This window comes from Gavia stellata, unplaced genomic scaffold (genome assembly GCF_030936135.1).
Source record: "Gavia stellata isolate bGavSte3 unplaced genomic scaffold, bGavSte3.hap2 HAP2_SCAFFOLD_34, whole genome shotgun sequence".
Lineage (NCBI taxonomy): Eukaryota > Metazoa > Chordata > Aves > Gaviiformes > Gaviidae > Gavia > Gavia stellata.
The window spans coordinates 5337756-5409844 of record NW_026776320.1 but is presented as its reverse complement, the minus strand read 5'-3'; the positions used below and the strand labels follow the sequence as shown (position 1 = coordinate 5409844).

Genomic DNA, 72089 nt, shown 5'->3' with positions numbered 1-72089 from the left:
GCGGGGGGCAAACACCCCCCAATCCACCGCCCCCCCCGCCCCCCCGCAGCACAGGGCGCAACAGCGGAGGGGACGACAAACCCCGACCCGGCGGCCGCGTCCCCAGGCTCCCCCCGGGCACCAGGGGCGCGGCGCCGGGGCGGCCACGCCCGCAGCGGCAGCGGCCACGCCCGTGATGTTTCTGCACACCTGGTGTTACAAAGAACTAGAGAACACATGTAAAGATGTTATTTCACATCTACTTTAGAAACCACCTTCATAAAAATACAAAACACTGTGCTTGAAATGATTCTGATAATGCCAGTAATGCACAGTCTGTATATTCAAACTGAAACATGTTACTTAACCGAGGCGGGGGGAGAACGGACTGGTAAGGACGTGAGTTGTCAGCCTTCCAACTATGTTTTGAGTAATAATTTGCAAGCTTCTGAATAACTCTATTACCCCTTAACCACCTCTGCCATCCCCAAACTTCCCGATGTTACAGGCAGGCTTTAAAGGATGTAGCTCTTCCTAAGCCCTTGTCTACATTGGCACACTACCCATCGCTGACATCGGATGTGGTTTATTTGGGGCCAAATAAACTAGCAGCCGCAGACCAGAACAAAGCCCCTTTGGCTCTGCTGCCACCTTTGAAACAGTGTGAAGAAATTGGTCTTTGGTGGCACAGCAAGGCAAACCATTCTGCACTTCATGCCAGAGGTGTAGATGCCAGCAGAGGTGGGTGTTGCTAGCGTGGACAAACCTAGAGCACACATTTTCCTCCTGTTGTCCCACAGCCTAAATAGCTGTTTTGGAAACTGCCTGTTAGTTACTAGAAGGTGATTGAGGAGAACTTCATGGATACATTACGTAACTTTTTACACACACGCGCACACACGTGCACGCATGTGTCTATATCCACATCTGTAAGTGTATATGCTGTGAGCTTACAGGTTGAGAGCTTTAGGAAAAAGAGTAGTAAACTGCTGCGTACAGAAGAATGTTTGATTTGGGGCAAGAATTTTCTCTAAAAATGTCTTTTACCCTTTAGGATGGCACCAGAAGTTGCTGCAGTAGGAAGAAAAGGTGGCTATAACCACCTCTGTGATCTGTGGGCATCTGGAATAACTGCTATAGAGCTTGCTGAGCTTCAGTCTCCATCCAATGTTTGACCTACATCCAGTGAGGTTAGCAAGGGGTTAAAGCGCGGTGTGTAAGTACAGCTCCCCAAATCATCCATCTGGAGTAGTGGCTACATGTGTGCTTGTGGTGTTTGGGGGTACTGCAAGGGTAGTGGGTTGTAAGTGTTCTGGATGTACGTGATGATAGAAATTGTGACAACTCCTTTTGCTGCATAAATGCATCATGTTGTCCTGGTAGCATCTCTTAAACGGATGGACTTCTTCCTGCCAACTAAACAATGTATTCAAAATTCATGTCAGATATGTACTGCCATGTAACCCACAGAAATACTGTTGGATTTTTTAGAGCGCTTCTGCTAATGATGAAAAGCAACTTCCAGCCTCCTGAATTAAAGGACAAAATGAAATGGCAAGTACTTTTCTGTTTCAGTAGATAATGATCATGTAGTTCACTGGGCAATTGATTCTCACGACTACCACTTCCTTTTACAGGTCCAATAGTTTCCATCATTCTGTGAAAATGGTACTTAGAAAAAAATCCTAAAAAAGGACCGACAGCTGAAAAGTTACTACAGGTATAAATTTATGTATGGGATTTTTTTTAAGTTCTAAAATTAAAATATGCTTAATATGAGTGGTTGGAATTTTAATCTGTGTTTTTCCTTCTGTCTTTCAGCATCCTTTTTGTTACCCAGCCATTAAATCCAAGTCTTGCTATTGAACTTTTGGATAAAATGAATAATTCTGAGCATTCCACTTACCGTGATTTTGATGACGATGATCCTGAGGTGGGAATACATTTTAATCACAGGCTCAGATTAAGTTTTCGTTTGCCGACAAAACTAAATGCTTATGATTTCTTGAGCCACAGAATGTTTTGTGATCTGGGAACAGGCTCAAGGGTTGCTTTTACTTTTGGTTGTGCTGCTCTGTCACACGTCCAGGCCCTTAGCAAAACTCATTATATTTGGGGGAGAGACACTCAAAGAGAAAGAGATGAAAACACTTTAAAATTTTGTTTGCGGTTGTCCTTCAACAATTTTGCAGCAGTATGTGTGGACTGCTTCTCCAGTCCCGAGTTCTGGCGTGCATTCTGCTTTCTGTTTCTTTGTGGAATTATGTTTCCATTCATCTGCAAAGCAAGCATTCATAAAAATCGTGTTCTACCTCTGCAGAACTTGTTCTTTTGTTCCTCATTTGCTTTCTTATGAGAAGGAGAGAACGATCCTGTAGTTGTTTTTGTCAAGCAGTTTGGTATGTGTTTCTTGCAGATTCTATTTTCTCTCTTGGAATACTCTGAAACTCCATTTCACCTACGGTTTTGTCAGAGACAAAGTTTCTGACTTTCTGCTTTAACAGCTGGGAAGAAACAGCACGCTTATGGAAGGTGATAAGCGGTGCAGGACTGAAGTGTTTCATAAACAAGAGAAAACAGATATTCTGTTACTGCATCCTGTCTTCATACTTAACTGTATGTTAGTGAAGACTTTCCAACTATCAATACCGTTAAACTGAGAGGCCAAAAAGGAAATGTTATCTGAGCAAAGACAAATGCCGGCCAGCATTGTCTTTACTTGCTCAAATCCAGTGTTTGAAAAACCCTTGTCTTGAAGTTAAAGACACTCTACAGATAAAATGTCTCCAAATAATTCTAACTTTCATGTACTAAAAAGTACATGCAATCTTTATTTTTAGCTTCCGCTTGATTTCTGTCTGTCTTTGTTGCTATTATGCTAAAGAAACCTGCTAAAAACCAGGTACACAATACTGGCTTTAAAGTGAATATATTTTGGAATTGAAGTATTTTATTGTTCACTTCTAGCCTCTGCTAGTGCCTCATAGGATTCATTTGACAAGTAGAAATGGGAGAGGAGAAAAGACACGCTCTGAAATAAACTGTAAGCATGTGTACTATGACAACATTAACTATTCTTAAAATAATCATTGATATTCACTTATTTCAACTCGTATTCTGCATAGCTGACGTATATAGAAACAGTTTTAGTGATATTCAGGAAAAGAAAAACTTACGCTGTTTCACTTACGGATATAGTTTCTAGATGACTATGCAAAAGAAACATTAGTGTAAAACATTTGAATGCCCCTTTTGTCAGCACTTCAGCAAATGTCACTGTTGCTTCATCTTAACTGAACAGGACGCAACCTGAGCTTTTCTGAGAGCTGGTTGGTATCGCTTCATACGCCACTGCAGCAGGGATATTCGGAGTGATGCCAGATTGTGCTAGGTAGCAGAATGGCAGAGGAAGATTTTTCTGCCTTAATTTAGTCTCTTGTTGTGGTTTTTGCTTTTGAACTGAAACAGTCCTTTAGAAATCAGGAAAGGAGGTGGTTGATCGCTGGCCATTAAAAGCAGACTCCATCCCCCAAACTGTGGTCATTCTTTTGCTTGAATTAAATCAGAGCAGTACTTGGAGCTTTAGTTGTCTTTTCTGAAGCTAAAATTGTGGGAAGGAGTGTTAAAGAGCGTCTGCCAAAGAGCTTTCCTAGAAGATGCGATAAGCTCTCTCCAAACTTCATTCACGGCTCTTTAGTGCTATTGAATCGCCCCAAAGAACGTGTTTTCTCTAAATTACATCTGTATTGGTGCTCTAAAGAGGGCACTTGACAGCCTTGTTGGCTGAATGGTTTTCCTCATCCTTCCTAATGAGCGGGTGGGGCAAGTGGCGATCGTGCTGCCTTTGTGACAGAAGAGTACTTTCTGTGCCCCTTAGTTTCCAGCAGGCACAAGTTGGGGGTGTGCCTGTGTCAGAAGTTTCCATCAGTGGGGCTGTGATGCACTCATTAAACTGGATTTGCCTTTTTGGTTAGCCTTTGGAGCTGAATTGGGTCTAATTACAGTCCAACTTCGATTCTTGTTTTCCTTTTCTCCTCTGTAGTTGGTCAAGTAAAATTTGGTCCACTGTTGAGGGAAGAGACGGAGCCACATCGTGAGTTCGTGAGTTGCAAGCAGCGTGGGCTATGCTCTGCACATTATTCCCTGCAAATGTCTGTGGAGGAGGAGAAATCCAAGATGTGTAGCATACCTCCTTAGTGCTACTGAAGTTGGTAGTGATTTTTCTGACAAGTAACATATTGGTCCTGGATCTTTTGGTGCCATTGCACTATATGCAGCAAGACCCCTTATTTGTGGGCTCTGCCAGGTGTGATGTATGTGCTAAGCAACAGCCCTTGGTCTTGTGGGTTTCCCCTATGCTTTATACCTCATTGCCAAGTATATCATTCCCTTTAATTATAGAGTTATTTTTTTATTTGTAGAATTACTGTGCATATTCGAATGTTTCTCTCCCTTGTGCTTGTATCGACACTTGAGCCACGCCGAGTCTGGCAGTTGATGTATTCTGTGAAGGTGTGTTGCCAATGTTTTCATCCTACGGACCTGTCAGTGCAAGGGGTGTGAGAACTCAAGCAGTGAGGGAAAAGGTGTCTGTGCTGCCTCACGCACGCGATTGCAGCAGCTTCCTCTCTTCTGTGGAGACTGTTGCTTTCCACACTTGTGCACTTGGGCAGTTTCTTCACATTCCTGGATAAAAAAGACACTCCTTTGCTTCCTTACTGCAGACTTCTGTGTTCTCTTTGTTTTTCTAAGGCAGGTGTTGAGGTGAAAAAGTTGGCTTAGTGCATAGGTGGGAGGGACATTGGCTTTGCTCTGAGTTGGTTTTGGGAAGGGTGTGTAGCTGGGAATGTAATTCCTCTTCTGAAGGCTACAAACTACACGTGAGTGGGTTTTCTGGCGTAGGTTTCCTTGTACTGCTCTGTCGTTGTACTAGAATCTCCTTCCCGGTGCCTTGTCCTTTGGTAGTGGGTCAGCTGGCTCTGGGTGTATGAGTTTGTACGTGATCTTGCTCTTCCTCAGCAATGGCTGGACAGGTAGTCTGCAGGTTCTAGTGCCCGTTGGAGACAGAGGAGAATAGCTTACCACATCTCACGTAGGACTTAGGCAGTTGTTTCAGATACGTTATTTAGACCTTGACATGACTGCATACCAACATCATTTCAGAGCCCTGGTTATACAAGTGTTTGTTAAACATGGTAATAAAGTCAGTGTTTCACTGTAAACTCATCACCGTAAACTCCAAAAGATTTTTGAACTGATTCCAAGTTATCCTGGCTTTGCTCCCCTGTTGCATTGTCTGGATTATAAAGAAAATACAATTGGTAGCATCGTATAGTTCAAATTATAATGCTTGGCTCCTTAAGAATGTCATTTATTTCTACAGACACAGAATCATAATAGCAAAGAGATGTTAAGGAAGAAGCTGAAGTTTTAAAAATACTTTTTCTGTTTCTTTCTTGCTTTATCAGTTACTGACCAAACCAAACCAGTTAGCGGACAGCTTCATGGGGCAGAGACGTGTTTACCTTGCACCTTAGGAACCTGAGTTGCTAAACCGGGGAGAGGGATTTTCTGCAGGGACTAAAGCACCACTTTGGAGAGCACTTCTTTGTCCGGTGTTGTTGGGAGGGAGGAACAGAGCCTTTTCCTACCTTGTGGGTTAGCAATCAGGGCCTTTGCACTTTGGAATGGCAGAAGCCCTTGCTGCTCCAAGAAGGGACTTGAAGGATGCAGATTAATTCTGCTGATAAGGAAATCTCTTAGTATGCTCTGCTCCTGTTGGAGTTTGGGTATTTGAAACCTGTCCAAAGAACTTGCCTCATCTCCCTGCCTGTAGGGAAGATCCCTGATTGCTTGTTTGGATCTTTCTGAAGAGGGCAATTAACTGGTCCACTGCTCCTATCAGAATGAAGCATGCAGTCCTGATCTGTCCTTTCCAGATAAAACAGAGCAATGATTTTGAAAATGATGATGTTGGGTCTAGAGACCAAAGAAAAACTGTATTTTGTCGTTAGATATAGAACCGATGGACAATTTAAAGTGGCATGTCAAATGCGAACTAGAGCTCTGTTCACAGAATGGCTGCTCCAGCAAAGAGCCTTAGCACAAAGCAGGCTGAGGGAGAGGTTTGTAACAACCTACACGCTCTTTTAAATGCAAGCGGGAGCAAGAGGTGCCTGTCTGTTCCTCCAGCACTAACAGTGTGGATCCCTTTTCCTTACAGCAGTTCTTCTGACCCTTTTGCTTCTGTCTCCCTAAAGCATGCTTAAATTTGATGTTTATAAGCCAAAGGACTGGACCGCTGCAGCATGAGGAGTTACTGGTGGTGGTGGTGCCTGGAGATGTGGAACTGGCACATACTTGCCTCTAACTGAGGCAGTTTGTCGCTCATTGCCACAGCTCAGGTGGTGAACAATAATCCATTCTTTTGGTGTGACTCGGTAGTGTCTGGTAATGTGACCGTACCCTTCGCTGTGTTTTACCTCCATCCCCAGAACTGGCTTAACATGGTTTGAGTTTCAACTAACAACTTTTGTTTTAGCAAGAAACTTTCCCTTTGTGTCTACCTGGCTTTCAGTCACAATGTAAATAACTTGAGTGTCTTGATCTCTGTCTAACAAACAGCCTGGCAGGAGTGATTTGTGGACAATTCAGAAGAAAAATACTACACTGCAAGATCTAACCTGGTATTTTTCATCTTATACCTTTCTTTGTCAGTGTTAGTTTTGTCTTTGTTTTCCTTTTTCAAAGCTCATGTTTTGCCCTGTTGTTGTACTGGTGTTTTCATCTGTGTAAAAGCCATTCAGTATAAGGATGAGTCTAGATGTGTGTTTCTGTACTGTAGGAAGGAATTCTTAGTATGTGCAGTACTGAAAGCATTTCACCCGTATTCATGTTTAGTTGAATCATTTGTATAGAAGGGGCTCAGTATTAGGCACTCATTCTAATTTCTTTATTTAACTGCCTTGCAAAGCATAACTTGTTAATTTTTTTGAAAGTGATTAAAAATAGAAGAGACAGTCTCTTTGTATTTTTGTCTGGTGGTTGATGATTAGCTGTTGCTGATTAGCTCAGCCTTAGCTAGTGGCAGATACGTCTTGGAGTCGGCTGGCATTGACTCTATCAGACATAGGAGAAGCTTCTAGCAGCTTCTCGCAGAAGCCACCCCTGTAGCCCCCCCTGCTACCAAAGCACTGCCACGCAAACCCAATACATCTACTAAGCATATCAGGACTTCAATGTCTCACCGGGGAAAAATGTTTTACCTTTCCCCCAGCAGAAGGCAGAAGGAACTCCACCACCACCAGCAGTTTGAAAGGACAACAGGACCTAGTCACTGAGGCATTCAGATAAGCTGGAGGCGAGCCTGTCACAAGCACGCACCCTCTTCAAATGCCACATCAAACAGCAAGGAAAAGGCTACCTTTCGATGGGAGGTTTCACTCATGTCTAGAAGCTGGATAATCCGGGGCCGCCTCATCTCCCCAGTGCTGGCCAGCCTCTGCTCCGTGGTGAGAGACATCTCCTTCAGGAAGGCCGAGGGAGTCAGCTGAAATGCAAAACACCAGCAAGAGCTACACAAATGCCTTTCTTCAGAAAGGCTTTTCTTGGTCAAGTGCCACTGATGAATAATTTGTGATCACAGCCACCTGGATAGTCCTGGAAGTCCCCAAGTTTCTGCTGAAATATTTAACACCAGGAAATTAATGATATAGAGCGGAATACACCCGCTCTAACCAAGTGGCTCTGCCCCACTAGCTTCTCCTTCATGATTCGATGTGACATGTTTTGGGGATTACTTCTCTTTGGGCATTTGTTTTCTCATTAGTTTTGCTGGATTGAGCCAGATTGAGCCTTTGAAGAGAGTGGGGAGGAGTTATCAGAAATCCCCGAACTCCATCCTTGCACAACGCTCACAACCAACACGTGTGTGGAGATGTCACACAGTCATGCCAGGACCTGGAAAATTCAGAAGGCTCAGCAGCACAAATACAAGCACAGAGGGGCCCTTCAGGGCCCGTGAGCTTGGCAAAAGCTGCGCTCAGGAAAAAGTTAAGGTGAGCACTTTGCTATGGCCCTTAAGCATCCAGATCCCTTTGTGTATGTGTCCAACAGCTTCCCTCATCACAATAAAACTAAACTGCTCTCTGATGATGCAGTGCTGAAAAAGACAGGAAATTAAGAATAAACAGCCAATTTCTTGATGGGCGGTAAGAAAAAAAACGGGAAGTTTCACCTAAAGGCACAGCTTCATGTCTATACAGATCCTGTGGCTGGCACTATGCCACGTGCCAGTGCTCTTACTTCAAGGGACCCCACATCACTTGTGCTGAAGCAGCAGCAACAACCTCTGAGCTGGTCCGACACCAACCCATCGCCCTCCAAACTTAAAGGGTGGGGATACTCTGCAGATACTCTGCACTACAACACACCATACCCAGCTTTTCATCCTGCCATTTATTACAAAAGCTCTACCACAGCCGAGATAGTAAATAGGAGCCTAGTGTTATACCTTCCTCTTCTTTCTTTTAATAAACTTTCAACCCTCAGCTGTCAGTGAGGTGGACCAAGCTCCCTTCCAAGGGTCTGCTGGAGATTCCACAGCTCCACATGCTATAATTCACAACTGTGGCTCCTGCCTTAAGTATTTACAGTACTGTTTTCCCTTTCCCAACTGCCTCTCCCAGCACCTGATCTCTGCTATCCTGGCTTTGCTACTTGCATCAGCTCTCTCTTTTTATTTACTCTTTTCCTGGCAGCTCGACCACATTTCATTCTGGTTCGCAATGCATCGCATCTTCCATGCAGGCAGCAACTTTGGAGTGGAAAAGCAGAAACCAAAGGACTACGAATCGGTCTGCAGGTCAGGAGCAAGCGGCCATAGGCAGGGTCAGAGCTGATGATGTTCACATCCTGACCAGCTGCCTTCCCCAGCCAGGACCCTGAGAGGTCAGGCATCAGCCGAGTTCTCTGACAAGCCCCTGTGAACCTCAAGCCAAGCCAAGCTCTTTTAATCTCAATTTTCAAAACCTTCCGAGTGAAATATTTATGCGTATTCATGCCCAGATCTCAAAGGAGTTTCAAGCTCTGGAAAAACATCAACATTAATTGAATTCAAAGGTGCTAAACAGCAGACAGGTAAGCAGAGGCAGGACTACCACCCCACGGCCTCACTTTGGCTGGCTCCAGCCTCGTACCCAATGATCCAGCACACATACGTTACTGGCCACCAGAACAGCAAATATTCCCTGTTGACTGGATTACTCCTCCTGTAACACTACAGCACTGGCTGTAACCCCGAGGTGCTACAGAGCAGACTTTGGCTTCACCAAGTTATTTCCCACCCTTCAGTCAGGGGCAAGGCTGCACAACCTGTTAGGAGCAAGCTGCAACCTCCTGGAGTAGTCTAGCCTTTGGATTTTCCCTCGACGTAGGCAGGAATTGCTTCTCAGGAAATCACCTATGGATTTAGAAGGCAAGGAAAGGATAGTTAGGGTGAGTTGGCTGGGCAGTCGCTTCGAGCTAGGCCATTTGATGCATTTTGCATCATAAGCCTTCACGGCATTTTATAGACAGAGCAAGAATAAAGCATCTCGTCCCTCATTTACAGACTGGGCCACACAAAGATTTAAGGCCAAAACATCCAAAAGCCCACGTGCGAGACGAGGGGGGCAAGACCAGCAGCGGCGAGGCAGGCAGCCTCCATCCCCCTCCACATTTAACCCGCAGCCCCGGTGCAGTCACATCGGCATCCCATGGGGAAAAGCAAGCAAGCTAGCACGCAGCACTGATCATGAAAAGAGCCACACGTCACCTGGACAGAGTCCGTGTGTCAACAGAGCCTAAAAATCAACTCACACACACCCCACGGAGGTGACAGCTCTGCCCTCAAAAGGGACTATCTGCTCTTCTCCTGCTCTCTGGGTGATAACTCGCACCCCAGTCCAACCGGCTCACCTGCTCGGCTGCCACCTCGCGCCTCCCAGTCTGCCTGTGGCACGGCGCTCGGCACAGGTGACACCGATGCACAAACCGGCACAGCCAACCTTGTCATTTCTCAGTGAAGCGCTGTAATAAGTATACCCCGACAAGCACAGCCCAACAGACACAGCTCTACACTCTTCGCTGAAGCCAGGCTCCCCCTCACTCCCTCACTGAGGAGCTCCAGATGGGCTCTGAGCTCCATCACGGGGCACACTGCTGGTCCACTCAAACGGATGCATTTCACCCGAGTGCCTCTGCCCAGCACTCTTGTGCAGGGTCTGACACAGGGCTAAAGGGAGCTCAGGGCTTGCAGAGTTCTCCTCAAATCCCTCATGCCCATTTCAAGGCCAGAGATGCTTCTGCGACTAGGAAAACAGAACCGGCTGTTTCCATCATGGTGGAAAACTCAAGTTGCCTACGATGGCAAACAAGAGCACTTCCAAAGCAGATATCTGGAGGTTAATTCCTGCTTCACAGTCAGCATCACTGGTATTTCATTAAGAAGCCATCCAGGACACTTCAAACTCTGAGCCTTGGGCAAATGCCACAGGACTGCAAAGTGTGAAATCATTATCTAAAAAAACAGGTCCCCTATTCCTCTTCCCCACACTTCCTCTCCAACAAAAAGGCTCCTGCCTAGGTAACTAGACCTGAGAAGACCCACAGCCATCAACGCCCTTCACCTGGGGGCACGTGCATCATGCTCCTGGGTAACAGCAAGCCTTCAGGCAGGGCTCACCCAGTGCCACAGGACAGGCACGTAGCGGAACGTCTGCCTCTCAGTGTTGTAAATACTCTGATTTTCTAAAATAATCAAAATATGATCATATAGAAAGGTTAAAATTGATTAATAAATAAAATAATAAAATACAAATGCATATGTTAGGATTTTTCAGTTAGAAACAATAACCATAGGAACCTCACCAGGGAGTCGCTGTTCCATACTAAGGAACTAACAGTAATGAGATGGAACGATGAAGAACTGAATAGAAAAGTCTGGTTTGAGTCCTGTGACAATGTGACCTGATATGCACCAATGATGCTGCTTGGAAAATTCCTTACCCTTTCCATCTTCATTCAAATATCAAGAATGCCAATCAATAGATATTAATAGAAGTAACCATTGATTATTTTAAGTATTGCTATTGATAAAAAAGTATAATCTAGAGAGCGATTAATAAAGATTAAATTTTATATATATATTCTGTACAAGGGTAACTAGGTATGATCTATCTGTGATTTAATCATACACTAACTGCGAACAATGTAGCATTGTGAACAGGTAGGATTTGCTTGTCAAGTGAAGGATAAGTTGTAGGCCTGGTCAGGAAACCGAGGAAAACTTAAGAAGATTCCAAGAATGGGATTTTGCAACCAACCTGAGCAAAGATGGCGTTCAACTAAAGGACACCATGAGGAAGACTATGGACGACCACCAGAGGACCTTAGACGACCACCTGTGTACCTGAAGGCCCATGCCTCACGAGCTTTTACATATATTAATGAGTTCTCGGAAATTGTATGAATATGTTAATTGTTTCCTGGAAATATGATGAATATGATTGTATATAACTTTTGTAGTGGAGAAACTAAGCACGCACACATGGTGGAGTGATCCCCTGTGCGTCCAGCGCTGCAATAAAGAAGTGCCTGCTCACCTACATACATTGTGTAGGTGAGTTTTTATAGTACAGATTTGTAACAGTTTTGGCGACCCAGATGGGACCTTGCGAGTGAGACTGGAAGGGATCGAGCATAGATCAGACTCCAGCCGGTACCGAGGGATTCTCGGAGGAGGACTGTCTTCCTCGACCCATAAAAGCTCCTCGCAACGTTCCCTGGAGAAATAAAAAGGTAAGGCACTTTTGGTTTTTTTGGAACTTTTGGATTCCGGAATTTTAGAATTGGTGTGTTGCATTTGCAACATTCGGTAGCCTTCCCGTAAGGCGCGGCGAAAGCTTTGCAGGTTGGGGCTTGGAGGGTACCCGTTTGTGTAGTGGAAGCCTAGGCATCTGCCCGTAAGTCATAAGCGAAAGCTATTGCTGGGTTGGACATTTGTGTATTTTGACAATTGTCTTTTGGTATTTATTTGGTATTTGATATTCTACACCTCTTTGGTATTTTTATTAGAATTCAAATATTTGTACTGGTAAAGATATTGTTTATATTTGTTATTAATATATAATTATAATATTTGTATTTATTTAATAATAATCATATTTGTTATTTTTATATATATATAAATATATATATAGAAAGGCGCTAACAAAATTGTTTAAGAGTGCGGGGAATTTAACTATTGATGAGAAAACACCAGAAACGTCACCTTTGGGATGTTTGTTAGCACATTGGAATAAGCTGCATGAGGGACAATTGTCTTTTGCATTAATTTCGTATTTGATATTCTATACCTATTTGGCATTGGTATTAAAATTCAAATATTTGCATTGGTTAAGATATTGTTTATATTTGTTATTTAAATATATATATAACTATAATATTTGTATTTAGTCAATAATAGTTATTTTTGTTATTTTTATATATGTAAAGATATATATAAAAATATATATATAGAATGGCACTAACAAAATTATTTAAAAGTAAGAATGTGGGGAATTTAACTATTGATGAGACGTCACCTTTGGAATGTTTGTTAGCACATTGGAATAAGCTGCATGATGATTTGAGTAGGAGCCAAATGATTGAATATTGTAATCACTGGCAGCCTTTATATGTTTTAGAAGACCAGGAAAAGTGGCCAAAGAATGAGACTTTGAATTATAATACTATCTTGCAGTTAATGTTGTTTTGTAGAAGGGAAGGAAAATGGAAAGAAGTACCGTATGTAGATTTGTTCTTTTATTTAAGGCAGTGAACTGATTGGCAGAAGGAGTGTAAGTTGACAAGTCGAGAGAATTTAGCGATGGCTTTAGCTGTTGAAAAGTTAATGTGAAAGTTCCGTTTTCCATTGTTGATTTAATGGCATGAAAACAGGCAGCTGGAGTGTACAGAGAAGATCCGGAAAGGGTAGCTAGCGTTGTGGAAACGGTTATTAGGACTCAGGATCCCAACTGGAATGATTTGCAAGTGGTATGAGATAACTATTAGACAGCACTGAGAAACAGATGGTGTTAAAGTCGGCAAAAGACACAGGCAGAGGCAGCAAGTGCAAGTGGTATACTTAATGGAAGCACAGAACAGAATTTCCCTTTGGGGAATCCCCAGTGGGATGTTGTGGATCACAGACAGAAATTGACTCGTTACCAAGGATGGCTACTGTATGGAGCTAAGCATGCACTGCCAAAAGCTATGAATTGGTCAAAATTATATGAAGTAAAACAAGACAAAAAATGAATCCCCCTCATTATTCCTGGAAAGGTTAAAAAAAACTGCTGCCAGGCAATACACTAATCTGGACCCTGAAAAACCGGAACAGGCTGTTCAGTTGGCTTCTATCTTTATGGGGCAATCAGCCCCGGACATAAGAAAGAAACTTCAGAAATTGGAGGGGGAAGATTCAAGGGATCTGAATAAGCTGCTCGAAGTGGCATGGAGAGTCTATAATAATTAGGAGAAAGAAGAACAGAAAAAGGAGAAAGAAAGGAAAGTTAGGGAAAATAGGCTGCTGGCTGTTTTAACAAGAAGTTTGATAAGAGGCAGAGGAAGGGGACAAGCCAAGGGAAGAGGAGGTTTTAGGAATTTTGGGGAAAGAGGATTTAATAAGTCATTAGGGATGAATCAGTGTGCATACTGTTGGGAAGAGGGGCATTGGAAAAAAAATTGCCCCAGATTAAAAGCAAATCAGCAGGAGGCTGTGAGAATGATGACTTTGGATGAACGAAGAGGACCAGAGGGGAACCCAGCTGAGCCTCTGGTTACAATTAACCTGGGAAACTCTGCAGTCGAATTTTTAGTAGATACCGGGGCAACGTATTCTGTTTTGAACACCTATAAAGGGAAATCGGGAAATAAAACTGCAAGTGTAATTGGAGCAACCGGGAAACAAGAAGAAAGGCCATTCCTAAAACCCCTTAATTTGAAATTTGGAAGTAAGGTAATTACACATGAATTTCTATATATGCCAGAATGTCCAATGCCCTTGTTGGGATGAGATCTGCTTTCTAAATTAAATGCACAAATAATTTTTGAAAAAGGGGACATTTATTTAAAACTACCTGAATCAAAGACAGGGGATATATTAATGATACAAGAAAAAGCAAAAATGCAAGAAATACCACAAGAAGTAGATGAGGCTGTGATACCTACGGTCTGGAACACTGAAATACCTGGAAGATCGAAGGTAGCCCGGCCTGTAAAGGTTGAATTAAAGGAACATGCCAAACCAATAAGAATAAAACAATACCCAATAAAATCAGAAGCTAGACAAGGAATTAAGAAAATAATTGATAAATTTTTGGTATGTGGAATTTTGAAAGAATGTGAATCTGAATATAATACTCCAGTCTTACCAGTTAGGAAGCCTTCAGGTGAGTACAGATTAGTTCAGGATTTAAGGGCAATAAATCAGATAGTAAAAGACATTCATCCTGTAGTTGCGAATCCATATACCCTTTTGACAACTTTAAGGGAAAGTCATCAGTGGTTTACAGTGCTTGATTTAAAAGATGCTTTCTTCTGCATACCTCTGGAAAAGGAAAGTAGAAAATTGTTTGTCTTTGAGTGGGAGAATCCACAAACAGGACAAAGAACACAATTAACACGGACCAGACTACCACAAGGGTTTAAGAATAGCCCGACCATCTTCGGCAATCAACTGGCAAAAGAGCTCGAGATGTGGAAACAAAGCAATCCAGAGTTACCTGGTCATCTACTTTTGCAATACCTGGATGATATATTGATCGCCACCGAGGACGGAGCAACCTGCATAAAGGTAACGATAGACCTTTTAAACTTTCTGGGACTTCATGGGTACAAAGTATCCAGAAACAAGGCTCAAGCAGCAAGTCAAGTTGTAATATATCTGGGCTTTGAAATTTCAAAAGGGCAACGACAGTTGGGAACAGACCGAAAAGAAGCCATTTGTAGTATACCAGAACCGAAAAATGTTCACGAATTAAGGGCCTTTCTGGGAATGACTGGATGGTGCAGGCTATGGATCCTGAACTACGGTCTAATAGCTAAGCCATTGTATGAGGCCCAGAAAGGGACACCTCCCTTTGAATGGGCCCAGAACAGCGAAGGGCCTTTAAAGATCTGAAACAGGCCCTGATGACTGCTCCTGCTTTGGGACTTCCGGATTTAACTAAAGATTTCCAGTTGTTTGTCCATGAAAGGCAGCATCTGGCCCTGGGAGTGCTGACCCAACGGATGGGAAGCTGGAAGAGACCAGTGGGGTACTTTTCCAAGCAACTGGACACAGTAAGTACAGGATGGCCGACCTGTCTTCGGGCAGTCGCTGCTGCGGTAACGCTCACACAAGAAGCCCGAAAGTTAACTCTGGGACGGACAATAGTGGTGTATGTACCACACATGGTGGTGACTGTTTTGGAACAAAAGGAGGGTCACTGGCTTTCTCCCAGCAGGATGATGAAGTATCAAGTAATATTGACGGAGCAAGATGATGTGATGCTAAAAACAACTAACCTAGTTAACCCTGCAGTTTTCCTGTGCAGGAAGAAGGACAACTGGAACATGACTGTTTAGCTGCTGTCGAACAGGTGTATTCCAGCCGACAAGACCTGAAAGACGCACCATGGGAGGATCCTGACTGGGAACTGTACACGGATGGTAGCAGCTTTGTGGAGAATGGAGTTCGCTACGCTGGGTATGCGGTAACAACGGAGAGATCAGTCATAGAGGCTAATGCTTTGCCCAGCAATACCTCAGCACAAAAGGCAGAGCTGATAGCCTTGACGAAGGCATTAGAACTAAGCAAAGGAAAGAAAGTAAATATCTGGACTGATTCAAAGTATGCTTTTGGTGTAGTGCATGTCCATGGGATATTATGGAAAGAAAGAGGACTATTATCCTCTCAAGGGGCAAACATCAAATACAAAGAGGAAATACTGAAATTGTTACAAGCAGTCCAGCGACTGATCAAAGTGGCAATCATGCCCTGTAAAGCACATCAATCAGGAAATATGAAAAAGAGCTATAGGGAACAGATTAGCTGATAGAACAGCTAAAGGAATAGCAAAAAGGAATGCCTTACAAATGGCATTAATCCCTACAAAGAACATTACATTACCGAAAGAGATACCTAAATATTCAGAGGAAGATGAGAAACTAGGGAAGTTATTAGACGCAAAAAGAAATTTAGCAGGATGGTGGGTCACAGTTCAGGGACAGGTAATAATTCCCCCACTTCTGATGAGAGAAATATTACAAACAAAACATAAAGAGTGCCATTGGGGTCCAGAAGCATTAGTCACCTTTTTAAAGAGATATGTGGTGTCTGTAAGAATGTTAGAAATGGCTAAAATGATTTCTGCCAAGTGTGAAATTTGTTTGCGAAACAATCCGGTGATAAAGAGAAAAGTTCCAATGGGAACCTTGAAATCGGGAGTACAACCTGGAGATTATTGGCAAATTGATTTTTCAGAATTACCCAGACAAAAAGGGTATCGATAGACATTCTGGTGGGGGTTGATACTTTTACAGGATGGCCTGAAGCTTTTCCTTGTCAGACCAATCAAGCAAAGGAAGTCATTAAATGGTTGTTACAAGAAATAATTCAAAAATTTGGAGTACCTATTAGAAGATCTTCTGATAGGGGCCCATATTTTGTTGCAGAAGTAGTACAAAATATTAGTACAATTCTGGGAATGACCTGAAATTTAAATACCCCTTGGAGGCCTCAATCAAGTGGAAAAATAGAAAGAATGAATCAGACATTAAAAAGGCAAATTAGGAAAATATGTCAATTGGCTACTCCATCTAGTGAATTGGCTAAATTACAACGGCCTTTGCAATCTTCCCTATTGGCTTTAGAAACTAACCAGTGGCTGTTGTCAAACATATTACCAAAATGGGAAAAGGTCAATGTGGAAGACCATGAATTTCGTTGTAGATGCACTCGGTGTGGCCCAAGATAACCTGTCTTTGGTTCTCAGTTGTATCCAGGCTCAACTGTGGGCGCAATCAGTGGCCGCTTCAATCATAAGAGAGGGTGAAGAAGGCAATCTCCCCACCGAGATTCGGAAAATAATTTGAGATAGTGCCACTGATTTAGAGAAAAAACTCCAGTCCTGGTGGAATTTGGTAAACTTTACCCACGATCCCATCACAAGTACAGCCACAACTTTTGTATTAACTAGACATAATGCTTCAATATATTCCATCTACCCTGTTATTGCATTAGGATTGAATCACAATGGAACCATACTCTATCCATTTGAGCATAGAGTATGGGCCCAAGAAGTGGGACAGAAATGGCAAACTGTGGATTTGGATTCTTGTGTTGTACGAGAACAACAAGGGTTCATCTGTGAAGGTAATGCAATCAGAGGTCAGGATATCTGTTTAGATACTGAACAAAATCATTTTGAGTCATTTTGAAACTCGCCCTGACAAAAACCCTGAAACACTGCTTATATAGATGTATGGGTAAGGGCTGTGTATGTTTGAGAACAGCTTGTGATTTTATATCCGTAGATGATGTAGTTATACATACTAGGAATCACTCCAACTTTTGTGTTTGTAATTTCACTGAAATCACGGGATGTGATTTTTCTTACTTGGCTCCAGTCACATCTCACCAGCTCTTGCAATCGAATTATACATGAACTCAGGAACTGTTGCCTGCACCCATTGGAATGAATCTCACTTTAGTGAAACAATTGCTACAACAACCAGGATTTAATCAAAATTTTGAAAAAGGTCAAGGGAAACAGACACAGAACTTTAATAACTGTTCATCACAATGTGGAAGAAATACACTGTGTTTTAGAGAGGGTGGAAAAGGTGCAGAACATAAATGGTGGGACACTCTTTTCGGATGGTCACCTACTGCTACAGGCATCCTAAATAAGTTATGCCACCCCATCGTTATTCTCCTGATACTGATTTTGATCAGTCTTGTTTTCTCAGTAATACTACATATCATAAATTGGAGGATGATGAATCGATTAACTCGTTTGGCATCTATACTTGATGCACATAATCTGCTTAACTGATTAAAATGAAAGTATTGAAATAATTTTCAGAACTTTCACAGGGGGGAACTTTTGTAAATACTCTGATTTTTAAAAAAAATAATCAAGAATTAATCATATAGAAAGGTTAAATTTGATTAATCAATAAAATAATAAAATACAAATGCATATGTTAGGATTGTTCCGTTAGAAACAATAACCATAGGAACCTCACCAGGGAGTCGCTGTTCCATACTAAGGAACTAACAGTAATGAGATGGAACGATGAAGAACTGAATAGAAAAGTCTGGTTTGAGTGCCGTGACAATGTGACCTGATATGCACCAATGCTGCTGCTTGGAAAATTCCTTACCTTTCCCATCTTGATTCAAATATCAAGAATGCCAATCAATAGATATTAATAGAAGTAACCATTGATTATTTTAAGGATGGATATTGATAGAATAGTATAATCCAGAGAGCGATTAATAAAAATTAAATTTTATATATTCTGTATGAAGGTAACGAGGTATGACTTATCTGTGATTTCATCATAAACTAACTGCTGAACAATGTAGCACTGTGAATAGGCAGGATTTGCTTGTCAAGAGAATGATAAGTTGTAGACCTGGTCAGGAAACCGAGGAAAACTTAAGAAGATTCCAAGAATGGAATTTTGCAACCAACCTGAGCAAAGATGGCGTTCAACTGAAGGACACCATGAGGAAGACTATGGACGACCACCAGAGGACCTTAGACGACCACCTGTGTACCTGAAGGCACATGCCTCACGAGCTTTTACATATATTAACGAGTTCTCGGAAATCGTATGAATATGTTAATTGTTTCCTGGAAATATGATGAATATGTATACTTTGATTGTGTATAACTTTTGTAGCAGAGAAACTAGGCACGCACATGTGGTGGAGTGATCCCCTGTGCGTCCAGCGCTGCAATAAAGAAGTGCCTGCTCACCCACATGCAGTGTATACATGAGTTTTTATATTACAGATTTGTAACAGTTTTGGCGACCCAGATCAACAGCAACAGCTCTGCAGAAGCTGGGTTTAAGAGCCCTTACTCCCGCCTTCTCTCTACCCCACGCACCTCCCTCCACCACACTGACACAGCCATTGCAACGCCACACAGGGAACCCGAACGGGGAACCGACCTGGTGGAAACAAGAACCTGAAAGAAGCTGCACGTTCTTCCTCAGCATGTCACGTACTTGAGACTGCTTCTGAACATAGGCTTAATTACAGCAAAAACCTTTCAACTGACAGAAATTGGGTCCTACCACACCAGCTCAGGTAGGTTCCCGAGACTGTCATCGTGATGGCTGCCGCAATACAAGATGAACACTCATACATGTCGTTAGCCATTGGATTTTCAGGTGCTTCTCCCAGGATCAACAGCATAAAACTCAAAAATTGTTCCAGAGCAAAGGTGCACATATTTTTGCAGAAGATTACTTTGATCTAAACCATTTACTGAGCTCACTGCAAATGCAATGCTCAGCTCTCCCACTTATTTGAGTCTGTATCCAAACAAATGCTTTTAAAGTACACAGAAAGATAGGGAAAAATATGGGAGAAGCATTTGTTTGAGGTCTACCCTATGTGAAGTCTAATGTGCAAGGAAGGTAAGACTGTTTTTGTTTTTTTTTTTTTTAAAGACCGGCATACCTCTGCTGCTCCTGAGGCAAAGGAGATTGTCAGAAAACAGCTGCCAAAACACAGTGCAATGACCGGAATAGGAACAGGAGGAACTCAAAATGACAGGAAGCAGAATGTGCAAGACAATCTCAAACGGCGGAAGGTGCCCAAGTTAGTAAGTTCCTCAGAAACTTGTTGTCTAGGTGCAGAAAAACTAAAAAAGACCTATCCTGAAAAAGAGAAGAGCCCTGTACCTAGAGCACAATATTCTATTATTCTGTCTTTAGATATGAATCAAAGGGGTACATTTGTAGAAGATCAAAGAGGAGTACTATCTTGTTCTTGTCTGTTTGCCATTTGCATGAAGGGATACTGGGGTTTGGACACGGAATTTTCCCTGCAAACAAGACCTTTACTGAATTTCTCCATCCTTCTGGCAGATCCAGGTAGCTGTTTCAGGAGCACAGCGGCAGAGGGAGGGGGAAGAGGAAAAGGAGAGGAATGCTTTTTAAGGGTAACCACATCGTAGCTGTCAAGTTTTTAAAAGGTAATGTGCATGGTGACTGCATCAGCTGCCATATGATCCATCCAGCTGTGCCAAATGCGAGGTACTAGGTAAAAAAACTCTCACGCACTCCCCAGATTTGCTCCCAACCTCGACTGTATACCTTTTATGACTCATGATGCCCCAAATATGTCTCAATTTCTGATGATTTTTGGGGGGCAGGATCTTAGAGACATGTAGCTCCGCAAAAGAGTTGCTGCTCATAAGGTATTTTATAAACCCAGTAGAATAGCATGGGAAAGACCCCAACAGTAGTAGGTGATATATTATGCTTCTGAAAAAGTAGTTTTTTCCTCTTGATGATGTTTGAAAAATCCACATATCACTTTTCTCACTGAACGTAGCCGAAGCCAATACTGTCAGAGCAGGAGCGGGGAGTGGGGGAAGGACAGAGACAGAGAGAGAAAGTCTGATCAGTGTGTGCTGGTCCACAACAGAAGAAGGAACCAACTACTAAATAGTTCTCCTAGTTTCAAGACGGATTAGGTCTTACTGGAAAAACCTCACAAATGGGTGAAGCATTGCCACGAAACCAGAATTCTCCTCTTTGATTCACAATGAGCACAGGAGGTTGTGAAGAAAGCAGTGAAACACAGAAAGTGCTGTCGATTGACTTTAAAAACCCTCCCACGAATGGGACAACAACAGTACTTTATAAGCTTGGTCATAGTAATAACTTTGAAGAGGGTACTGAACAGCATGGGGCAAAAGAAGGATGGGAAAGGACAGTCCAGTTAGGAGACATGTTCTCAGCTGTCTCTCAGACCCCCAGATACGAGGCTAGCAAGACATGCGACAAACACTGAAAGTATCCTGAAAAAGGCAGGTTTTAAAAAGCGTTAAACTGAAAAGATGAAACCAAAAGAAAACCAAACCGAAAAACCAAAACTACACTCCCCAAACCAGAGCAATTGCACACGATGGAGGTGCTCCAACCGCGTACAGAGAAATCTAAGCTACTCATCTCAACACAATTTATGAAACATTCTTATAATCAAGCAATACAGGAAATTCCTTCCACGAACGGGGAAGACAGTCTAAGCTCTCAGTAACTATGGTATTGGCAGATTCACGTCACACCAAGCCAACTCATGCCAAAAAAACCAAACAAATCCAAAACAAAAAACACCACATGAAAAACAAACCAAGACATTCCCAAGCACCCCAGTCTTCCATGTTCCCCTCACTGCACTTCTATGAAACATCTCACAAATCAAAGAAAGTTAGCAGAATAATGCTCTTCATCTAGTACAGAATATTTCTTTAACTTTTTTAACAGTATATGAACATGTCCAAGACTTAAAAGCATTACATTTTGAACTACACAGTGCCTAAAGAGCACAGAAATAAGAAAACTCTCTTTCTAGAGTAATTTCTACACTGCAAAGCTAGGAACCAATTTTTTTAGCAGTGCAGTAAATGTCGAGAATGTATCAGACTGTAAACGATGCCAAATGCCACTGAAAACACTTAGGACACCACTTTCTGTTATTGCTATTCAGTGTATATTCATTCTGTCACATAATTACCATCTGGAGAATTCAGAGACTTACATTTATATAATTTCATAGTCTTTCATGCGACTATTTAAAGGAACCACCAGACAAAAATACAAAGAGACTGTCTCTTCTATTTTTAATCACTTTCAAAAAAATTAACAAGTTATGCTTTGCAAGGCAGTTAAATAAAGAAATTAGAATGAGTGCCTAATACTGAGCCCCTTCTATACAAATGATTCAACTAAACATGAATACGGGTGAAATGCTTTCAGTACTGCACATACTAAGAATTCCTTCCTACATTACAGAAACACACATCTAGACTCATCCTTACACTGAATGGCTTTTACACAGATGAAAACACCAGTACAACAACAGGGCACAACATGAGCTTTGAAAAAGGAAAACAAAGACAAAACTAACACTGACAAAGAAAGGTATAAGATGAAAAATATCAGGTTAGATCTTGCAGTGTAGTATTTTTCTTCTGAATTGTCCACAAATCACTCCTGCCAGGCTGTTTGTTAGACAGAGATCAAGACACTCAAGTTATTTACATTGTGACTGAAAGCCAGGTAGACACAAAGGGAAAGTTTCTTGCTAAAACAAAAGTTGTTAGTTGAAACTCAAACCATGTTAAGCCAGTTCTGGGGATGGAGGTAAAACACAGCGAAGGGTACGGTCACATTACCAGACACTACCGAGTCACACCAAAAGAATGGATTATTGTTCACCACCTGAGCTGTGGCAATGAGCGACAAACTGCCTCAGTTAGAGGCAAGTATGTGCCAGTTCCACATCTCCAGGCACCACCACCACCAGTAACTCCTCATGCTGCAGCGGTCCACTCCTTTGGCTTATAAACATCAAATTTAAGCATGCTTTAGTGAGACAGAAGCAAAAGGGTCAGAAGAACTGCTGTAAGGAAAAGGGATCCACACTGTTAGTGCTGGAGGAACAGACAGGCACCTCTTGCTCCCGCTTGCATTTAAAAGAGCGTGTAGGTTGTTACAAACTTCTCCCTCAGCCTGCTTTGTGCTAAGGCTCTTTGCTGGAGCAGCCATTCTGTGAACAGAGCTCTAGTTCGCATTTGACATGCCACTTTAAATTGTCCATCGGTTCTATATCTAATGACAAAATACAGTTTTTCTTTGGTCTCTAGACCCAACATCATCATTTTCAAAATCATTGCTCTGTTTTATCTGGAAAGGACAGATCAGGACTGCATGCTTCATTCTGATAGGAGCAGTGGACCAGTTAATTGCCCTCTTCAGAAAGATCCAAACAAGCAATCAGGGATCTTCCCTACAGGCAGGGAGATGAGGCAAGATGGTATGCAGTCATGTCAAGGTCTAAATAACATATCTGAAACAACTGCCTAAGTCCTACGTGAGATGTGGTAAGCTATTCTCCTCTGTCTCCAACGGGCACTAGAACCTGCAGACTACCTGTCCAGCCGTTGCTGAGGAAGATCAAGATCACATACAAACTCATACACCCAGAGCCAGCTGACCCACTACCAAAGGACAAGGCACCGGGAAGGAGATTCTAGTACAACGACAGAGCAGTACAAGGAAACCTACGCCAGAATCCCACTCACGTGTAGTTTGTAGCCTTCAGAAGAGGAATTACATTCCCAGCTACACACCCTTCCCAAAACCAACTCAGAGCAAAGCCAATGTCCCTCCCACCTATGCACTAAGCCAACTTTTTCACCTCAACACCTGCCTTAGAAAAACAAAGAGAACACAGAAGTCTGCAGTAAGGAAGCAAAGGAGTGTCTTTTTTATCCAGGAATGTGAAGAAACTGCCCAAGTGCACAAGTGTGGAAAGCAACAGTCTCCACAGAAGAGAGGAAGCTGCTGCAATCGCGTGCGTGAGGCAGCACAGACACCTTTTCCCTCACTGCTTGAGTTCTCACACCCCTTGTACTGACAGGTCCGTAGGATGAAAACATTGGCAACACACCTTCACAGAATACATCAACTGCCAGACTCGGCGTGGCTCAAGTGTCAATACAAGCACAAGGGAGAGAAACATTTGAATATGCACTGTAATTCTACAATTAAAAAAATAACTCTATAATTAAAGGGAATGATATACTTGGCAATGAGGTATAAAGCATAGGGGAAACCCAGAAGACCAAGGGCTGTTGCTTAGCACATACATCACACCTGGCAGACCCACAAATAAGGGGTCGTGCTGCATATAGTGCAATGGCACCAAAAGATCCAGGACCAATATGCTACTTGTCAGAAAAATCACTACCAACTTCAGTAGCACTAAGGAGGTATGCTACACATCTTGGATTTCTCCTCCTCCACAGACATTTGCAGGGAATAATGTGCAGAGCATAGCCCACGCTGCTTGTAACTCACAAACTCACGATGTGGCTCCGTCTCTTTCCTCAAGGGTGGACCAAATTTTACTTGACCAACTACAGAGGAGAAAAGGAAAACAAGAATCGAAGTTGGACTGTAATTAGACCCAATTCAGCTCCAAAGGCTAACCAAAAAGGCAAATCCAGTTTAATGAGTGCATCGCAGCCCCACTGATGGAAACTTCTGACACAGGCACACCCCCAACTTGTGCCTGCTGGAAACTAAGGGGCACAGAAAGTACTCTTCTGTCACAAAGGCAGCAGGATCGCCACTTGCCCCACCCGCTCATTAGGAAGGATGAGGAAAACCATTCAGCAAACAAGGCCGTCAAGTGCCCTCTTTAGAGCACCAATACAGATGTAATTTAGAGAAAACACGTTCTTTGGGGTGATTCAATAGCACTAAAGTGAATGAAGTTTGGAGAGAGCTTATCGCATCTTCTAGGAAAGCTCTTTGGCAGATGCTCTTTAACACTCCTTCCCACAATTTTAGCTTCAGAAAAGACAACTAAAGCTCCAAGGATTGCTCTGATTTAATTCAAGCGAAAGAATGACCACAGTTTGGGGGATGGAGTCTGCTTTTAATGGCCAGCGATCAACCACCTCCTTTCCTGATTTCTACAGGACTGTTTCAGTTCAAAAGCAAAAACCACAACAAGAGACTAAATTAAGGCAGAAAAATCTTCCTCTGCCATTCTGCTACCTAGCACAATCTGGCATCACTCCGAATATCCCTGCTGCAGTGGCAGGGATACCAGCGGGATACCAGTGGGATACCAAACAGCTCTCAGAAGAGCTCAGGTTGCGTCCTGTTCTGTTAAGATGAAGCAATAGTGACATTTGCTGAAGTGCTGACAAAAGGGGCATTCAAATGTTTTACACTAATGTTTCTTTTGCATAGTCATCTAGAAACTATATCCGTAAGTGAAACAGCGTAAGATTTTCTTTTCCTGAATATCACTAAAACTGTTTCTATATACGTCAGCTATGCAGAATACGAGTTGAAATAAGTGAATATCAATGATTATTTTAAGAATAGTTAATGTTGTCATAGTACACATGCTTACAGTTTATTTCAGAGCGTGTCTTTTCTCCTCTCCCATTTCTACTTGTCAAATGAATCCTCTGAGGCACTAGCAGAGGCTAGAAGTGAACAATAAAATACTTCAATTCCAAAATATATTCACTTTAAAGCCAGTATTGTGTACCTGGTTTTTAGCAGGTTTCTTTAGCATAATAGCAACAAAGACAGACAGAAATCAAGCGGAAGCTAAAAATAAAGACTGCATGTACTTTTTAGTACATGAAAGTTAGAATTATTTGGAGACATTTTATCTGTAGAGTGTCTTTAACTTCAAGACAAGGGTTTTTCAAACACTGGATTTGAGCAAGTAAAGACAATGCTGGCCGGCATTCGTCTTTGCTCAGATAACATTTCCTTTTTGGCCTCTCAGTTTAACGGTATTGATAGTTGGAAAGTCTTCACTAACATACAGTTAAGTATGAAGACAGGATGCAGTAACAGAATATCTGTTTTCTCTTGTTTATGAAACACTTCAGTCCTGCACCGCTTATCACCTTCCATAAGCGTGCTGTTTCTTCCCAGCTGTTAAAGCAGAAAGTCAGAAACTTTGTCTCTGACAAAACCGTAGGTGAAATGGAGTTTCAGAGTATTCCAAGAGAGAAAATAGAATCTGCAAGAAACACATAGCAAACTGCTTGACAAAAACAACTACAGGATCGTTCTCTCCTTCTCATAAGAAAGCAAATCAGGAACAAAAGAACAAGTTCTGCAGAGGTAGAACACGATTTTTATGAATGCTTGCTTTGCAGATGAAGGGAAACATAATTCCACAAAGAAACAGAAAGCAGAATGCACGCCAGAACTCGGGACTGGAGAAGCAGTCCACACATACTGCTGCAAAATTGTTGAAGGACAACCGCAAACAAAATTTTAAAGTGTTTTCATCTCTTTCTCTTTGAGTGTCTCTCCCCCAAATATAATGAGTTTTGCTAAGGGCCTGTACGTGTGACAGAGCAGCACAACCAAAAGTAAAAGCAACCCTTGAGCCTGTTCCCAGATCACAAAACATTCTGTGGCTCAAGAAATCATAAGCATTTAGTTTTGTCGGCAAACGAAAACTTAATCTGAGTCTGTGATTAAAATGTATTCCCACCTCAGGATCATCACCATCAAAATCACGGTAAGTGGAATGCTCAGAATTATTCATTTTATCCAAAAGTTCAATAGCAAGACTTGGATTTAATGGCTGGGTAACAAAAAGGATGCTGAAAGACAGAAGGAAAAACACAGATTAAAATTCCAACCACTCATATTAAGCATATTTTAATTTTAGAACTTAAAAAAAATCCCATACATAAATTTATACCTGTAGTAACTTTTCAGCTGTCGGTCCTTTTTTAGGATTTTTTTCTAAGTACCATTTTCACAGAATGATGGAAACTATTGGACCTGTAAAAGGAAGTGGTAGTCGTGAGAATCAATTGCCCAGTGAACTACATGATCATTACCTACTGAAACAGAAAAGTACTTGCCATTTCATTTTGTCCTTTAATTCAGGAGGCTGGAAGTTGCTTTCCATCATTAGCAGAAGCGCTCTAAAAAATCCAACAGTATTTCTGTGGGTTACATGGCAGTACATATCTGACATGAATTTTGAAGACATTGTTTAGTTGGCGGGAAGAAGTCCATCCGTTTAAGAGATGCTACCAGGACAACATGATGCATTTATGCAGCACCTTTTCTTCCTACTGCAGCAACTTCTGGCGCCATCCTAAAGGGTAAAAGACATTTTTAGATAAAATTCTCGCCCCAAATCAAACATTCTTCTGTACGCAGCAGTTTACTACTCTTTTTCCTAAAGCTCTCAACCTGTAAGCTCACAGCATATACACTTACAGATGTGGATATAGACACATGCGTGCACGTGTGCGCGCGTGTGTGTAAAAAGTTACGTGATGTATCCATGAAGTTCTCCTCAATCACCTTCTAGTAACTAACAGGCAGTTTCCAAAACAGCTATTTAGGCTGTGGGACAACAGGAGGAAAATGTGTGCTCTAGGTTTGTCCACGCTAGCAACACCCACCTCTGCTGGCATCCACACCTCTGGCATGAAGTGCAGAATGGTTTGCCTTGCTGTGCCACCAAAGACCAATTTCTTCACACTGTTTCAAAGGTGGCAGCAGAGCCAAAGGGGCTTTGTTCTGGTCTGCGGCTGCTAGTTTATTTGGCCCCAAATAAACCACATCCGATGTCAGCGATGGGTAGTGTGCCAATGTAGACAAGGGCTTAGGAAGAGCTCCATCCTTTAAAGCCTGCCTGTAACATCGGGAAGTTTGGGGATGGCGGAGGTGGTTAAGGGGTAATAGAGTTATTCAGAAGCTTGCAAATTATTACTCAAAACATAGTTGGAAGGCTGACAACTCACGTCCTTACCAGTCCGTTCTCCCCCCGCCTCGGTTAAGTAACATGTTTCAGTTTGAATATACAGACTGTGCATTACTGGCATTATCAGAATCATTTCAAGCACAGTGTTTTGTATTTTTATGAAGGTGGTTTCTAAAGTAGATGTGAAATAACATCTTTACATGTGTTCTCTAGTTCTTTGTAACACCAGGCGTGCAGAAACATCACGGGCGTGGCCGCTGCGGGCGTGGCCGCCCCGGCGCCACGCCCCTGGTGCCCGGGGGGAGCCTGGGGACGCGGCCGCCGGGTCGGGGTTTGTCGTCCCCTCCGCTGTTGCGCCCTGTGCTGCGGGGGGGCGGGGGGGGGCGGTGGATTGGGGGGTGTTTGCCCCCCGCGGTGTGCGCCGGCAGCCTCGTCCCTGCCCGGCTGGGAGCGGCACCGGCGGCAGCCCGAGGTGCTGGGGCGGCGGGCAGGGCTGGCCCCTAGATCTTCAGACGGGGCTCGGTGCTGGCGGGGGAACCGCATAAATAAAGTCGGTCTGGTCTGGCGGCGGGCTGGACGGTGAAAACCCACCCGAGAGGGGACGAGTGGGCGCTGGGCAGCCGGTGTCCGCGCCCGCCACTTGATGCTTCGCTGGGTTTCGGTTGCCCTTGGCTCTCCCAGCAGATACTCCGGCCTCGGAGCGCAGTGCCAGATGGCTGTGGGGTCATTAAATTACTGAAGAGCTGCACAGATCCACGGGCGGCTCTTTGTGCAGGAAATAAATAAACAAACAGATAATGTTCCGGACTGGAACTATTAGCCTAACGAAGTCAAGGCAGTTCCAGTGCTTAAATGTGGATTACACGGCAGGAAAGCCTGTTGTTTAACCAGTCTGACACTTAATTTCTTTTTTCTCCCTCCCCCACCCCCCCTTCTTGAAAAGCGAGCGAGCGAGCTGAGTTAAACATATGGATTCCTATTGTTAAGAAGTATGGTTGCTTTCGTTTCACTAGGTCCTTGAGTGGAATTAAGACTACTCCCCTCCTCTCCTTTCCTCCCCTGCAAGGCAGACATGACCTAAAGATGAACCGAGTTTGCCTAGTGGCGGTGTTCATTTCAGTTGAAAGGAATGTTGTCAGTGCTTTCATAAATGTTAATTGAGATTTGTTTGCAGCGTTAACCAGCGGAATGCCTCAAACCAGCTAGAATGTGCGATTCTAGAATAGAACGATTATTCTAGAGAGCTGGGCTTTTGTGACATACAGACATACAGCTGTGCACTAAGTCTTGCTGGCTCACGTTTTCTGCACTTACACTTGGTTTTCCCTCTTTCTGTCATGAAGGTTACCATTAAGGGTATCGAAAGAGAGCTCATCTGCCCAGCATGCAAGGAATTATTTACCCATCCACTGATCCTTCCTTGCCAGCACAATGTCTGTCACAAATGTGTGAAAGAAATACTCTCTGCATTTGAAGACTCTTTCGCTGATGGAGGCTCTGAATCCTCTAATCAGAGTAGCCCTCGAATTCAAAGCTCTTCTTCCAGCATGGACAGGATTAGTAGATCAGGTACGTATCGGAATTTTTGCGTGTTTTCCTTATTTTATGTGTTCGACTGACTTGAGCCGAATTGCGTCTGCATTGGTAAAATGTCTTCCCGGTACTCCTGATGCAGTTAAAGAGATGACTTAGGGATAGTGCGAGTCTTGTTCATTCTGTGGCAAGAACAATGGGAATATTTTTAAGGACAGTGCACTCTATTTCATATATAATAGATCAGTCTTTGTGGCGTCCTGTAAATCTTTGTAACCATTGTATTTGTTTATTCCTGTATTTCAGTTACATTGAGATGCAGTAGCATCATGTTCAATAGCGTCGATGTTGAGGTGTAGATTTCAGCAGTTTTATTGCCTGTCAGTGGTACTGTTGAGGTGGTTCTCTCAGGTTTCGGCCAGCCTAAATTGAGTAGTTCGACTTCCTTCTGAGCCTCTGCAGACTTTGCAAATGATGGTTTTGTCCTACCCAATTCATTACGCTTACAATAAATCATTTTCCATAGACGATGGTTATTGCACGGTTGCAGAATTGGGAGACAGATGACTGTAAGAAGACTGCGCTAACCGCCTCTTCCAGTGTGGTCTGCTCTGGAAGCTTTAAGGAGCACTCCTCATGCTCTTTGTGATGTCACACTAGAAAGATTCTTACAGCTGTTGTGTAATCCACAGATGAGTTGTTCTTTTACACAGATACATCGAAAGTACTTCTTGAAAGAAACCTCATCTTGGCTTTTAGGCTTCCTTCTGACGTAACTGTCCACTTTAAAACCGCAGTCCGCAGTGATCTGGAAGAGTCGCCCACAAGACAAACCCTAAAGCTGTGTCTTGTATTTCGTATGTTACTAACGTTCATCATCCCCTTCCCAGTTTTCAAAGCTCAAATATTTTATTTCACCCACTTCTTTTAAACAACTCTTGAGTTGTTAGTACTGGTACTCTTTCAGGATCAGTTTGATAAGCAAATGCTGTGTTTGCTGTAGCTTGGCAGGTTGAGGCTTGCATCATTTGAGGGAATCCCCAAACGAAATAACTAGTTGTCTTCATTACAGTCCTGTTTTCTGGATATGGGGTGCACAGCCCCACAATCACTGTTTAGCTCTGCATACATTTCAGCTGCTTTCTCAGCTCTCTCTACCTGCAGCGTTATGTGAAGTTTGAATGAAGAGAGCCCACTGGTGACTGCCATCTCCCAAATCCAAGTCTAGTCCCTTTTTTCCTCAGTAAGCATGATGTTCTGTCGCGGCATTGTATGCATGGACTGAAGCGGTCACCGGTTTCCGCTGCAGCTGTCCACTACGTGGTTTTACAACGTGGACATCAGGGCACCAGGTTGGGTGCCTAAGGAGTGGTGGGCGCACCGTGGGTGACCTGACCTCCTTGTGAGAACTGTGGCTTGCCAAGCGTGGCAGTATCAGACAGGCTGTGCGTGGGGACCAGGCCCCCCATGCTGCTTTCAGCAGTGTAAGTAAGGAGGTAATCCTTAATCTTCCGTGGAAAGCTGCCCTCCAGCTTGCTCTCTGTCGGGCAGTAGAAATAGTGATCTAGCATGATGGGGTGCGCAGGCAGTGCTGTGGCACCGTCCACGCTGTGCACAGAGGAGGCAGAGCTCCCCTGGGAACCTGACATTTAGATGCTACTAGATCTGCAGAGTTCAGTTCGCAGTGCTGCCACAGTTGTTGGCTGCCCTTCTTGCAAGGTTTAGCATTGCTGCTTCGTTATGTCCTTGACGACAGGGCAAGAAAGACCCGTTCTTGGTGCTCCTGCCCCCCTGAGATACATGCACACAAGTTGTTGCAGGGGTTGTAATCTTTAAATCCACAATAGTCTGCCAGCATCCCAGCAAACTGATGGGAAGTTATGTGTGTTATCTCCTCATCTGACCTGCTAGCAGAGGGAGATGAATGCTTTCCTATAGACTTCACACGTGTTTGATGAGTAGCAAGATAGTGTTGAGACTTGGAAATAATGGGCTTCCCCCCAGAGAGCACTGGGCAGATGCACATCACAGGCAAATCAGCATCTCAGGCAGTTCAAATTTGCAAAATGAAAAGCACATGGAAATGGGAGCTTTAAAGAATACATTTGGACATTCAGGTTATACTGTCTTTGCTTCTAATGTTACAGGTATTATAGCTCCACTGCTATGTGGGGTGTGAGATTTGCTCTCAGCCTTCTGGTACCGGTAATGTTCAACCGGCTTGCAAGCTACATTTGTACAATTCTCGTCTTGCATCTGAAGTACCCATACTGTGCATTGCCTTGCCTTAGTAGTTTGGTGATCCTTACAGGAATTTGTAAAAGAACAGCTCCATAGGAGAAACAAACATACAAGAAAACATCCAAAGTGGGGCCTCACATGTATAACAAAAAACCACTGGAATTTCTGGTAGCCTTGTGCAGGGCATGTCACTGTCAAGACATTACTGTTGTATTTGAGAGTATGTAAGACTCCTTCCTCCCACTGTGGGTTTTTTCTTTATCTTTCTTTCACTTAAGGAACCCCTGCTATCTTCATGAGGAGTATCATCTATTTAAAATGATTTTGGCATTTAAATTCTTGAGATGCTAGAAGGAACTGGTCCATGTTCTGTATTTGTTGTGCACATAGAGCTTACAAATACAATTTATCTTACTGTAAAAGGCCGGAACTCTTTATTTTTCAGTTGAAATGGAGTGCGTGTGCTTCTTAAGATCTAATGTGTTGGCTTAAAAAAGTCCCACTGTTCATGTTGTATATAAACTATTTTTTTATTAAAAAAATGTTCATATAAAATTAAAATGAAGGATATTTATTATTGCTAATCCATTTTCTGTAATGTTAGTGAAATTACAGTGTTGGTGTAATTAGAGTAAAGCATGTAATGTGGTTATGTTGACACTTGCGCACCACTGACAGATGATGCAGAAACTGAATATTTGAAGTATTTCTCCCTGTGCCCCCTCCAAATCTCTTCTTTCTCCCTTTTTCTGTTCTGCTTAAATACTACAGTTGTTTCCTGTGCTAGGAAATTAAACATTCTTGCTTTTCAGCCCTTCAGCAGTTTAACAGCCACAGGAGAGAAAACAGTTGATGCTTTTCATTTGAACCATTGTAAACCAATGGTATATCTCATTTTTCGATTTCTAAACGGCTTTCTGTTCATTGTTCGCAGCCTCACAGAGGAGGTCTTTTGGGTGGAGAGGTAGAAATGCTTCACTTCTTGTATTGGCTAGAGATAGTCTAGCATTTAGATCTCGAGTTAAATATTGTTGGTTAGCATATAGCTTTTTGTCGGTGGTCAAGTCCACAAAATGGCTTTTGCAGTGAGCAAAGGTACAGCAAAGAACTTCTATAAGGAAAGCTTTTCATTCTGTTTAACACTGACTTAAAGGTCAACTGGACTGGAATTCAGTTAAGGGTTGGATTATATTTTTTTCTTGTGTGTATGCATGACTGAACATACATTGATGGGTGCAAAAACGCACATTCTCTCTTCCCTTTAAAGGGCAAACCCAACAGTCACCCTCCTGCCCCATGCTTTTTAATTTTCAAGAGTTTACATGCTCAAGTTTCAGTAAAACTGCTCTCTCACTCGTAGTGAAGTGTAATGACTAGATTGATCTTTGTAACATTGAGAGGTCATGGTTGGCCATCACTTTTAAATGGAGGTAATACCGGTTCTTCATTGTATCTGAGCTCACCTAATTTGATAACGAAGCAGATGATTGAAATTTACACCATGTTAATCTGAGTAGGTAGATCTGGATCTGGCAATTTAGCACAGCACATGAATATATGAGGAAAACTAAGTATTTTAAATTGATACACTTGTAATGTTTGGCGTGCTTAGTGACGCAGTCAGGTTGAAGGATAGCCAGTGTCTCTTTGTTTTAAGTACATCTAATTTCCAAAACTGAGCTAATCTGAGCATCTCAGCCACTGCGTGGGCTTGATAACATAAATATTTCTTTTTTTGATGAGATGTTCTGTCAAAAATGGGGAAAAAAACCCCCAAAGCTCCATGTTGCCATAATATTGGCAGGCACATGAGCAATCCGTAGGAATATTGTGTCCTTCAAGAAAGACATGAACTGAGCTAAACACAATTCTGAATTTCACACTCAGTGGAGGACAAAGCAGCTAATCAGAAGGGGAAGTTTAAATTGCCTCAGTTGCAGACTGAAAGTGTCGTAAAACAAAGATACGGTAGGACACCGTCAGAGCTCTTGGAAAGCTGTCCTTACCTGCCCTTCTTGCAGAAAGCACCCTTGATTTGGGGAAGATTAAAGTATCTGAAAATGACATTTTGCAGCTACTGACTCCTCTCACATTTTTTTTTCTTTCCTTTCTTCCTAAAAATCTGTCCAAAAGCATTAACTGAGTTTGGGGGGGTGGCAGTATACATTTATATTTTTTGAAAAACTTTTATGAGAATCCAGTTGACTTTTAAAATTTTTTTTTTTTTTAAACTCTCACACATTTAACTTCCATGTCTTCCATAACCATAGAATTCTGGTGATACTGTTTACTTGGAAAACACGATTTTATCTTTAGGATGCCTTATCCCTTTGTACACCATCAGCTGCAGGTTGGGTTTTTCAGCATTTTAAGTGTTGGTACCTCTCCTTGGGAAGAGGGCATTTAAACATTGTCTTTAAAAGTCATACTTAAGACTGCTCCTTGACTTGCTTCTTTGCAATCTGTATCGTAATATTTGTGAGTTTGGAGTGTGAGCATGAGCATATGTTGCACTAATTTTTTAGTTACTGATTGAGCTATTCATTGCAAGTGGAACAGTCTGTTTACAAACCACAGTGGAAAATGTCTTGTGATGATTCCTAATATTTCACAAAATACATACTTGTTTGTTGTAAACTGGATTGGCAAAGAGTAAAAGAGCATACGGGGAGGACCTAAGTTTCTCTGAGCTGCACATTTACTATGACTAGAAAATCTGTGGGTTTTGCTGCTGGTTTTTTGTGGACTTTGGTTTTTTTGGTTTTTTTGGGGTTTGGTTTTTTTTTTGTGTGTAAGCAGAATTCAGGTTTAGCAAACTGGACACAAGACAGATAGGAAAGATAGTGCTCGAAATAATTTACCACTTCATCAGTGCTTTCTATTTAAAATACGAGTGTAGAAATCCTATAAGCAGAAAGCAGGCTAATTCTTACTGCATGTTAGTGTTGTAACACTTGCTAGGCAAAAAGTGTTCCCATACTTGAAGTATTAAAGCGGCAGAGCATGCCAAGAAGCTTAGCAAGTAAACTTCCAGGGTTTAAAACAGGGGGAAAAAAACAATCCTGGGCTCTTAGAGTTCTGTCAGTGAAAAGGGATGAGACATCTGAAGGTGCGCAGGACTTCCTTGACGCTGGATTGCTTTCCGTAAGCAGAGTGTCACCAGTCTTTGCAGAGCATGGCTCATGATGACGGTCTTGTTTTGGTCCACCGTGGGCAGAATGAAAGGCCTCCATTGGGATGCAGCTGAACTCACCTTTGAGTTAAACAAACACCCCTTTCACATTTGAGCCGCTTGGGCCAGACTTCAAAAGCATGCGACTGGATACGAATTTCAGATTGTATTTTCAAACTTGACCACTGCACTATGTTTTTCTTTCTTGTTATCTTGCTTTGTCATTGCTTGCTCTCTGCTATAGCATACTGCTTGTAGGCAGTCCCTGTACATACGACACTGTATCATTATTTTCTTAGTTTTAGCAAATGTAAGTACTCCAGATCCCTTTCTGTTGACTGCATGGCACTGCATGCAAAATCAGCTTTTTGTTTAGGCCATTGTAGAAGTCTGTGTAGAAGATCTCTTTGTGTTCCTGTGCGCAGTGCTAGCTCGGAGCATACATTGGAAATACAGATTGCGTTTCACTGTTGTTGCTGTGCATTGCATGTGTGTGTTGCTGTGTATGCCAAGTTACAGGTACTGCAGGATGTGCAGTTTGGGTAATTAATTCACTTCAAGTAAGTACTAAAAAAAAAAAAAAAGAAAAAAAAAAATCTATGCATCCCTTAGCCAGAAAATTGTATACCGGTGCCTTATGTCACTCATACTGTTCTGTTAATGCAGTCTAGCTGTTCTGCTCAGAACCTACAGAAAAGCATGAGACCAGCCGAGTTTGAGACTGACATTTTTTCATGCTCTGGTTGTGGCTTCTTAGCTGATAGTGATGCATAACTACCATGGGGTACATTTTGAAGATTTTTAAAGGAACTAGTTTCTTACAGGAGTGTTGGTTTGTTTTTTTAAAGAGACTGGAAAGGGCGTGAGAGGTAGGGAGGTTTTGGATTGTTGGGTGAAGCACCCACAGAAGAGTGACACAAGGCAAGTGTCTTTTGGATAGCATCAAAGGACACTTCAAAAAGAAATGAAGCATCAACATTTCTGATGGGAAGATCCTCACTAAATACAGATGGGACCAAATTTCACTTTCTGAAGAAGAACCAGTTTCAACACTAAGAATTCAGCTTGAAGTCATACCTCTATTTACAAATTAGTTATACCAACATGCAGTCATCTCAAGGGGATCTTAAAACCATGCTCCAGCTCGAGAGAATGGTTTTTTATTTCTTTGTAAGGGGAGGCTGAGAGGATACATGTTAAGCCTAAACACTGGCTTAACCTGCTTCAGTAATACATAAAGGACTAATTTTGATAGTTGTGCCCTGTGGGTTCATGAGTGAGACATGGGGATGCACTCTCTGTTTGATAGCCTCAAGAATGTTACCCTGTAAATAGTTTTTGGGTCTGTGTGAGCCATCCCCTGGAACAGGCTCCAAAGAATCCCTAGGCTTGCGACTTGACTTGAGCCTTGGATCACTTTATTTTGGAGAAGAGGGGAAATTTGTGCATAGCTGTTTCGTAGGAGGGCAGCTTCTCTACTGTCCCCTTTTGAAATGAAAAGAGATAAGCTGTACCCTTGTGTAACCATGCAGATCTGTGGCTCCCCAGTTCAAGGTAGAGGAATCTCTCAGACATAACCGTCTCAGCATCCCCTTTGGTGTGCGGGGCTTACTTAGCAGCCCTCCTTTATCAAGGCCGTTCAGCAAGGGCCAAGTCAGCCTCTACGTATTTTGACTGAATGATTTGGCTGAGATTTCGTACTGGTGATATCTAGTTCTCTTGTTTTCCTCTTTATATTTTTATGATGCCTCTTGGGGTAAGCCAGATAAGTTTGACTCGGCCAAAGCAAACTTCAGGGAGCTCCAAGTTGGCTATATTTGTCTGGGAATAACCAGTCTCACTCTGGGAATAGACATCTTACACTTCAGTGTGTTACAAAGCTGTTGCTCTCTATGTGGGCAGCCAGTTAGCCTAAAACCAACTGGTTTCCGGAAGGTTTTGTGTTTAGTCTTTTGAAAGGCTGCGGCTTGAGTGCATGCAAAACTAGACGAAGAAGATAGGATTGGAATAGCTAAATTAACCTTACCATAGAATTAAGTTTTAGAGTAGTAGTTTGTAATGCCCCCTGAACTCAGACATTACACTACCTTGTCATGGCAAATGTATTCTCTTTGGCTTGGCAGAGTGCATATGAATTGGTATTGTACTGGTTTGGATGATGTGCTAGGATAGTTTGAAATTGGTTCATAAATTCCTGTGCTTCTCCCTTTAAAATCTAAACCTCTTCTGTTTACACTCCTCCTAAATCAGGATTTGGTGTCTACACAGGCAGAAAACGTAATTCGCTGACTCCTAGATCGAGTCTGTTTCCTTGTCCGGGTTGCCAGCGGGATACTGATCTCGGAGAACGTGGCATCAATGGCTTATTTCGCAACTTTACTTTGGAAACCATTGTGGAAAGATACAGACAGGCAGCCAGGGCAGCCATTGCTATTATGTGCGATTTCTGCAAACCTCCACCTCAAGAGTCCACAAAGAGCTGCATGGACTGCAGGGCAAGCTATTGCAACGAATGTTTCAAAATACACCATCCTTGGGGAACTGTGAAAGCCCAACATAAACATGTAGGACCAACCACCAACTTCGGACCCAAGGTAAGTATCCCGTATCTTACAGAATTTGGGTTGCAGCATTTGCATATAGCTTCAGACATATCTGTGCAATGGTAGTTGCTTTTTGGGACCGTTGTTCCTTTTTTGACTATTGCTGTTATTCATTGAGTGAACCATAAGCTTTTGTTCTTGCTGACAGCATGACTGCAGTTTTGAACATGTCTGCCTGCACAGATGATTCTCCTGAAAGTTTCCTTCCCTCCTCGCACCTCCCCCCGAATCCAGCAGTCAATGACAATGGGATAGCTTATTGCATATTCTGCTGAATGACAGTCTTATGTACCAAGGTGCTAGCGAGACTGGTGTCTTTGGGCTTTTCACCATAGACTAAGATAACATTTGGGGCTTGAGAGTTGGTTTCAGAGATGGTTTGCAATTTTAGCTTAGTGTGTCCATATTTATGCTACTCACTTCTATTTTTGAGCCCTTTCCTGTCCTTTCTTGTATGTGTGTGCGTGTGTTAAAAGATGATGCTTTTAAAGCTTGACTGTTGGCACTGATGTCGTGTTCTCCTCCTTGACATGACACTGAAAAGCTTTCTCAAGAGCTTCTCTTTGGTAACATGGAGTAGATGGACCCAAATGTCTTTCAGTGCTCTGGAATGAGGCAAAGCATTTCTTTTTTTTTAAAACACACACGCACACATGTGCACAAGCACACCCACCCACCCCCACCCACCCCCTTTTAGACGGTTTTATCTGTTGCTTGAGCTTGGAGTTGAGCAGCACTTTTTTTGCCTCTTCGAGCAGTTACTTCAACGTGTTCAATTTTTGAAAGATTACTTTTAGCAAACACCAGCTTTTTCGCAATGCTGTTTAAGCTGCTACTGGAATTAACGCTCAGCATGAACAACTTGTAATTGGAGTCAGACAGAAAAAATGAAACACTGGAGCCTTTTATCTTTAAAATGACTGTGACTGGTGGTGTGGCTGCATTTCATCTGTTGCTCCAAGAGCAATGGCTATGTGGCTGATCAGAGTCTAGCTTAAATTTAAATCATTACAGTATTATGTCAACTCCTGCCTTAAGACAGTTCGTAGTTGTTTCAAGAGATGCTGGCATGGACACAGTTAAATTTGACAGCGTGGCTGTGTTATATATTGCATTTACAGCTCTGAACAGGAGTGTAGGGAGCTTGAGGCACGCAAACAACTTCAGGGATTAGCAAAATGGTTGATTGCAGTATGGAGGCTACATGATGTGTACACAGACATCGCTACAGGTTTACTCACTGTGAACCTCGTGAAACTGTGTGTGTTCATCTGCTGGCTTTCACTGGCATAGACAAATATAAAAGGTGGAAGATAAACTGAATACAAAAAATCCACTGATGAAATCAGATGCTGCTGTGGGGTGATTTAGTGTTTTGATGGTTTGTTGGCCACCTCAGTTTTTGGAAGTACACCTGCATTCTCTCTGCTCTCTTTTTTTTTCAGATTTTGATGTGTCCAGAACATGAAATGGAGAGGGTAAACATGTACTGTGAAATCTGCAGAAGGCCTGTTTGTCATCTTTGTAAACTGGGTGGATGTCATGCAAACCATAGAGTAACAACCATGAGCACTGCCTACAAAACCCTTAAGGTAAAAGTAAATATTGTTGGACCTGGCCTTAAGAAGGGGAAAAGTACTGAGCTTCTGGTGTAAGGGCAAACTCCCTGTGGCAGGAAGCCAGGATGTGTGTTTAGAGGACACTGAACTAGTCATGAGGCATGCTGTTGTGCAACATCTGTTAATATCTATATTAGTGTGACATAGCGCACTTCTGAGAAACTGTATTTTCTATGAGGCTTGAAACATAACCTCTTAAAAGTCCTTCCACCTTATTTTAGCCAACTAAAGTATAGCAGTACTGACCAATGCAAAAGGTTTAAGCAGTTTATACTTTACAATCTAGCTTTTTTCAGGTAAGTGTCCTTGTGGCTTGGATTAGCTGATACTTCAGAAGCACTCCTGAAAAATTTGCATTGGAAGTATCTGTTGGGACCTTGTATGTTTCTGAAGTTGCATAGCTGTTAATTCGCAGTACAACAGGGAAGACTTGCAAACATTGCTTTGTTGTTAAAGAATGATTGCTTCTACCTCCTCTTCTTCCTTCTCTTCCTCTCTTGCTCACAAGAAAAAAAAAAGGGGGGGGCGGGGGGGGTGGGGGGAAGACCAGACCAGCCTGCCTTGTGCTCTTTGGCCTCCTTGCCTGTTTGCAAGGCTTTTCCTGTACAGCTGTTAACTCTTGCAAGTCAGGAAATGCAGAGACACTCATAAGTTCATGCTTTGAACCACTCATTCTTCTAGCAAATCTTACTACAAATGAGTTAATAACTAACGTGGCTTTTCTGTAAGTTTTAGTAACGTCCTGAAGCCTCATGTTCCTAGCCTAAGAGAAGGTGGCACTTGTGGCTGGGGAAGACTGAGCCAGCTGAGGCTGTTACCTCTTGTCCTTAGAGGCTGTTACCTCTTGTCCTTAGAGGCTGTGCCCCCAGTCCTGCCCACATCAGTGGCCTGATGTCCCTGTGCAGTCATTGCGGGTCACTGAGCAATTCTCCGCAGGGGTGCTGCTCATAACTGGTGGCAGGCTGTTGTCCTTGTAACTAGATAAAGCGAGTGCTAGCTGGATGACCTGCCTGTGCTGGTTGTCGGTTTGGGTGGGATACCCTTCTTCTGCTAGCTCGCTGTTTTGTTTTAACAGGAGAAGCTTTCAAAAGATATTGAGTACCTCATCAGTAAGGAGAGCCAGGTGAAAGCTCACATCACACAGCTGGATCTGCTGCTGAAAGAAACAGAGGTAAGAGTGTCTTCCGTGTTGTCTGGGGATAGCCCTTGCAGGGACACAGCAGAGACTCAAACTGTTTTCACTGAAGTGTTTCAAATCCTTTGGCTTTTTTCAGTTAGCCAGTAAAACAATTTCTGAACAGTTTGTGTTAGTCCTGAATCACAAATGGTAAGACCTAATCCTGACAGTGTTGGAAATATGGGCAACATACAGAGGGAAGTTAAGTTTTGGGTGCTGCTGTAAATTTAATTGAAAGAAAGCTTGTTTGATACCTTAATCAAAGAGAGGTGGGTTAGACTTACAGCTCTTGTGTATTAACGGTGCTTCACAATTTACACTGGCTGTTTGCCGCCTTGAGGATGTTGCAATAAAGTCAGAATGAAGAGTAAAATCTCCCTGCAGAAGAGTCAGAGCTGGGAGCTCACGTACAAGCTGAAAAACACAATGGCAGAAATTGCAGGAGCTCCTGGCCCTGCCTGTATCTTGATAAAGATTGTCTCTGTGCTTTGTAGTTCCTTTTATCCAGGGCACTAGTTAGAGGTGACCCTACAGTTCTGAGGGCATATGTGAGAAGCTGGGCTGGACCCCCGTCGCAGTGTGGTTGGGGAAGGTGGAGGAGCACCTAGCTCTTGGGCATGAAGACTTCAGAAACTGACCTGTTTTTACAGTGCTTTTCCATGAGCTGTTTAGACACGTGCTATGCGTAACTCAAGACATAATCAGAGGAATACTTTCCTGCTCTTCGTTCTCTGTGTTGATCCAGTAAACGCTCACTAGCTTGGGTGCAGTGCTGATCACATTTTCAGTGCTGATGGGCATAACAAAGCTCATTAGTCTTGCCTGTCAAATGGATGACTAGATTGCTGTGATACCTTGAACAACTTGAGGTATGTTTCTGTACACAGCCACAGTGCTGTGGAATCTGTCTAAAATGTCTTTTGTTCCCTCCTAGTGCAACAGTGAACGAGCTAAAGAAGAAGCATCTCAGAGCTTTGAGAAATTATCTCGTGTCCTAGAAGAGAAGAAGTCCGCAGCTCTTAGGGCAATTGAAACTTCTAAGAATTTAAGGCTGGAAAAATTGCAAACGCAAGCAGAGGAATATCAAGGGCTCCTGGAAAATAATGGCCTTGTAGGATATGCTCAAGAGGTGCTTAAAGAAACTGATCCATCTTGTTTTGTTCAAACAGCAAAACAGCTTCATGACAGGTATCTTAATTATCTTCTGTTTGAAGTACAGATACTGTTCCAGGATGTCTGGTCAGTCATATTCTTTTGACACCTGCTAGCAAAGTACTGAATGCAGTACCTTGTATTGCAAAGGCTCAGAGATGGTCCCAGTACCGTTCAGTAGAAATTGCTACATTACAGTGTGCGTTAAGAAACAGCAGTCAGGAGGGGCTCTGTCCTGTGACAACACGTGGCCTTGTTCAGTAGGACTGCACTGGAAGGGTAGCCCATTCAGCTCACTGACACATTCCTTTGCTCAGAGATTGTATCGGGTATTTGCAAGTTAATCTAACAGGTCTCTTCTGGCTTTAAAGTCTTTGATCTTAATAGCTGTTCTCCATTAGCGCTTCACATCTATTGTGTTCTTTGAACATAATGCCCCAAATTGTTAAAATGCTCTACCAGCTGAACGATTACCTCTTCATTATCTTTACACTGATACCTTTACACTGCTGTACAAAAGACCTTAAATTTTGCATTTGAATTCTGTCTAGAGAGACAGAAATTTCTGGGAGACATCAGTAAGTACATGAAAACAGCACTTTTTATAAAGCAAAACCTAGCATTTTTAGTTTAAGGAATGCACACATGTGAATTCCCTTTTCTCTGTTCTGCCATCCCTTTGCTTCTGTGCTTTCAGAATCCAAAAAGCTACTGAATCTCTGAAGAGCTTCAGGCCAGCAGCTGAAACTACTTTTGAAGACTTTGTGGTGGACATAGCTAAGCAAGAAGAGATCCTTGGCGACTTGTCCTTCCATTCCAATGGTAAATTGCGAGAGCATCAGGTCTTTCTCAAGTTACGACTTGAAGGGCTTCTCTGGAAAGAGGCAAAACTTATGCAGGGCTGCAGCTGCAGAACTCAGTCTTGTGACTTGCATTGTCCCTTCTGTCTCTGTGATCCACAAGGCATTACCTGGCAGCAATGCTAGCTTCAGCTTTGAAAAAGAAGCTAAGATGCCGTTGCATTCAGTACCAGTTTACATTGGCTTCCAAAACATTGTAGTTAAGTAATACTAGGTCTTCCTAGAAGCTTTTTGTTAACATGACAGAAAAGAATAGGCTTTTAGATGCTTTTTTAGCTGCCAGCAAAAATAAACAATACAACTTTCGAAGTAAAAACAGAAAGTAAGGGATTTATGTAAGTGCATGAATGGAACCATCCTCATCTGTACTCTTTAACTGATTGAGTCAGATTTCTGCCCCCACCCCCACCCCCCCCAAGTGCTATAGCCACTCAACAAAGGGCTTGTATGGTTAATTCTAAAACAACATATATCTAAATTTGAGGGGTTTTTTCTCCTGAATCTCTGGCATTCCAGGTCTAGAAATACCAGAAATCAATGAAGAGCAGAGCAGAATGTACAACAAAGCTCTGATCAGCTGGGAATGCCCTGGGAAGACAGACTCAGCTGATATCTATGTTCTTGAGTATCGTAAGCTTAATAGAGAAGAGGAGAGTGCGACGTGGCAGGAGATCAAAGTTTGCAGCAAGAGCAAAGTAATATCTGATCTTGATGATGACAGCTCCTATGCCTTTAGAGTTCGAGGATATAAAGGGTCCATCTGTAGCCCTTGGAGCCGAGAAGTTATTTTGCGTACGCCTCCAGCTCCAGGTATTGGGTTTTCTTCTGTCCACAAGGTGTTGAATCTGTGTCTGTCGGTGTTAAGAGCTGTAGGTGGTTTCCAGTAGTTCCCAGACTTCTACTCTACTGTTACCGGTTGCGTAAATGTTTAGAAGCACTGTTAACAAACAGGTTAAGTAGGTGGCATGCTGAGACCGTTTTAGCTTGCATGACGTTCCCGGTAGCCTTTAAAAGTGAGAAATTCTGATGCCAGCATGACTGAAAATGTAGTTTATAAGCACAGAAGGCCAAATACTTAACTAAGAGGAAATTTTTTTGGATACTGTTTTTCAGTTTTCAGTTTTCTTTTTGATGACAAATGTGGGTACAACAGTGAACATCTCCTGCTGAACCCAGGAAGAACCTCTGTGGAAAGCAGGGCTGGATTTCCTCTACTGCTGGGATCTGAGCGCATGCAGATCGGATGCTACACAACCCTGGATTACATCATTGGCGACACCGGGATTGCCAAAGGGAAGCACGTCTGGGCTTTTCGTGTGGAAGCCTATTCATACCTGGTGAAAGTGGGAGTTGTTTCTAGCAACCAGATACAGAAATTGTTCCATAATACCCATGATGTGACCAGCCCAAGGTAAATTGCAGACTCTTGCTCAATACATGTTTTATATAAGGAGATGGCTTTTTAAAAAATAAGTTAAGAGTGAGTCTGGTCGCAATTAGTACACAAGGTGAACCTAACTAGTGGAAAGTAGCTTGAAGGATATGCTGTAAGCAGGTTGTCCTGTTCATCCCCTGCTATTAGCAGAAAGGTGTTGTAATTATCCAGAGTCCTATTTTCATTCTTTTTGGGAAAGAAATGAGGTTCCTATAGATGTCAAGATGTGCCAGTTAAAGCAAGAAGGTAAAAAAAAAGCATCACTTGCAAGACTGAAGCAATGTTTAATTGTCAATAGTAAGACTCTGCCTTAATTTCCTTAGCATACTAGGTTTGGCAGCCATTCAGAGGTACAATGTTCACTGTGTGTATCTGTGTATCTTTGCTGTAGCTTGCGTCACGGTGGATTCCAAGTCACTGGCTTATCCCAGGCTATACACTTGCATATGGTACTGGAGTGCTACTGTTCCCAAGCCAAAGTACAGTGGACAAACCAATAAAAAGATTTCAGCTCTGAAGTATGGTTGTAGTAAGCCTGGATGTGTCTAGGAACTGCAGGCTGGGAAGCTATCTCCTGAGGACTCTTAACTTTTTCAGGAATGTAAAAAATGTATCAGCTTCCTCCTGTGTAACATACTGAAAGTGTAAGAACGCCTGTGTCTTGAGCTGCTTAAAGCCAGACGGAGGCTTTTTGCAAAGTGAGAAATTAGATCCTGATTTCCTGATTTCTTTTTCCTTATCCACACAAATACCTGGAAAACTTTGGCTGACACAAATCCAATCTCCCCCCAGACATCCCAAAAATGCAAACCTAGCTAGGGATTGTCGGCACAGAAGAGTGTGTGCTTCTCCAGTGTGTCTTCATCTGGTGACAGAAGTAGGGGGCAAAAGCATGTAGACTGAACAAATCTGGCCTCAAACTTTCCCCAGTAACCAGCTGGGAAACAGGGGTTAATGTCATTTAACATTATGTAAATGAAGTTAAACATACCTTGTCTGTAATCATTAGTCATAGTCGCTAAATTACTTTTCAAGTTAACTAATTTGCTATACCTGTAGGTTCATTAATGATTACCTAGCATGAGTACATTTAGATACATCCGCTCCTTAGTAAAGCCTTCTGTGGTCTTGTCCTCGTTAGCGTTTAGCTGTTATTTATTGTCTGAAGTGGCCCAAGTGAGTGTTCTCCACCTACTAAATGCGTCTTCCCTCCTGGCTTAGGTATATTTTTACCCCACAAGGTTTTGCAGGTGACCATGTGGTGTTTCTTGTCTTACAAAAATGTTTTCTCCAGTTCACATCACTGATCCCCCTTCAGAATTTGACAAAAGCAAATGGTTGTTTTTCTGTTCTAGATACGAGCAAGACAGTGGTCATGACAGTGGGAGTGAAGATGCCTTCTTTGACTCACCACAGCCTTTCACACTGGTCACTTTAGGCATGAAGAAGTTCTTTATCCCCACAACACCTGCTGCCCCCAAGGATCCAGCGAGCAGAATCCTTCCCCTGCCATCGTGCTTGGGCATCTGCCTCGACTGTGACAAAGGCAAGGTGGGGTTCTACGACGCAGGCCGTATGAAATGCCTTTATGAGTGCGAGGTGGACTGCTCTGGCATAATGTACCCAGCATTTGCCTTAATGGGTGGTGCAGCAGTTCATCTTGAGGAACCTGTCACAGCAAAGTACGGGGAGTACCACGACGACATCTAGTGCAGTGATCTCTTCCCATTGCTGTTCTGAGGTGGAAGACGAGAGAGAGCAGAAGAATTCTACCTTAGTTTTCACTCCTGATTAATTACATTCTGTCCACATGTTGCTTACAAGCCTCTGGGTCATGCTTTTTTTAAACAAACGGTTCAGACACGTCCCACACTAGTGGGAAATGTTCTTCCAGGAACTCTCCTGCCTTTCTTGTGATCTATGCAATGCTTTTCTCCACAGACTTTCTTCCCAGGGGGAAGCAGCGAAGAAGTTTGACTAGCAACCAAAATTACTCTTCGGGGGTAGAAATCTACCTTTTGTGTAACGTAAATCCTTACATAGTCAGTTTTGCATTTAATGAAATCAAAGCTGACAGCGTGTGATTGCCATTCTCCTTTCAAGAAATCTGCCTGAATGCCTCTGAGGGGTCAAATGCTTTCCAATTAACCCCTGAGCACCAGGGGTTGGGCCCTTCAGCACGAAAGAACATTTGCAAAAATACAGTATAAAGCAGGGAGAAATCAGAACACCACCGTGCCCACTCATGAGGTTCACATGGGCCTGCTCCTCAGGCCTGTCAAGGTCCCTCTGAATGGCATCCCTTCCCTCTAGCGAATGAACTGCTCAGCTTGGTGTCATCTGCAAACTTGCTGAGGGTGCACTCAATCCCACTGTCTGCGTTGTTAATGAAGATACTAAATAATATTGGTGCCAGCACAGACCCTTGAGGGACCCCACTCGTTACTGGTTTCCACTTGGACATTGAGCTATTGACTATAACTCTTTGGACGTGGCCATCCAGCCAATTCCTTATCCATTGAACAGTCCATACATCAAGCCCATCTCTCTCAAATTTAGAGATAAGAACGTTGTGGAGGATCGTATCAAAGGCCTTACAGAAGTCCAGGTATATGACATCTGTAGCTCTTCCCTTGTCCACTCGTGCAGTCACTCCATCACAGAAGGTCACTAGATGAGTCAGGCATGATTTGCCCTTGGTGAACCCATGTTGGCTGTTTCTAATCACCTGCCTGTCTTCCATATGTCTTGACGTATCTTCCAGGAGCATCTGTTAGGTGATCTTACTGAGCATGGAGGTGGACTGCATCTGTTTATAGAAATCTACGTAAAAAAACATTTGGGTACTTGCACTGTTAACTTGTGTTGTGGAAAAATAAGGCTATAAAGTGAAGGATGTTTCTTATACATACTTGGTGCTTTCTAATTTGGGGATATGCTTTCTAATTTGGGGATAGTGTTGCATCTTGATGAATGTGTGTGAAGTATGCTTACTAAGTACGTGTATACAGCTGTAGAGCTATGAAATGGGCCCTGAAAATCACAATACACTTAAATGAATGTAGGTCATAATGCAAAACCTTTGTGTGCTTTGCTGTCTGAACTGTTGTACTGATCTGACCTGGAGTACTCCCCTCCAGTGTCCTCTCTCTTAAGCCCCTGTCCAGTGGCCACTGTCAGAAGAAATTGGCAGAAATGGTAATTGGCAGAAGTTCCATCTGCGACAGAGTGCGCCTGACAGCCCTTTTGGGGCTAGAAAGGCCCGGCAAGAGCAACTTCTTGTCTGGGTCTCACCCGCAAATGTTTCTGCCTTAGTAAGGCTGCGTGGAAGTACATTCCACAGCTTCATTATGCACTTGTGTGAGAAACACTTTGATGACCCAGGCAGCAGCTGTGAAGCAGTGGATATCTTCTGGAACTTCCTGTTGCAGGAGAAATGGCAAATTGTCCCTCGCTAGTTACCATTTAGGTAATTTCTTTTTGTAATAGATGGTTGTCATAGCCTTTCTTTCCTATTATGCCCTCCCCTTCATGTTTCCTCTTGCTGGATGGAAGCCATTCTGTACTGGCGAGCATCCTGCTGCCCCTCTCTCTCCTCTTGCCTTCTGAGACTGACTGAAGGAGCCCTCCATACAGACACTCTGTTGTTGTGAAGGATGACAAAATGCTGGGTTTTCCTTCTTTCCGTAGTCCTGAAACCGTATTTGCCTTTTTGGTCAATACCGAGTATTAAGCTGACATTTACCAAGTTTCTTCTGCAGTGTTTTCCACACAATCCTGATGGTGAGTTGTAAACAAGCTGTGCACATACAGGGTTTCCCCACCTGGTGTGTTATTTTGCATTTGTTAATACTGAGTTTCATCTGCTCGTTTACCTGGTCACTTAGTCCTGAGGGCCTCCTGCAGCTCTTCAGTCACTTCTAGACTTGAATGTTCCTGAGTAGCTTCATAGGTAACACAAACGTCATCATTCTTTTGTTGGCTTGCTTTTCCAGATCTTGGAGCAACTTCAGTTGTAGTCAGATGCAGCAAATCTCTTTCTGCTGTTAAAATTTATCGTTTCTTCCACTTTTTTTCCCCTCAGTCATTTATTAAACCATGACTAGCAAGTCAAGCACTGAGAACTTCTGCATGTTAGTACACTCTGTTGAGTAGATGAGTCATGTTCTTGTGTGTGTGAGCCCAGTAGTCAAATAGACCCAGGAGGCAGGATTCTCTCTGCAGTAGCTGTGACTTCTCCCATTGTATAATCACCATTTAGTCTGTTCATCTACCAAACTTAGTATTGGCTTAAAGCTATAGATGATAGGGTTGAACTTTCTCATTTGTTGTTCCCAGACCAAATCTCTTTCCACAGACAAATATATAATTTTTGATTCCTCAGCTTCAGAAACCGGTCTAAATTAAGGGTTTATGTCATGGTTAGCACGCCACAGTTCCACATTTGGATTCTTTATAAGCATCTGGACCAATACCACCAGGCTTTGGCCTTTCATTCTTTCATGGAAATACTCATAAACTGAACACTATCTTAGCTATGATGACAGTCTCTCAGACTCATTTATTTTAAAAAGATTAAATTTTACTGGTTTGACAATATAGAAGTAAAAAATTAAAGATTTAGGGTTTTTTTTCTGCTATAGCTTTATCTTACATTACTTTAAGATGTGCTCTGCTATGCAATTACTTATTCTCCTGGACAGAGACTGACGCCACTTTAAACATTTACCTACCTTTTGATATGTCTGTTTGTATCTATCTCATTCTGAGTTTAAAAATTGATTTGGCTTTTGGTGTCACCTGAATACTTAGGATGCATTCATTACAGTACTCTATGGTGCTTAGTCCAGCTTATTAAATAAAAACACACACTGTCAGAGGCACTGACAACACACTGTCAGATTTTTTCCGCTACGATGGAAGTGTCACCTTTCAGAAATACAGTTCAACAGTACTTGCCTATCCAGATACTCATTTTTCCAGAACAAGTTTCTTCCTACGAAACAGCACTTTACAATGTAGACTAAGCTAAGAATGGTGTGGTATTGTGTGGATCTTTGTGCAATATAGCTGTTTGGTGACTACTGTGTGATTTGCAAAGCTTCATGCAGGTGTGAATCATGTAGACACTTTTTAGATGTCTAAAGCTTGAACAAAAAGGCCTTGTTTAAAAACATTCTGACATTAAAAAGGCAAATTAGGAAAATATGTCAGGAGACAAATTGGCTACTACATCTAGTGAATTGGCTAAATTACAACGGCCTTTGCAATCTTCCCTATTGGCTTTAGAAACTAACCAGTGGCTGTTGTCAAACATATTACCAAAATGGGAAAAGGTCAATGTGGAAGACCATGAATTTCGTTGTAGATGCACTCGGTGTGGCCCAAGATAACCTGTCTTTGGTTCTCAGTTGTATCCAGGCTCAACTGTGGGCGCAATCAGTGGCCACTTCAATCATAAGAGAGGGTGAAGAAGGCAATCTCCCCACCGAGATTCGGAAAATAATTTGAGATAGTGCCACTGATTTAGAGAAAAAACTCCAGTCCTGGTGGAATTTGGTAAACTTTACCCATGATCCCATCACAAGTACAGCCACAACTTTTGTATTAACTAGACATAATGCTTCAATATATTCCATCTACCCTGTTATTGCATTAGGATTGAATCACAATGGAACCATACTCTATCCATTTGAGCATAGAGTATGGGCCCAAGAAGTGGGACAGAAATGGCAAACTGTGGATTTGGATTCTTGTATTGTACGAGAACAACAAGGGTTCATCTGTGAAGGTAATGCAATCAGAGGTCAGGATATCTGTTTAGATACTGAACAAAATCATTTTGAGTCATTTTGAAACTCGCCCTGACGAAAACCCTGAAACACTGCTTATATAGATGTATGGGTAAGGGCTGTGTATGTTTGAGAACAGCTTGTGATTTTATATCCGTAGATGATGTAGTTATACATACTAGGAATCACTCCAATTTTTGTGTTTGTAATTTCACTGAAATCACGGGATGTGATTTTTCTTACTTGGCTCCAGTCACATCTCACCAGCTCTTGCAATCGAATTATACATTAACTCAGGAACTGTTGCCTGCACCCATTGGAATGAATCTCACTTTAGTGAAACAATTGCTACAACAACCAGGATTTAATCAAAATTTTGAAAAAGGTCAGGGAAACAGACACAGAACTTTAATAACTGTTCATCACAATGTGGAAGAAATACACTGTGTTTTAGAGAGGGTGGAAAAGGTGCAGAACATAAATGGTGGGACACTCTTTTCGGATGGTCACCTACTGCTACAGGCATCCTAAATAAGTTATGCCACCCCATCGTTATTCTCCTGATACTGATTTTGATCAGTCTTGTTTTCTCAGTAATACTACATATCATAAATTGGAGGATGATGAATCGATTAACTCGTTTGGCATCTATACTTGATGCACATAATCAGCTTAACTGATTAAAATGAACGTATTGAAATAATTTTCAAAACTTTCACAGGGGGGAACTTTTGTAAATACTCTGATTTTTAAAAAAAATAATCAAGAATTAATCATATAGAAAGGTTAAATTTGATTAATCAATAAAATAATAAAATACAAATGCATATGTTAGGATTGTTCCGTTAGAAACAATAACCATAGGAACCTCACCAGGGAGTCGCTGTTCCATACTAAGGAACTAACAGTAATGAGATGGAACGATGAAGAACTGAATAGAAAAGTCTGGTTTGAGTCCCGTGACAATGTGACCTGATATGCACCAATGATGCTGCTTGGAAAATTCCTTACCTTTCCCATCTTGATTCAAATATCAAGAATGCCAATCAATAGATATTCATAGAAGTAACCATTGATTATTTTAAGGATGGATATTGATAGAATAGTATAATCCAGAGAGCGATTAATAAAAATTAAATTTTATATATTCTGTATGAAGGTAACGAGGTATGACTTATCTGTGATTTCATCATAAACTAACTGCTGAACAATGTAGCACTGTGAATAGGCAGGATTTGCTTGTCAAGAGAATGATAAGTTGTAGACCTGGTCAGGAAACCGAGGAAAACTTAAGAAGATTCCAAGAATGGAATTTTGCAACCAACCTGAGCAAAGATGGCGTTCAACTGAAGGACACCATGAGGAAGACTATGGACGACCACCAGAGGACCTTAGACGACCACCTGTGTACCTGAAGGCACATGCCTCACGAGCTTTTACATATATTAACGAGTTCTCGGAAATCGTATGAATATGTTAATTGTTTCCTGGAAATATGATGAATATGTATACTTTGATTGTGTATAACTTTTGTAGCAGAGAAACTAGGCACGCACACGTGGTGGAGTGATCCCCTGTGCGTCCAGCGCTGCAATAAAGAAGTGCCTGCTCACCCACATGCAGTGTATACATGAGTTTTTATATTACAGATTTGTAACAAACTGGTATTATTTTTCAGCTCACTATGAAAGGGAAGAAAGATTTTTTGCCACAATACTTCCTTGCAGATAAGGATAACCTGAATGAAAATATTTTTATTTGCTCAACATGACCTTTTGTTTTGAATCAGAACAACAATAAGCTCTGTTGCTCAGAAATGGGGCTTCTGGGGCTAGAAGCCAAATTCTCATACAGATTCCCCTGGGCTGACCCCACCACTGCTGAGTACAACACGTCACCTCTGGGAGGTGGATGCACTTACACATACAGCAACAGCTCTGCAGAAGCTGGGTTTAAGAGCCCTTACTCCCGCCTTCTCTCTACCCCACGCACCTCCCTCCACCACACTGACACAGCCATTGCAACGCCACACAGGGAACCCGAACGGGGAACCGACCTGGTGGAAACAAGAACCTGAAAGAAGCTGCACGTTCTTCCTCAGCATGTCACGTACTTGAGACTGCTTCTGAACATAGGCTTAATTACAGCAAAAACATTTCAACTGACAGAAATTGGGTCCTACCACACCAGCTCAGGTAGGTTCCCGAGACTGTCATCGTGGTGGCTGCCGCAATACAAGATGAACACTCATACATGTCGTTAGCCATTGGATTTTCAGGTGCTTCTCCCAGGATCAATAGCATAAAACTCAAAAATTGTTCCAGAGCAAAGGTGCACATATTTTTTGAGAAGATTACTTTGATCTAAACCATTTACTGAGCTCACTGCAAATGCAATGCTCAGCGCTCCCACTTATTTGAGTCTGTATCCAAACAAATGCTTTTAAAGTACACAGAAAGATAGGGAAAAATATGGGAGAAGCATTTGTTTGAGGTCTACCCTACGTGAAGTCTAATGTGCAAGGAAGGTAAGACTGTTTTGTTTTTTTTTTTTAAAGACCGGAATACCTCTGCTGCTCCTGAGGCAAAGGAGATTGTCAGAAAACAGCTGCCAAAACACAGTGCAATGACCAGAATAGGAACAGGAGGAACTCAAAATGACAGGAAGCAGAATGTGCAAGACAATCTGAAACGGCGGAAGGTGCCCAAGTTAGTAAGTTCCTCAGAAACTTGTTGTCTAGGTGCAGAAAAACTAAAAAAGACCTATCCTGAAAAAGAGAAGAGCCCTGTACCTAGAGCACAATATTCTATTATTCTGTCTTTAGATATGAATCAAAGGGGTATATTTGTAGAAGATCAAAGAGGAGTACTATCTTGTTCTTGTCTGTTTGCCATTTGCATGAAGGGATACTGGGGTTTGGACACGGAATTTTCCCTGCAAACAAGACCTTGACTGAATTTCTCCATCCTTCTGGCAGATCCAGGTAGCTGTTTCAGGAGCACAGCGGCAGAGGGAGGGGGAAGAGGAAAAGGAGAGGAATGCTTTTTAAGGGTAACCACATCGTAGCTGTCAAGTTTTTAAAAGGTAATGTGCATGGTGACTGCATCAGCTGCCATATGACCCATCCAGCTGTGCCAAATGCGAGGTAATAGGTAAAAAACCTCTCACGCACTCCCCAAATTTGCTCCCAACCTCGACTGTATACCTTTTATGACTCATGATGCCCCAAATATGTCTCAATTTCTGATGATTTTTTGGGGGCAGGATCTTAGAGACACGTAGCTCCGCAAAAGAGTTGCTGCTCAGAAGGTATTTTATAAACCCAGTAGAATAGCATGGGAAAGACCCCAACAGTAGTAGGTGATATATTATGCTTCTGAAAAAGTAGTTTTTTCCTCTTGATGATGTTTGAAAAATCCACATATCACTTTTCTCACTGAACGTAGCCGAAGCCAATACTGTCAGAGCAGGAGCGGGGAGTGGGGGAAGGACAGAGACAGAGAGAGAAAGTCTGATCAGTGTGGGCTGGTCCACAACAGAAGAAGGAACCAACTACTAAATAGATCTCCTAATTTCCAGAAGGATTAGGTCTTACTGGAAAAGACCTCACAAATGGGTGAAGCATTGCCACCAAACCAGAATTCTCCTCTTTGATTCACAATGAGCACAGGAGGTTGTGAAGAAAGCAGTGAAACACAGAAAGTGCTGTCGATTGACTTTAAAAACCCTCCCACGAATGGGACAACAACAGTACTTTATAAGCTTGGTCATAGTAATAATTTTTGAAGAGGGTACTGAACAGCATGGGGCAAAAGAAGGATGGGAAAGGACAGTCCAGTTAGGAGACATGTTCTCAGCTGTCTCTCAGACCCCCAGATACGAGGCTAGCAAGACATGCGACAAACACTGAAAGTATCCTGAAAAAGGCAGATTTTAAAAAGCGTACAGAGAAATCTAAGCTACTCATCTCAACACAATTTATGAAACATTCTTATAATCAAGCAATACAGGAAATTCCTTCCACGAACGGGGAAGACAGTCTAAGCTCTCAGTAACTATGGTATTGGCAGATTCACGTCACACCAAGCCAACTCATGCCAAAACAACCAAACAAATCCAAAACAAAAAACACCACATGAAAAACAAACCAAGACATTCCCAAGCACCCCAGTCTTCCATGTTCCCCTCACTGCACTTCTATGAAACATCTCACAAATCAAAGAAAGTTAGCAGAATAATGCTCTTCATCTAGTACAGAATATTTCTTTAACTTTGTTAACAGTATATGAACATGTCCAAGACTTAAAAGCATTACATTTTGAACTACACAGTGCCTAAAGAGCACAGAAATAAGAAAACTCTCTTTCTAGAGTAATTTCTACACTGCAAAGCTAGGAACCAATTTTTTTAGCAGTGCAGTAAATGTCGAGAATGTATCAGACTGTAAACGATGCCAAATGCCACTGAAAACACTTAGGACACCACTTTCTGTTATTGCTATTCCGTGTATATTCATTCTGTCACATAATTACCATCTGGAGAATTCAGAGACTTACATTTATATAATTTCATACTCTTTCATGCGACTATTTAAAGGAACTACCAAACAAAAATACAAAGAGACTGTCTCTTCTATTTTTAATCACTTTCAAAAAAATTAACAAGTTATGCTTTGCAAGGCAGTTAAATAAAGAAATTAGAATGAGTGCCTAATACTGAGCCCCTTCTATACAAATGATTCAACTAAACATGAGTACGGGTGAAATGCTTTCAGTACTGCACATACTAAGAATTCCTTCCTACATTACAGAAACACACATCTAGACTCATCCTTACACTGAATGGCTTTTACACAGATGAAAACACCAGTACAACAACAGGGCACAACATGAGCTTTGAAAAAGGAAAACAAAGACAAAACTAACACTGACAAAGAAAGGTATAAGATGAAAAATACCAGGTTAGATCTTGCAGTGTAGTATTTTTCTTCTGAATTGTCCAAAAATCACTCCTGCCAGGCTGTTTGTTAGACAGAGATCAAGACACTCAAGTTATTTACATTGTGACTGAAAGCCAGGTAGACACAAAGGGAAAGTTTCTTGCTAAAACAAAAGTTGTTAGTTGAAACTCAAACCATGTTAAGCCAGTTCTGGGGATGGAGGTAAAACACAGCGAAGGGTACGGTCACATTACCAGACACTACCGAGTCACACCAAAAGAATGGATTATTGTTCACCACCTGAGCTGTGGCAATGAGCGACAAACTGCCTCGGTTAGAGGCAAGTATGTGCCAGTTCCACATCTCCAGGCACCACCACCAGTAACTCCTCATGCTGCAGTGGTCCACTCCTTTGGCTTATAAACATCAAATTTAAGCATGCTTTAGGGAGACAGAAGCAAAAGGGTCAGAAGAACTGCTGTAAGGAAAAGGGATCCACACTGTTAGTGCTGGAGGAACAGACAGGCACCTCTTGCTCCCGCTTGCATTTAAAAGAGCGTGTAGGTTGTTACAAACTTCTCCCTCAGCCTGCTTTGTGCTAAGGCTCTTTGCTGGAGGAGCCATTCTGTGAACAGAGCTCTAGTTCGCATTTGACATGCCACTTTAAATTGTCCATCGGTTCTATATCTAATGACAAAATACAGTTTTTCTTTGGTCTCTAGACCCAACATCATCATTATCAAAATCATTGCTCTGTTTTATCTGGAAAGGACAGATCAGGACTGCATGCTTCATTCTGATAGGAGCAGTGGACCAGTTAATTGCCCTCTTCAGAAAGATCCAAACAAGCAATCAGGGATCTTCCCTACAGGCAGGGAGATGAGGCAAGTTCTTTGGACAGGTTTCAAATACCCAAACTCCAACAGGAGCAGACCATACTAAGAGATTTCCTTATCAGCAGAATTAATCTGCATCCTTCAAGTCCCTTCTTGGAGCAGCAAGGGCTTCTGCCATTCCAAAGTGCAAAGGCCCTGATTGCTAACCCACAAGGTAGGAAAAGGCTCTGCTCCTCCCTCCCAACAACACCGGACAAAGAAGTGCTCTCCAAAGTGGTGCTTTAGTCCCTGCAGAAAATCCCTCTCCCCGGTTTAGCAACTCAGGTTCCTAAGGTGCAAGGAAAACACGTCTCTGCCCCATGAAGCTGTCCGCTAACTGGTTTGGTTTGGTCAGTAACTGATAAAGCAAGAAAGAAACAGAAAAAGTATTTTTAAAACTTCAGCTTCTTCCTTAACATCTCTTTGCTATTATGATTCTGTGTCTGTAGAAATAAATTACATTCTTAAGGAGCCAAGCATTATAATTTGAACTATACAATGCTACCAATTGTATTTTCTTTATAATCCAGACAATGCAACAGGGGAGCAAAGCCAGGATAACTTGGAATCAGTTCAAAAATCTTTTGGAGTTAACTGATGAGTTTATGGTGAAACACTGACTTCATTACCATGTTTAGGAAACACTTGTATAACCAGGGCTCCGAAATGATGTTGGTATGCAGTCATGTCAAGGTCTAAATAACGTATCTGAAACAATTGCATAAGTCCTATGTGAGATGTGGTAAGCTATTCTCCTCTGTCTCAAACAGGCACTAGAACCTGCAGACTACCTGTCCAGCCATTGCTGAGGAAGAGCAAGATCATGTACAAACTCATACACCCAGAGCCAGCTGACCCACTACCAAAGGACAAGGCACCGGGAAGGAGATTCTAGTACAACGACAGAGCAGTACAAGGAAACCTACGCCAGAAATCCCACTCACGTGTAGTTTGTAGCCTTCAGAAGAGGAATTACATTCCCAGCTACACACCCTTCCCAAAACCAACTCAGAGCAAAGCCAATGTCCCTCCCACCTATGCACTAAGCCAACTTTTTCACCTCAACACCTGCCTTAGAAAAACAAAGAGAACACAGAAGTCTGCAGTAAGGAAGCAAAGGAGTGTTTTTTTTATCCAGGAATGTGAAGAAACTGCCCAAGTGTGGAAGCAACAGTCTCCACAGAAGAGAGGAAGCTGCTGCAATCGTGTGCATGAGGCAGCACAGACACCTTTTCCCTCACTGCTTGAGTTCTCACACCCCTTGCACTGACAGGTCCGTAGGATGAAAACATTGGCAACACACCTTCACAGAATACATCAACTGCCAGACTCGGCGTGGCTCAAGTGTCGATACAAGCACAAGGGAGAGAAACATTTGAATATGCACAGTAATTCTACAAATAAAAAAATAACTCTATAATTAAAGGGAATGATATACTTGGCAATGAGGTAAAAAGCATAGGGGAAACCCAGAAGACCAAGGACTGTTGCTTAGCACATACATCACACCTGGCAGAGCCCACAAATAAGGGGTCTTGCTGCATATAGTGCAATGGCACCAAAAGATCCAGGACCAATATGTTACTTGTCAGAAAAATCACTACCAACTTCAGTAGCGCTAAGGAGGTATGCTACACATCTTGGATTTCTCCTCCTCCACAGACATTTGCAGGGAATAATGTGCAGAGCATAGCCCACGCTGCTTGTAACTCACGAACTCACGATGTGGCTCCGTCTCTTCCCTCAAGGGTGGACCAAATTTTACTTGACCAACTACAGAGGAGAAAAGGAAAACAAGAATCGAAGTTGGACTGTAATTAGACCCAATTCAGCTCCAAAGGCTAACCAAAAAGGCAAATCCAGTTTAATGAGTGCATCACAGCCCCACTGATGGAAACTTCTGACACAGGCACACCCGCAACTTGTGCCTGCTGGAAACTAAGGGGCACAGAAAGTACTCTTCTGTCACAAAGGCAGCACGATCGCCACTTGCCCCACCCGCTCATTAGGAAGGATGAGGAAAACCATTCAGCAAACAAGGCCGTCAAGTGCCCTCTTTAGAGCACCAATACAGATGTAATTTAGAGAAAACACGTTCTTTGGGGCGTTTCAATAGCACTAAAGAGCCATGAATGAAGTTTGGAGAGAGCTTATCGCATCTTCTAGGAAAGCTCTTTGGCAGACGCTCTTTAACACTCCTTCCCACAATTTTAGCTTCAGAAAAGACAACTAAAGCTCCAAGGATTGCTCTGATTTAATTCAAGCAAAAGAATGACCACAGTTTGGGGGATGGAGTCTGCTTTTAATGGCCAGCGATCAACCACCTCCTTTCCTGATTTCTAAAGGACTGTTTCAGTTCAAAAGCAAAAACCACAACAAGAGACTAATTTAAGGCAGAAAAATCTTCCTCTGCCATTCTGCTACCTAGCACAATCTGGCATCACTCCGAATATCCCTGCTGCAGTGGCGTATGAAGCGATACCAACCAGCTCTCAGAAAAGCTCAGGTTGCGTCCTGTTCAGTTAAGATGAAGCAATAGTGACATTTGCTGAAGTGCTGACAAAAGGGGCATTCAAATGTTTTACACTAATGTTTCTTTTGCATAGTCATCTAGAAACTATATCCATAAGTGAAACAGCGTAAGTTTTTCTTTTCCTGAATATCACTAAAACTGTTTCTATATACGTCAGCTATGCAGAATACGAGTTGAAATAAGCGAGTATCAATGATTATTTTAAGAATAGTTAATGTTGTCATAGTACACATGCTTACAGTTTATTTCAGAGCGTGTCTTTTCTCCTCTCCCATTTCTACTTGTCAAATGAATCCTATGAGGCACTAGCAGAGGCTAGAAGTGAACAATAAAATACTTCAATTCCAAAATATATTCACTTTAAAGCCAGTATTGTGTACCTGGGTTTTAGCAGGTTTCTTTAGCATAATAGCAACAAAGAAAGACAGAAATCAAGCGGAAGCTAAAAATAAAGATTGCATGTACTTTTTAGTACATGAAAGTTAGAATTATTTGGAGACATTTTATCTGTAGAGTGTCTTTAACTTCAAGACAAGGGTTTTTCAAACACTGGATTTGAGCAAGTAAAGACAATGCTGGCCGGCATTTGTCTTTGCTCAGATAACATTTCCTTTTTGGCCTCTCAGTTTAACGGTATTGATAGTTGGAAAGTCTTCACTAACATACAGTTAAGTATGAAGACAGGATGCAGTAACAGAATATCTGTTTTCTCTTGTTTATGAAACACTTCAGTCCTGCACCGCTTATCACCTTCCATAAGCGTGCTGTTTCTTCCCAGCTGTTAAAGCAGAAAGTCAGAAACTTTGTCTTTGACAAAACCGTAGGTGAAATGGAGTTTCAGAGTATTCCAAGAGAGAAAATAGAATCTGCAAGAAACACATACCAAACTGCTTGACAAAAACAACTACAGGATCATTCTCTCCTTCTCATAAGAAAGCAAATGAGGAACAAAAGAACAAGTTCTGCAGAGGTAGAACACGATTTTTATGAATGCTTGCTTTGCAGATGAATGGAAACATAATTCCACAAAGAAACAGAAAGCAGAATGCACGCCAGAACTCGGGACTGGAGAAGCAGTCCACACATACTGCTGCAAAATTGTTGAAGGACAACCGCAAACAAAATTTTAAAGTGTTTTCATCTCTTTCTCTTTGAGTGTCTCTCCCCCAAATATAATGAGTTTTGCTAAGGGCCTGGACGTGTGACAGAGCAGCACAACCAAAAGTAAAAGCAACCCTTGAGCCTGTTCCCAGATCACAAAACATTCTGTGGCTCAAGAAATCATAAGCATTTAGTTTTGTCGGCAAACGAAAACTTAATCTGAGTCTGTGATTAAAATGTATTCCCACCTCAGGATCATCGCCATCAAAATCACGGTAAGTGGAATGCTCAGAATTATTCATTTTATCCAAAAGTTCAATAGCAAGACTTGGATTTAATGGCTGGGTAACAAAAAGGATGCTGAAAGACAGAAGGAAAAACACAGATTAAAATTCCAACCACTCATATTAAGCATATTTTAATTTTAGAACTTAAAAAAAATCCCATACATAAATTTATACCTGTAGTAACTTTTCAGCTGTCGGTCCTTTTTTAGGATTTTTTTCTAAGTACCATTTTCACAGAATGATGGAAACTATTGGACCTGTAAAAGGAAGTGGTAGTCGTGAGAATCAATTGCCCAGTGAACTACATGATCATTATCTACTGAAACAGAAAAGTACTTGCCATTTCATTTTGTCCTTTGATTCAGGAGGCTGGAAGTTGCTTTCCATCATTAGCAGAAGCGCTCTAAAAAATCCAACAGTATTTCTGTGGGTTACATGGCAGTACATATCTGCCATGAATTTTGAATACATTGTTTAGTTGGCAGGAAGAAGTCCATCCGTTTAAGAGATGCTACCAGGACAACATGATGCATTTATGCAGCAAAAGGAGTTGTCACAATTTCTATCACGTACATCCAGAACACTTACAACCCACTACCCTTGCAGTACCCCCAAACACCACAAGCACACATGTAGCCACTACTCCAGATGGATGATTTGGGGAGCTGTACTTACACACCGCGCTTTAACCCCTTGCTAACCTCACTGGATGTAGGTCAAACATTGGATGGAGACTGAAGCTCAGCAAGCTCTATAGCAGTTATTCCAGATGCCCACAGATCACAGAGGTGGTTATAGCCACCTTTTCTTCCTACTGCAGCAACTTCTGGCGCCATCCTAAAGGGTAAAAGACATTTTTAGAGAAAATTCTCGCCCCAAATCAAACATTCTTCTGTACGCAGCAGTTTACTACTCTTTTTCCTAAAGCTCTCAACCTGTAAGCTCACAGCATATACACTTACAGATGTGGATATAGACACATGCGTGCACGTGTGCGCGCGTGTGTGTAAAAAGTTACGTGATGTATCCATGAAGTTCTCCTCAATCACCTTCTAGTAACTAACAGGCAGTTTCCAAAACAGCTATTTAGGCTGTGGGACAACAGGAGGAAAATGTGTGCTCTAGGTTTGTCCACGCTAGCAACACCCACCTCTGCTGGCATCTACACCTCTGGCATGAAGTGCAGAATGGTTTGCCTTGCTGTGCCACCAAAGACCAATTTCTTCACACTGTTTCAAAGGTGGCAGCAGAGCCAAAGGGGCTTTGTTCTGGTCTGCGGCTGCTAGTTTATTTGGCCCCAAATAAACCACATCCGATGTCAGCGATGGGTAGTGTGCCAATGTAGACAAGGGCTTAGGAAGAGCTCCATCCTTTAAAGCCTGCCTGTAACATCGGGAAGTTTGGGGATGGCGGAGGTGGTTAAGGGGTAATAGAGTTATTCAGAAGCTTGCAAATTATTACTCAAAACATAGTTGGAAGGCTGACAACTCATGTCCTTACCAGTCCGTTCTCCCCCCGCCTCGGTTAAGTAACATGTTTCAGTTTGAATATACAGACTGTGCATTACTGGCATTATCAGAATCATTTCAAGCACAGTGTTTTGTATTTTTATGAAGGTGGTTTCTAAAGTAGATGTGAAATAACATCTTTACATGTGTTCTCTAGTTCTTTGTAACACCAGGCGTGCAGAAACATCACGGGCGTGGCCGCTGCCGCTGCGGGCGTGGCCGCCCCGGCGCCACGCCCCTGGTGCCCGGGGGGAGCCTGGGGACGCGGCCGCCGGGTCGGGGTTTGTCGTCCCCTCCGCTGTTGCGCCCTGTGCTGCGGGGGGGCGGGGGGGGCGGTGGATTGGGGGGTGTTTGCCCCCCGCGGTGTGCGCCGGCAGCCTCGTCCCTGCCCGGCTGGGAGCGGCACCGGCGGCAGCCCGAGGTGCTGGGGCGGCGGGCAGGGCTGGCCCCTAGATCTTCAGACGGGGCTCGGTGCTGGCGGGGGAACCGCATAAATAAAGTCGGTCTGGTCTGGCGGCAGGCTGGACGGTGAAAACCCACCCGAGAGGGGACGAGTGGGCGCTGGGCAGCCGGTGTCCGCGCCCGCCACTTGATGCTTCGCTGGGTTTCGGTTGCCGTTGGCTCTCCCGGCAGATACTCCGGCCTCGGAGCGCAGTGCCAGATGGCTGTGGGATCATTAAATTACTGAAGAGCTGCACAGATCCACGGGCGGCTCTTTGTGCAGGAAATAAATAAACAAACAGATAATGTTCCGGACTGGAACTATTAGCCTAACGAAGTCAAGGCAGTTCCAGTGCCTAAATGTGGATTACACGGCGGGAAAGCCTGTTGTTTAACCAGTCTGACACTTAATTTCTTTTTTCTCCCTCCCCCACCCCCCCTTCTTGAAAAGCGAGCGAGCGAGCTGAGTTAAACATATGGATTCCTATTGTTAAGAAGTATGGTTGCTTTCGTTTCACTAGGTCCTTGAGTGGAATTAAGACTACTCCCCTCCTCTCCTTTCCTCCCCTGCAAGGCAGACATGACCTAAAGATGAACCGAGTTTGCCTAGTGGCGGTGTTCATTTCAGTTGAAAGGAATGTTGTCAGTGCTTTCATAAATGTTAATTGAGATTTGTTTGCAGCGTTAACCAGCGGAATGCCTCAAACCAGCTAGAATGTGCGATTCTAGAATAGAACGATTATTCTAGAGAGCTGGGCTTTTGTGACATACAGACATACAGCTGTGCAGTAAGTCTTGCTGGCTCACGTTTTCTGCACTTACACTTGGTTTTCCCTCTTTCTGTCATGAAGGTTACCATTAAGGGTATCGAAAGAGAGCTCATCTGCCCAGCATGCAAGGAATTATTTACCCATCCACTGATCCTTCCTTGCCAGCACAATGTCTGTCACAAATGTGTGAAAGAAATACTCTCTGCATTTGAAGACTCTTTCGCTGATGGAGGCTCTGAATCCTCTAATCAGAGTAGCCCTCGAATTCAAAGCTCTTCTTCCAGCATGGACAGGATTAGTAGATCAGGTACGTATCGGAATTTTTGCGTGTTTTCCTTATTTTATGTGTTCGACTGACTTGAGCCGAATTGCGTCTGCATTGGTAAAATGTCTTCCCGGTACTCCTGATGCAGTTAAAGAGATGACTTAGGGATAGTGCGAGTCTTGTTCATTCTGTGGCAAGAACAATGGGAATATTTTTAAGGACAGTGCACTCTATTTCATATATAATAGATCAGTCTTTGTGGCGTCCTGTAAATCTTTGTAACCATTGTATTTGTTTATTCCTGTATTTCAGTTACATTGAGATGCAGTAGCATCATGTTCAATAGCTTCGATGTTGAGGTGTAGATTTCAGCAGTTTTATTGCCTGTCAGTGGTACTGTTGAGGTGGTTCTCTCAGGTTTCGGCCAGCCTAAATTGAGTAGTTCGACTTCCTTCTGAGCCTCTGCAGACTTTGCAAATGATGGTTTTGTCCTACCCAATTCATTACGCTTACAATAAATCATTTTCCATAGATGATGGTTATTGCACGGTTGCAGAATTGGGAGACAGATGACTGTAAGAAGACTGCGCTAACCGCCTCTTCCAGTGTGGTCTGCTCTGGAAGCTTTAAGGAGCACTCCTCATGCTCTTTGTGATGTCACACTAGAAAGATTCTTACAGCTGTTGTGTAATCCACAGATGAGTTGTTCTTTTACACAGGTACATCGAAAGTACTTCTTGAAAGAAACCTCATCTTGGCTTTTAGGCTTCCTTCTGACGTAACTGTCCACTTTAAAACCGCAGTCCGCAGTGATCTGGAAGAGTCGCCCACAAGACAAACCCTAAAGCTGTGTCTTGTATTTTGTATGTTACTAACATTCATCATCCCCTTCCCAGTTTTCAAAGCTCAAATATTTTATTTCACCCACTTCTTTTAAACAACTCTTGAGTTGTTAGTACTGGTACTCTTTCAGGATCAGTTTGATAAGCAAATGCTGTGTTTGCTGTAGCTTGGCAGGTTGAGGCTTGCATCATTTGAGGGAATCCCCAAACGAAATAACTAGTTGTCTTCATTACAGTCCTGTTTTCTGGATATGGGGTGCACAGCCCCACAATCACTGTTTAGCTCTGCATACATTTCAGCTGCTTTCTCAGCTCTCTCTACCTGCAGCGTTATGTGAAGTTTGAATGAAGAGAGCCCACTGGTGACTGCCATCTCCCAAATCCAAGTCTAGTCCCTTTTTTCCTCAGTAAGCATGATGTTCTGTCGCGGCATTGTATGCATGGACTGAAGCGGTCACCGGTTTCCGCTGCAGCTGTCCACTACATGGTTTTACAACGTGGACATCAGGGCACCAGGTTGGGTGCCTAAGGAGTGGTGGGCACACCGTGGGTGACCTGACCTCCTTGTGAGAACTGTGGCTTGCCAAGTGTGGCAGTATCAGACAGGCTGTGCGTGGGGACCAGGCCCCCCATGCTGCTTTCAGCAGTGTAAGTAAGGAGGTAATCCTTAATCTTCCATGGAAAGCTGCCCTCCAGCTTGCTCTCTGTCGGGCAGTAGAAATAGTGATCTAGCATGATGGGGTGCGCAGGCAGTGCTGTGGCACCGTCCACGCTGTGCACAGAGGAGGCAGAGCTCCCTTGGGAACCTGACATTTAGATGCTACTAGATGTCACCCATACTGTTCTGTTAATGCAGTCTAGCTGTTCTGCTCAGAACCTACAGAAAAGCATAAGACCAGCCGAGTTTGAGACTGACATTTATTCATGCTCTGGTTGTGGCTTCTTAGCTGATAGTGATGCATAACTACCATGGGGTACATTTTGAAGATTTTTAAAGGAACTAGTTTCTTACAGGAGTGTTGGTTTGTTTTTTTAAAGAGACTGGAAAGGGCGTGAGAGGTAGGGAGGTTTTGGATTGTTGGGTGAAGCACCCACAGAAGAGTGACACAAGGCAAGTGTCTTTTGGATAGCATCAAAGGACACTTCAAAAAGAAATGAAGCATCAACATTTCTGATGGGAAGATCCTCACTAAATACAGATGGGACCAAATTTCACTTTCTGAAGAAGAACCAGTTTCAACACTAAGAATTCAGCTTGAAGTCATACCTCTATTTACAAATTAGTTATACCAACATGCAGTCATCTCAAGGGGATCTTAAAACCATGCTCCAGCTCGAGAGAATGGTTTTTTATTTCTTTGTAAGGGGAGGCTGAGAGGATACATGTTAAGCCTAAACACTGGCTTAACCTGCTTCAGTAATACATAAAGGACTAATTTTGACAGTTGTGCCCTGTGGGTTCATGAGTGAGACATGGGGATGCACTCTCTGTTTGATAGAGAGTTACCCTGTAGCTCTGAGTTTGATAGAATGTTACCCTGTAAATAGTTTTTGGGTCTGTGTGAGCCATCCCCTGGAACAGGCTCCAAAGAATCCCTAGGCTTGCGACTTGACTTGAGCCTTGGATCACTTTATTTTGGAGAAGAGGGGGAATTTGTGCATAGCTGTTTCGTAGGAGTGCAGCTTCTCTACTGTCCCCTTTTGAAATGAAAAGAGATAAGCTGTACCCTTGTGTAACCATGCAGATCTGTGGTTCCCCAGTTCAAGGTAGAGGAATCTCTCAGACATAACCGTCTCAGCATCCCCTTTGGTGTGCGGGGCTTACTTAGCAGCCCTCCTTTATCAAGGCCGTTCAGCAAGGGCCAAGTCAGCCTCTACGTATTTTGACTGAATGATTTGGCTGAGATTTCGTACTGGTGATATCTAGTTCTCTTGTTTTCCTCTTTAGATTTGTATGATGCCTCTTGGGGTAAGCCAGATAAGTTTGACTCGGCCAAAGCAAACTTCAGGGAGCTCCAAGTTGGCTATATTTGTCTGGGAATAACCAGTCTCACTCTGGGAATAGACATCTTACACTTCAGCGTGTTACGAAGCTGTTGCTCTCTATGTGCACAGCCAGTTAGCCTAAAACCAACTGGTTTCCGGAAGGTTTTGTGTTTAGTCTTTTGAAAGGCTGCGGCTTGAGTGCATGCAAAACTAGACGAAGAAGATAGGATTGGAATAGCTAAATTAACCTTACCATAGAATTAAGTTTTAGAGCAGTAGTTTGTAATGCCCCCTGAACTCAGACATTACACTACCTTGTCATGGCAAATGTATTCTCTTTGGCTTGGCAGAGTGCATATGAATTGGTATTGTACTGGTTTGGATGATGTGCTAGGATAGTTTGAAATTGGTTCATAAATTCCTGTGCTTCTCCCTTTAAAATCTAAACCTCTTCTGTTTACACTCCTCCTAAATCAGGATTTGGTGTCTACACAGGCAGAAAACGTAATTCACTGACTCCTAGATCGAGTCTGTTTCCTTGTCCGGGTTGCCAGCGGGATACTGATCTCGGAGAACGTGGCATCAATGGCTTATTTCGCAACTTTACTTTGGAAACCATTGTGGAAAGATACAGACAGGCAGCCAGGGCAGCCATTGCTATTATGTGCGATTTCTGCAAACCTCCACCTCAAGAGGCCACAAAGAGCTGCATGGACTGCAGGGCAAGCTATTGCAACGAATGTTTCAAAATACACCATCCTTGGGGAACTGTGAAAGCCCAACATAAACATGTAGGACCAACCACCAACTTCAGACCCAAGGTAAGTATCCCGTATCTTACAGAATTTGGGTTGCAGCATTTGCATATAGCTTCAGACATATCTGTGCAATGGTAGTTGCTTTTTGGGACCGTTGTTCCTTTTTTGACTATTGCTGTTATTCATTGAGTGAACCATAAGCTTTTGTTCTTGCTGACAGCATGACTGCAGTTTTGAACATGTCTGCCTGCACAGACGATTCTCCTGAAAGTTTCCTTCCCTCCTCGCACCTCCCCCCGAATCCAGCAGTCAATGACAATGGGATAGCTTATTGCATATTCTGCTGAATGACAGTCTTATGTACCAAGGTGCTAGCGAGACTGGTGTCTTTGGGCTTTTCACCATAGACTAAGATAACATTTGGGGCTTGAGAGTTGGTTTCAGAGATGGTTTGCAATTTTAGCTTAGTGTGTCCATATTTATGCTACTCACTTCTATTTTTGAGCCCTTTCCTGTCCTTTCTTGTATGTGTGTGCGTGTGTTAAAAGATGATGCTTTTAAAGCTTGACTGTTGGCACTGATGTCGTGTTCTCCTCCTTGACATGACACTGAAAAGCTTTCTCAAGAGCTTCTCTTTGATAACATGGAGTAGATGCCCCAAATGTCTTTCAGTGCTCTGGAATGAGGCAAAGCATTTCTTTTTTTTTAAAACACACACGCACACATGTGCACAAGCACACCCACCCACACCCACCCACCCCCTTTTAGACGGTTTTATCTGTTGCTTGAGCTTGGAGTTGAGCAGCACTTTTTTTGCCTCTTCGAGCAGTTACTTCAACGTGTTCAATTTTTGAAAGATTACTTTTAGCAAACACCAGCTTTTTCGCAATGCTGTTTAAGCTGCTACTGGAATTAACGCTCAGCATGAACAACTTGTAATTGGAGTCAGACAGAAAAAATGAAACACTGGAGCCTTTTATCTTTAAAATGACTGTGACTGGTGGTGTGGCTGCATTTCATCTGTTGCTCCAAGAGCAATGGCTATGTGGCTGATCAGAGTCTAGCTTAAATTTAAATCATTACAGTATTATGTCAACTCCTGCTTTAAGACAGTTCGTAGTTGTTTCAAGAGATGCTGGCATGGACACAGTTAAATTTGACAGCGTGGCTGTGTTATATATTGCATTTACAGCTCTGAACAGGAGTGTAGGGAGCTTGAGGCACGCAAACAACTTCAGGGATTAGCAAAATGGTTGATTGCAGTATGGAGGCTACATGATGTGTACACAGACATCGCTACAGGTTTACTCACTGTGAACCTCGTGAAACTGTGTGTGTTCATCTGCTGGCTTTCACTGGCATAGACAAATATAAAAGGTGGAAGATAAACTGAATATAAAGAATCCACTGATGAAATCAGATGCTGCTGTGGGGTGATTTAGTGTTTTGATGGTTTGTTGGCCACCTCAGTTTTTGGAAGTACACCTGCATTCTCTCTGCTCTCTTTTTTTTTTAGATTTTGATGTGTCCAGAACATGAAATGGAGAGGGTAAACATGTACTGTGAAATCTGCAGAAGGCCTGTTTGTCATCTTTGTAAACTGGGTGGATGTCATGCAAACCATAGAGTAACAACCATGAGAACTGCCTACAAAACCCTTAAGGTAAAAGTAAATATTGTTGGACCTGGCCTTAAGAAGGGGAAAAGTACTGAGCTTCTGGTGTAAGAGCAAACTCCCTGTGGCAGGAAGCCAGGATGTGTGTTTAGAGGACACTGAACTAGTCATGAGGCATGCTGTTGTGCAACATCTGTTAATATCTATATTAGTGTGACATAGCGCACTTCTGAGAAACTGTATTTTCTATGAGGCGTGAAACATAACCTCTTAAAAGTCCTTCCACCTTGTTTTAGCCAACTAAAGTATAGCAGTACTGACCAATGCAAAAGGTTTAAGCAGTTTATACTTTACAATCTAGCTTTTTTCAGGTAAGTGTCCTTGTGGCTTGGATTAGCTGATACTTCAGAAGCACTCCTGAAAAATTTGCATTGGAAGTATCTGTTGGGACCTTGTATGTTTCTGAAGTTGCATAGCTGTTAATTCGCAGTACAACAGGGAAGACTTGCAAACATTGCTTTGTTGTTAAAGAATGATTGCTTCTACCTCCTCTTCTTCCTTCTCTTCCTCTCTTGCTCACAAGAAAAGAAAAAAGGGGGGGCGGGGGGGGTGGGGGGAAGACCAGACCAGCCTGCCTTGTGCTCTTTGGCCTCCTTGCCTGTTTGCAAGGCTTTTCCTGTACAGCTGTTAACTCTTGCAAGTCAGGAAATGCAGAGACACTCCTAAGTTCATGCTTTGAACCACTCATTCTTCTAGAAAATCTTACTACAAATGAGTTAATAACTAACGTGGCTTTTCTGTAAGTTTTAGTAACGTCCTGAAGCCTCATGTTCCTAGCCTAAGAGAAGGTGACACTTGTGGCTGGGGAAGACTGAGCCAGCTGAGGCTGTTACCTCTTGTCCTTAGAGGCTGTTACCTCTTGTCCTTAGAGGCTGTGCCCCCAGTCCTGCCCACATCAGTGGCCTGATGTCCCTGTGCAGTCATTGCGGGTCACTGAGCAATTCTCCGCAGGGGTGCTGCTCATAACTGGTGGCAGGCTGTTGTCCTTGTAACTAGATAAAGCGAGTGCTAGCTGGATGACCTGCCTGTGCTGGTTGTCGGTTTGGGTGGGATACCCTTCTTCTGCTAGCTCGCTGTTTTGTTTTAACAGGAGAAGCTTTCAAAAGATATTGAGTACCTCATCAGTAAGGAGAGCCAGGTGAAAGCTCACATCACACAGCTGGATCTGCTGCTGAAAGAAACAGAGGTAAGAGTGTCTTCCGTGTTGTCTGGGGATAGCCCTTGCAGGGACACAGCAGAGACTCAAACTGTTTTCACTGAAGTGTTTCAAATCCTTTGGCTTTTTTCAGTTAGCCAGTAAAACAATTTCTGAACAGTTTGTGTTAGTCCTGAATCACAAATGGTAAGACCTAATCCTGACAGTGTTGGAAATATGGGCAACATACAGAGGGAAGTTAAGTTTTGGGTGCTGCTGTAAATTTAATTGAAAGAAAGCTTGTTTGATACCTTAATCAAAGAGAGGTGGGTTAGACTTACAGCTCTTGTGTATTAACGGTGCTTCACAATTTACACTGGCTGTTTGCCGCCTTGAGGATGTTGCAATAAAGTCAGAATGAAGAGTAAAATCTCCCTGCAGAAGAGTCAGAGCTGGGAGCTCACGTACAAGCTGAAAAACACAATGGCAGAAATTGCAGGAGCTCCTGGCCCTGCCTGTATCTTGATAAAGATTGTCTCTGTGCTTTGTAGTTCCTTTTATCCAGGGCACTAGTTAGAGGTGACCCTACAGTTCTGAGGGCATATGTGAGAAGCTGGGCTGGACCCCCGTCGCAGTGTGGTTGGGGAAGGTGGAGGAGCACCTAGCTCTTGGGCATGAAGACTTCAGAAACTGACCTGTTTTTACAGTGCTTTTCCATGAGCTGTTTAGACACGTGCTATGCGTAACTCAAGACATAATCAGAGGAATACTTTCCTGCTCTTCGTTCTCTGTGTTGATCCAGTAAACGCTCACTAGCTTGGGTGCAGTGCTGATCACATTTTCAGTGCTGATGGGCATAACAAAGCTCATTAGTCTTGTCTGTCAAATGGATGACTAGATTGCTGTGATACCTTGAACAACTTGAGGTATGTTTCTGTACACAGCCACAGTGCTGTGGAATCTGTCTAAAATGTCTTTTGTTCCCTCCTAGTGCAACAGTGAACGAGCTAAAGAAGAAGCATCTCAGAGCTTTGAGAAATTATCTCATGTCCTAGAAGAGAAGAAGTCCGCAGCTCTTAGGGCAATTGAAACTTCTAAGAATTTAAGGCTGGAAAAATTGCAAACGCAAGCAGAGGAATATCAAGGGCTCCTGGAAAATAATGGCCTTGTAGGATATGCTCAAGAGGTGCTTAAAGAAACTGATCCATCTTGTTTTGTTCAAACAGCAAAACAGCTTCATGACAGGTATCTTCATTATCTTCTGTTTGAAGTACAGATACTGTTCCAGGATGTCTGGTCAGTCATATTCTTTTGACACCTGCTAGCAAAGTACTGAATGCAGTACCTTGTATTGCAAAGGCTCAGAGATGGTCCCAGTACCGTTCAGTAGAAATTGCTACATTACAGTGTGCGTTAAGAAACAGCAGTCAGGAGGGGCTCTGTCCTGTGACAACACGTGGCCTTGTTCAGTAGGACTGCACTGGAAGGGTAGCCCATTCAGCTCACTGACACATTCCTTTGCTCAGAGATTGTATCGGGTATTTGCAAGTTAATCTAACAGGTCTCTTCTGGCTTTAAAGTCTTTGATCTTAATAGCTGTTCTCCATTAGCGCTTCACATCTATTGTGTTCTTTGAACATAATGCCCCAAATTGTTAAAATGCTCTACCAGCTGAACGATTACCTCTTCATTATCTTTACACTGATACCTTTACACTGCTGTACAAAAGCCCTTAAATTTTGCATTTGAATTCTGTCTAGAGAGACAGAAATTTCTGGGAGACATCAGTAAGTACATGAAAACAGCACTTTTTATAAAGCAAAACCTAGCATTTTTAGTTTAAGGAATGCACACATGTGAATTCCCTTTTCTCTGTTCTGCCATCCCTTTGCTTCTGTGCTTTCAGAATCCAAAAAGCTACTGAATCTCTGAAGAGCTTCAGGCCAGCAGCTGAAACTACTTTTGAAGACTTTGTGGTGGACATAGCTAAGCAAGAAGAGATCCTTGGTGACTTGTCCTTCCATTCCAATGGTAAATTGCGAGAGCATCAGGTCTTTCTCAAGTTACGACTTGAAGGGCTTCTCTGGAAAGAGGCAAAACTTATGCAGGGCTGCAGCTGCAGAACTCAGTCTTGTGACTTGCATTGTCCCTTCTGTCTCTGTGATCCACAAGGCATTACCTGGCAGCAATGCTAGCTTCAGCTTTGAAAAAGAAGCTAAGATGCCGTTGCATTCAGTACCAGTTTACATTGGCTTCCAAAACATTGTAGTTAAGTAATACTAGGTCTTCCTAGAAGCTTTTTGTTAACATGACAGAAAAGAATAGGCTTTTAGATGCTTTTTTAGCTGCCAGCAAAAATAAATAATACAACTTTCGAAGTAAAAACAGAAAGTAAGGGATTTATGTAAGTGCATGAATGGAACCATCCTCATCTGTACTCTTTAACTGATTGAGTCAGATTTCTGCCCCCACCCCCACCCCCCCCAAGTGCTATAGCCACTCAACAAAGGGCTTGTATGGTTAATTCTAAAACAACAGATATCTAAATTTGAGGGTTTTTTTCTCCTGAATCTCTGGCATTCCAGGTCTAGAAATACCAGAAATCAATGAAGAGCAGAGCAGAATGTACAACAAAGCTCTGATCAGCTGGGAATGCCCTGGGAAGACCGACTCAGCTGATCTCTATGTTCTTGAGTATCATAAGCTTAATGGAGAAGAGGAGAGTGCGACGTGGCAGGAGATCAAAGTTTGCAGCAAGAGCAAAGTAATATCTGATCTCGATGATGACAGCTCCTATGCCTTTAGAGTTCGAGGATATAAAGGGTCCATCTGTAGCCCTTGGAGCCGAGAAGTTATTTTGCGTACGCCTCCAGCTCCAGGTATTGGGTTTTCTTCTGTCCACAAGGTGTTGAATCTGTGTCTGTCGGTGTTAAGAGCTGTAGGTGGTTTCCAGTAGTTCCCAGACTTCTACTCTACTGTTACCGGTTGCGTAAATGTTTAGAAGCACTGTTAACAAACAGGTTAAGTAGGTGGCATGCTGAGACCGTTTTAGCTTGCATGACGTTCCCGGTAGCCTTTAAAAGTGAGAAATTCTGATGCCAGCATGACTTAAAATGTAGTTTATAAGCACAGAAGGCCAAATACTTAACTAAGAGGAAATTTTTTTGGATACTGTTTTTCAGTTTTCAGTTTTCTTTTTGATGACAAATGTGGGTACAACAGCGAACATCTCCTGCTAAACCCAGGAAGAACCTCTGTGGAAAGCAGGGCTGGATTTCCTCTACTGCTGGGATCTGAGCGCATGCAGATCGGATGCTACACAACCCTGGATTACATCATTGGCGACACCGGGATTGCCAAAGGGAAGCACGTCTGGGCTTTTCGTGTGGAAGCCTATTCATACCTGGTGAAAGTGGGAGTTGTTTCTAGCAACCAGATACAGAAATTGTTCCATAATACCCATGATGTGACCAGCCCAAGGTAAATTGCAGACTCTTGCTCAATACATGTTTTATATAAGGAGATGGCTTTTTAAAAAATAAGTTAAGAGTGAGTCTGGTCGCAATTAGTACACAAGGTGAACCTAACTAGTGGAAAGTAGCTTGAAGGATATGCTGTAAGCAGGTTGTCCTGTTCATCCCCTGCTATTAGCAGAAAGGTGTTGTAATTATCCAGAGTCCTATTTTCATTCTTTTTGGGAAAGAAATGAAGTTCCTATAGATGTCAAGATGTGCCAGTTAAAGCAAGAAGGTAAAAAAAAAGCATCACTTGCAAGATTGAAGCAATGTTTAATTGTCAATAGTAAGACTCTGCCTTAATTTCCTT

General features: G+C 42.7%; 2 protein-coding genes across 2 annotated transcripts in view; both read left to right on the top strand.

Annotated features, from left to right (window-relative positions):
* The first annotated feature begins 14755 nt into the window (after positions 1 to 14755).
* Positions 14756 to 45067, top strand: LOC132320876 (E3 ubiquitin-protein ligase TRIM36-like). The gene is made up of 12 exons (XM_059834501.1): positions 14756 to 14854; positions 15597 to 15755; positions 28921 to 29134; positions 32274 to 32303; positions 36780 to 37105; positions 38560 to 38706; positions 39809 to 39904; positions 40845 to 41098; positions 41760 to 41884; positions 42439 to 42732; positions 43036 to 43333; positions 44713 to 45067. Exons 1-12 carry the CDS (start codon positions 14756 to 14758, stop codon positions 45065 to 45067), a joined length of 2397 nt encoding a protein of 798 aa, XP_059690484.1.
* A 16620-nt stretch (positions 45068 to 61687) lies between these two features.
* Positions 61688 to 72089, top strand: part of LOC132320903 (E3 ubiquitin-protein ligase TRIM36-like) — a gene marked incomplete at its 5' end in the record, with an annotated part of 11946 nt that continues 1544 nt past the window's right edge. Inside the window, 8 exons of the mRNA XM_059834538.1 lie at positions 61688 to 61914; positions 65196 to 65517; positions 66971 to 67117; positions 68220 to 68315; positions 69256 to 69509; positions 70171 to 70295; positions 70850 to 71143; positions 71447 to 71744. Coding sequence (XP_059690521.1) covers positions 61688 to 61914; positions 65196 to 65517; positions 66971 to 67117; positions 68220 to 68315; positions 69256 to 69509; positions 70171 to 70295; positions 70850 to 71143; positions 71447 to 71744 — 1763 coding nt within the window. The remainder of the gene's footprint in view (positions 61915 to 65195; positions 65518 to 66970; positions 67118 to 68219; positions 68316 to 69255; positions 69510 to 70170; positions 70296 to 70849; positions 71144 to 71446; positions 71745 to 72089) is intronic.

What these genes read in the sequence shown, in the direction of transcription:
- LOC132320876 (XM_059834501.1), top strand. Translation starts at nt 14,756, where the DNA reads ATGTGGAAACAAAGCAATCCAGAGTTACCTGGTCATCTACTTTTGCAA. An exon ending in GGACAGGATTAGTAGATCAG is followed by an intron (nt 29,135 to 32,273) that starts GTACGTATCGGA and finishes CATTGTTCGCAG; the next exon opens with CCTCACAGAGGAGGTCTTTT. An exon ending in GCGTACGCCTCCAGCTCCAG is followed by an intron (nt 42,733 to 43,035) that starts GTATTGGGTTTT and finishes ACTGTTTTTCAG; the next exon opens with TTTTCAGTTTTCTTTTTGAT.